Raw genomic sequence first — 70,036 nt, 5'->3', positions numbered from 1 at the left:
AAGAAAAAGAGCAGAAGAGCTGAAGAGGAGAGGATAAGAGTAAGGGAGAAGAGCTGAAGGTTGGATGGATGGTGGCTGAGGAGAAGAGCAGGAAAGGGAAGCAGCAAAGAGGGAAGAGCAGCAAAGGCAGTGCTGCCTGTTCTGCCCCAAGATACACTGGAAGCCAGGAGCAAACGTCCACGCTATCAGGTTAGAGATGGGACGGGAAGGATGTTTGGGTATGAGAAATGAAACCATGGCAAGCCTGGGGGAAAGGGGCTGAGCCCAACGGTCACAGAAGCCCCGTTGGGGGAGGGGCTCCCCTAACTGCCACTCTCCAGCTGTCATGGCAGGTAAGGCAGCAGGCTCCCCCTGCTCCCGAGCTTCAGCTGGCCCCAGCGCCCCAGATCCCAGCCCAGCGCCCCAGATGCCGCCCTCGTGAGCCAGATCTCAGCCCAGCAGCCCAGATCTCAGCCCAGTGCCCCTTCTGGCCTTTCCCCACAGAGAGAATCCCTCCAGGAGCGCTGACGGTGCCTCTGACACCTGACGCCACCTTCATACAAGCGACTGTGCCGCCACCGGACCCCGCCTGGATGCAGCCCACCATCCGCGGACCGATGCCGGTACCACCCCAACCCCTCCCTGTCCCCACTGCCACCCACCTGGCGCCTCAGGCCTCTTTCTGGCCTGGGGTACCAGGTGTCTGGGGACAGGCAGCGCAGCTCCCAGCTGGGGGGCTGACCCCAACCGTGGCTCAGCTGCCACCTGGGGGCCTGCCCCCAACTGCGCAGCTGCACTTACCGCTGCTGCAGCTGCTACCTGGGGGGCTGCACCCAGCAAGGGCTCCCCCCACCGCCCCTGCTCCCTGCTGGGGACATCCCCTGCCGGCAGGGACGCTGCTGCCCCAGCAGCCCATGGGGCTGTGGCCTGGGGCCGTGCCCCATGCAGAGCCTCCGCAGCCCGCAGGCACCTGTCTGCTGCAGGCCCCAGGCCGCCCCGGCCCCCCGCCACTTCTGATGCAGGTACCGGCACTGCAGCAGCAGGTGCTCCCCGTGCCCTGCACCCTGCCCGCCAGCTGGGAGCCGCCGATGGAGCCCTTTCCAGACGCCGTGGTGCTCACGGAGGACCAGGGGCACCCAGCACCCACCAACGTCTGCCCCCAACCTGACACGACTCCTCTCACCTGCAGCGCTGCCACGCTGGAATCAGGAGGTGAGTTCAGGGGCCGCAGAGCAGGCGGCTGGCTGTCCGCACCGGCCGGCTGTGGGAAAGCTGGCATTGCCCCACTGGGGATGTTCTGGCTTTTCCAGCACGGACAACAAGCGCAGGCACCCCTCAGGACACCGCAGACATGGACGATCTGCTGGCATGGATCAACGACGGTGAGTCTGGGGGCAGCAGAGCTGGCCAGGCTGGTTGGCACCCAGTGGCTGTGGGAGAGCTGGCCTTGCCCCACTGGGCAATGATTTTCTTCCTTCTCCAGAAGTCACATCCGAGACCGGCATCCTGGACAACAGTGAAGACTTTGACGATCTGCTGGCGTGGATCAGCAACGGTGAGTCTGGGGGCAGCAGAGCTGGTGGGGGGGTGTCTGCACTGAGCGGGCGTGGGAAAGCTGGCCCTGCCCCACTGGGCATTTTCTGCCTGTTCCAGAAGAGACACCCAGCAGCAAGAGACTGGAGGACAATGTGGAAATGGACATTTTGCTCACCTGGATTGTTGGTGAGTTTGTGGCTTCCAGAGGTGACGGGTGGCTGTCTGCAGCAGGTCAGCAGGTGTGGGAAGGCTGCCATCATCCTTCTGGTCTGGGGGATGCTCTTGCTTTTTCAGAAGCGACGAGTGCTCTGGAGGTCCCCCAGCACAACCAGGACCTGCCTGCAGCCACAAGAGAGAGGCCCAAAGACCCTGAGAACACGCAAGAGGAAAATCATCCTGACGAACTGCTGGCAGAACTGGGCAGCTACAAAAGGGAAGAGCTGATGCGGTGCATCACTGCCATGGAGCCAGTGAGCCCAGATGTCTCCAGCAGCCCGGACTCCTCTTCTTGCAACACAGAGCCCCCTGAGTCCCCGGGGGCCAGCAGGGAGCCGAGCAAAGACAGAAATCCTGAATCAGGGCTCCTCGCAAACCCGCTCTGGAGGCAGCCAGCATCCCCTGAGCTGCCTGAGCCGACCCCCCTGGCTGCCCCCGCACCTCTGTCGCCCCGCACCGCACATCTGATGGAAGAGGCGCGGCGGAGGCAGCCCCAGGTGCATCTCAGCCGCCTGGTGCTGCCCACCCCCCTGGCTGCCCCCACACCTCCATCGCCCTGCACTGCACGTCTGATGGAGGAGGCACGACGGAGGCAGCCCCAGGTGCTTCTCAGCCGCCTGCCACTGCCACCTGGCTGCATCTCCTGCCGGCTGGCAGACAAGCACCACGGGGACAGCAGCCAGCCGGCCAAGCACCCCGTGCCTCCTCTGATGCAAACTGGACAGCTCATGGAGGAGGCACAGCGGAGGCAGCCCCGGGTGCTTCTCAGCCGCCTGCCACTGCCACCCGGCTGCATCTCCTGCCGGCTGGCAGACAAGCACCATGGGGACAGCAGCCAGCCGGCCAAGTGACAGCACCCACCTGCACCACCACAAGAGGCAAGAGCAGCGGCTACAAGCAGCACACTGGCAGCGTCCCCGCCACAACCAGGAAGCCACCGCATGGCCAGCATGTTCTAGGCCACAAACACCGGCGCTAGGCGGAGCTGCCTGTGCCAGCACAGCGGCCAGCAGGAGGACTCGGTGCCCATCACAGCCCAACAGCGGCTCCAGCGGGAGCGTACCAAGAAACCGGCCCACTTGCTGTAGCAGGAGACGTGGCCGTAGCCGACCGATGCGCTTCCCTGTAGCCCTGGGCTCCTCGCCGGCCCCCACGACACCCAGAGAGCAGCGGCAGTGTTCCAGGGGCACCAGCACCGGCCCCAGCCCTACCCCTCCCAAACTGGGCTGTCCGCAAACGGCATCTTGGACTGGGGCACTGCGGGGCTCTGAAGCTGATGGACCGCCAAAGCGCTGCACTGTCAAAGCTCCGGGCTGGGAAATGCTGGGTGGGGGGTGGGAAATGCTGGGTGGGGGGTGGGAGATGGTTGGCTGGGGGGGGAGGGGGTGGGAATTCTTGGGGTTGCCAATATTAGGGTGGGGGATGGCTGGCGGGTGGGAATTTGGGGTGGGGAATTGTTGGGCCGGGGGACTGGTTGGGGGGTGGGAGTTTGGGGTGGGCAATGAAATGGCTGTACTCTGCTACTGTTGGGGTGGGAATCTGGGGGGTGGGAAACCGTTGGGGAGACAAATGTCTGCGGTGGGAGATGGCTGGCATCAAAATGACTGGACTCTGTAACTGCTGGCCCTGGGGATGTGGGGAGGGGGAGGGAACTTGGTGGGGTGGCAATTCTGGGGGAGAAACTGTACTCTGATAATGTTACACTCTGAAAGTGTTGGAAATTGGAGGAAGGAATTCTTGGGGTGGGAATCTGGGGGGCTGTTGTAATACCAGAAGAATTTTACAGAGCAGCAGCCGTGGATCAAGAGAAGGACTTGACAGAGCAGCAGCTGTGGAGCAGGATCAACAGCACGAGAACCAAGGACACCTCTAGTAAAAGAAGGAATGGCTCGCAGCTTTGAAGGGGGAGTTTGAGGGTTGTTATTGTGGTAGCTTTCCTCCAATGAGTGTGTGTGATTTTACATGCCCTCGTCTGTCTGCTATAAAAGTATGGCTTTTCGGGCAGTCAGTGGACGCAGCTCTATTGAACCATATTGCTGTGTGGCTGTTAGTCCTAGCTCGCTGACCTTTTGCCTTCAGGTTAGCCAACTATTGTCTCAGGAACTAGAATTATTAGGCACTATCCAGGTTATTGTGTGCTTCCATTTTATTAATAGATTAATAGGATGTGAATCAAATAGGATCTGATGTTACCAGTGCTGGAATCTACGGGAATAATCATGGAATGTGTTAGTAATGCTCGGTTATGATGGTATTAGCCTATCAATTAGCCTTTTCTTAATTTCCAAAGACAAAACCTGGAAAGGAATCCCAGGCAAAGGGATGACCGTATCACAGAATGGTTACCTCTCTTACATCCAACTCATAGGGGTTTTGAAAAGATGACCACGCATCACTTGAGACAAAGGCGCACGCTAATAGAACTAAATTGGAGGTGTTCCACTTGGGCTCTGTATCACGCGCTGGCCACGCGGATATGGAGTACAACTGGAAGAAATCCTTCAGACCCTGAATGCAGGAGAGAATCTGTGGTGGGTGAGAGAGGAAAGGTGCACTTTGAAGCAGGGGACGCCCTGCTGGCACCGCCTGTCGCATCCACCACCAACACGGTCTGCTGTTGATCCTGCTCCACAGCTGCTGCTCTGTGAAGTCCTTCTCTTGATCCACGGCTGCTGCTCTGTACAATTCTTCCCGTATTACAACAGGGGGCTGGGAGGTTTTTGGCAGAGGGAGGGAACTATTGGCGGGAGGGAGCGGGGGGGGGGGGGGGTGAGAAACTGATTGGGGGTGGGAGTTTTAGGGGGTGGGATCAGAAAGAATTGTTAGGGTGGGAAATGGTTGGGAATATTGTCATTTATTTACTGTTTGGTATGTTAAATGATTAAATGTCTTGCGTTCACCTTTGCTATACCTCTGCCTGCGGCCGTTCATTCAGTTAGAAAGCCCGCCTCCCTGGGCCCCCTTCAGGGCAAACTGGGCAGCAGAAAGGGCAGTGTCCCAGATCTGCCACCACCATCGGACACAGCCCTCCTGTCCAGGATCCCCTCCCCTGTAGCGGAGGAGGCTCGCTGCGATCCCAGACACAGCCATCGGTCGCCAGGTGCAGAGAGGACTGAGCCAGGCTGCACCCTGCAGTACCCAGCAGCAGGATCAGAGTCTGAGGCCTGCCTAGGTCGTGTGGCTGCGCTGCAGGCTGAGGGATGGAGAAAGCCCCATCTTGAGACTTTGTCGGTTCCTGAGGGTTCCCCCCTCCATCTTGCTCTGCTCCAGCCCCAGCCGCAGGCCGGCGTCCCCAACAGGTTGCTGTGGTTGCAGAGCTGGACTTGGCCCTTGACCTGTGCCCCTGTCCCCACCATCCACCTTGCCTTCTCACCCCTCTCTACCCAGTTCACGCCCCATCTCTCTCACCTCCATGTCCCACCTATGTCCTCTCTACGCCCTCTTCCTAGTCTTCTCCATATCCCCTCCATCTTCTTTCCTAGTCCAATCTAGGTCCCCCCCTTCTACATCCCCGCCATAAGCCCTCTGGGTCCCGTCTGTCTCTGCACACTAGGAAGGCCATACATGGCTGCAGAGCTGCAGCACTTACAGTGTCGATGACTGCTGAGATGACCCACCTCTCTGCAGCCTCACTGCCAGGAACAGAACTGCTTGGAGCACGGCAGCCCCCCAGAATCAAACCAAACCAAACCAAACCAAACCAAACCAAACCAAACCAAACCAAACCAAACCAAACCAAACCAAGAGCTTTAGCACCCAGCAGGCAGAGTGAGGGAAGGAGAACACGGCCCATGTCACAACCCACTGCTCCATACAGCTCCACACAGAACCAGAAAGCTGAGCAGGAAAGTGGAGAGAGCTGGCCTAACTCTTGCAGGATTGTAGCCAATAGCCCAGAGAAGAGGAGGAAGCAAGGCAGAAGGCAAGGTTATGTCTGTGTGTCTGTCTGAAGGAAACTGAGCTGCAGACGTTCAGAGCGCTGCTCAGTGCAGCCATGGCACAGACAGCTGCACACAACAGGGCTCCAGGAGCACTGACAGCTGCTGAGGCACTGCTGGGAAGGAAGGGGGAGCTGCCATTCATCCCTATGGAGAAAGTGCCAACGGAGAACCAGGAACGCCCAGCACAGATCCACCTGGAGCAGCAAAACCAGCAGAGCTCCCCGAGAGAGAAATGCTTCCTCGGCAGCTCCTGCCTGTGCTGCACTGCCGCACCCAGACATGGGCCCTGCTCTCCCTTCTCAAGCCGTGGGCTGGGAGCTGCGTCCTTCCCAGGCAGCACAGCAACTGCTCAGCACACTGCAGACCGCTCCCCCAAACCATCCTCACAGTGCCTTACCTCCTGGCAGGCTCAGGGAAGGAGCACCCGCTGCCCTGAGCCCACAGGCCCAGCCCTGCACAGCCCTGCACCCAGCACTGTCATGGCGGCGCCCGGAGCTGCCGCACAGCATCCTGGGAGTGGTAGTTCCTGCGGGGCCTGCAGCTCCCAGCAGGCCCTGCAGCTCCCAGCAGGCCCAGGCGAGGGCAGAGGGGAGCGGTGCTGTCAGCCCGGAGCTCGCCCAGAGAGCCCAATGTTCGCAGCACTTCACACCAGGCACTTGGGACTCGGCTCTTTCTGTCCACAACGTCCCTGAGCTGCTCAGAAAGCACAACTGTGTCACCCTCGCTGCGCTGGGCTGTGCAAAGGAGGCTGCCATTGCAGGCTCAGCTCTGACCTGGTCCAGCATTGCACTGCCTTGCAACTGGAGCACTGACACGCTTGCTTCTTGCAAGTAGCAGTCGCCACCGCTTTGCACACCTCTGTGCTCATGCCAATGGGCACGACCCCAGTCTTGCACTCCCCGCCTGCACACACACACACACACACACACACACACACGTACCACCTCATCCTTGCACACCTTCCCTCATGCATGCATAGATCTCTGCAATGCATGGACACACCTGTGCAGCTGCACCGGTTTGCTCACCCCTGCACACCCACGTGTCTGCAACCCCAGCCTTGTCCACAACTACGGGCACGCTCACTCCTGCATGAGGGCTTGCACAGCCTTGCTCACAGCCATGTGCATACACACAAGTGTGCAAGAACAAACAGTACACCTGCAAACACCTTTTTGTACACGTGAATGCACAGTGCACACTCTGACATTCAAAACCAGAAGAGAATTCAACACTCATGAATGAAGAATGCACATCTGGCTTCAAGGAATGCAACTCTTCTATCTGCAGAGATTTCCACCCTCTCAGTGTACCATCTCACCTGGACTTGAGTGTCCCTCTCAGCCAGCCAGAAAAGCAAGCAGAGGCTGAGACCAAGGAATCCCTCCCTGATATGCATCTCTCTATCAGCTTCCCTTACGCAGAGTGCTGGCTGCAGCCGTGTGCATTATCACATGCAGTTGTGTGGGCAGTTGGTGTCTAAACATGAAGGAGACTTGTTAAGTGCTCTGCTGACATGTAGGGACAGACAGAGAATTTCAAGGGGGAGCTGGATTATGTATATTAAGGATGTACGGACCTACAGTTAAGGATGTGGATTTGCATCTGAGTCCGTGCCTGCAGATGATACAAGCGCTATGCATTGTCACCCAATGGAAATGATCAAACAGTTGCTTTGGGACAGACTGTCTGTAGGGCTCAGGAAGTATGGCCTTCCAAGGTACTTCAGGTGTCTTAAAGAACAGAGGCAAGCAGTGATGATTCCTTTCTCTCTCGATTCTAATACTTGTAGGTAGAGCGCTTGAGAAAGGAGGCTCTCCTCAGCCTCTTCCTTTCCTTGTACCTTTACAAAAGCAGACTGCCAGAAAACAAGAAGACTGGACACGCTTTTTGGGTTTGGTTATTTTTATTTTTTTTTTAATAATTTTGTTGTTGTTTTGGTGTTTTTGGTGTTTTTGGTGTTTTGTTGTTTGTTTGTTTGTTTTTTTAATCCAGTCCAATGTAATGAATTCTCAGTCATACAAGTGATGAATTTTTAAGGTCTTGCTGCTGTTGGACCACACTCTAGTTGAGGTAGCCTTCATCCAGAAAGGTGGAATCTTGATGGGATGTTGCTGTCTTATGGAGAGGATTCTTGGCATCCCCCAGGCTGAGCCAACAGACACAGATTTCTGGATGGTGACCATAACTTTCTGCCACTGCTCCTGCTGCCTGGTCTCTCTTCATCATCAGTATCCAGCAGGAGATCACGAAGCTCTGGAGGCACGGTGGTATCTAGGTCATCATCTGAAACTTCTTCAACCAGATTGGAAGGGACCAGTCCTCTTGTGCCGTCCATCAGCTCTCCCAGAAACCAGCCATCCTCATCCACGTCTCCACAGATGTAAATGTATTGTCCAGCTGTCAGTGGAAGCTCATTTTCTGGGTCCTCATTAGGGCCATCAAAAGGATCGTAGCTGAGACGAGCTAAGAATCTTCGTATTAGTGGTGATGTTGGTCTGCGAGAATGAATTCTGCAGACTGCCATTGGCCACACTTTTGACTCCCCCAGCTTTTCCTGGGGGTTGAAGCATTTCTGTTCAGGATTTCTGTGCAGCCTCAGCTTTTTCCCGATCTCCTGGAGCTGCACGCATTTCTCCTCCAGACGCTTGCCGAGCGCTCCAAGTTTGACCTCAGCCTGCTGGAGACTCTGCAGCTTCTGGCACGCTTCTGGAGAGCGTCCCTCTCTCAGCAGGTGGTTCTGGACCTTCAGGGCCTGGCACTGCCTCTCCAGGTTGCTCAGAGCTCGTTGGAGGCAGCTACACTGCTCCAGCAGCTTGCTGCTTGTGCTGCGTGGGAACCCCAGATCTTCCTTGGCCGTCTCATTCTCCTTTTCCAAATTCTGTCCCTGCGGCTGGTTGACTTCCTCTGCCTTCTCTGTGGCCTCTTCTGATGTGCAAGAGGCCTCCTTGAGCTGACGGACTCTTTCCCACAGCTGCTGGGTACGGAGGCTGAGCATACGCATCTTGTCCTTGAGCCACTCCACCTCCTCCTGCATCTGCTGAGAGCTTCTGCTCCACAGCAGGCAGCTCTCCTCTTCAAGGAGGCTGCACTGTCTCTGCAGCTCCTTCAGCTTCCTCAGCAGATGGACATTCTGCCCCTGCAGCTCCCTGCGCTCAGGTGGGCAGGCCTCTTGTTGCTCTGCAGCCTGAACACCCACCTCTGCTACAGCCCGATGGCAGGCCCTGGCCCCGTTGCAGGAGGCGGGTGGCTGCCCCTCCCCGTGCTCCAGGATGTACTGCAGGAAGTATCTTCTCTGCTCCTGCAGCTCACGCTGGAGGCGCAGGGCATGGGCGGCCTGCTCTCCGCGGGACTTCCAGCAGAGCTGCTGTTGGACTTCCAGCTGCATTCTGCGGTCCACTCTGCTGCTGCTGCTCCTCAGCAGCACCTCCGCCAGCTGCCGCTGCAGATGCCATGCCTGGCGGATGGTGTCATTGCGGCGCTTCTGCAGCAGCTCCTTCATCTGGCGCAGTTGGGCCTCCTTCTCCTGCAGCAGTTGGCGGATCTCTGCTTTCCACTGCCTCAGGCTCTGCTCCCGCAGGCGCTGCAGCTTTGACACCCGTTCCTGCTCCCACTTGGAGAGCAGTCGGTCGGACAGCAGCTGCCGCTCCCGCTCTGCCGCCTCCTGCCGCTCACGCCTCTCGCTGGCCCAGCGGCGCTGCAGCTCCTGGGAGCGGAGCTGCTCGCCCTCAATCTGGGCCTGCAGTGCCTCCAGCTCCTTCCTGTTTTTCTCCCGCTGTGCAGGGCAGGCGGGGGGCTGTGCCGGGCCCCGGCGAGGAGAGGGCCGGCTGCTGGGGAGCCCCGGAGGCTGCTCACCATCCATCTCCCAGAGCAGCTTGCTGAGGACGTCCTGCAGCTGGGCAGGGGCCTCCCTGCCGCACCTGGCGGGGTTCCTCAGCACCTTGGCCAGCTGCTGCTCCCGCTCTGCCCCCTCCTGCAGCTCACATCTCTCAGCAGCCCAGCGGCGCTGCAGGGTGTGGAGTGGAGTGGAGCCGCTCACCCTCCAGCTGGGCCTTCAGCACCTCCAGCTCCCAGCTGTTCTCCCGCTGCGCAGCGCAGGCTGGGGACTGTGCCAGGCCCTGGCTGGGAGAGGGCCGGCCACACTTGGCTTGTCTGCAAGGACAGCTGCCCCTGACCCTGTAGCGCCCACTGCCTCTCGTCCCTGTCACAAGGGTGTGCAGACAGTGAATGCCGTGGGGGTGCTGTGCCAGTGGCCTTCTGTGCTGTGTGCTGGCCCAGCTCATAATGGAGGGTGGGACAGTGGCCTTCAGTGCTATTGGACAGTGCGACCCTGTGCCCCCAGCACATAATGGAGGGCAGGGCAGTGGCCTTCTGCGCTGTGGGGCAGTGCAGCCTTCTGGCCCAGCACCAAATGGAGGCTGGGGCACAGTGGCTTTAAGCGGTGCTGGGCGGAATCGCCTCCTACAGTGCTGGGCTGTACGGACCACCTTTTGTGGTGCTGGGATGTGTGGACTTCTCTGGCACTGGAGAAGAACAGCAGCGGGTCATCCAGTTCACTGTGGTTTCCATTTAGATGGCAATAAAGGAAACATCTCACCATACCTACGAGCTAGTTAAGTTAAAAGAACCTGGTTCCCGGTATACCCTGCTCGAGGAGCTGCTGGAGCAGACGGCCAGGCTGCTGCAAGATATCAGCAACCCGAGGAGCTCTTGGGGATCTCTGAGGGAGACAGACAGGAGGAAGTGTGAGCCTACTTCCACCGCACACATACAGCCTCATCCTGAGTGGGAGTAGCCAATCCAGCTGCTCACCTGCAGGTCAGAGATCTAGACAGCCTGAGAGGGGAAAGGGGCTAGAGCTTCATCTCTACTCAAAGCAGAAGGAAGCGTCTGCTCCCAAGCCCCCACGGTGCTGCCAACCCCTGCAGTGTCCCCTGCAGTGTCCCTGAGTGAGAGATTTGAGGTGTGAGAGGCAGACTGTGTTTTTGCAGCGGAAATTGCCAGTATTTCTGTATGTAGCATAGGATAAGTTGCCTTTCATAGTATCATAGTATCATGCGAGTTGGAAGGGACCTTAGAGATCATCGAGTCCAACTCCCGGGTTTCGAGCCCCCTGTGTAGCGAAGCGGCACTTCTACCCCTGCGCCACAGGGGGGGGATTCGAACCCGGGCCCTCCAGTGCCGCAGGCAGCAGCTTAAACCACTGCGCCACTGGGTTTTCACAGAGAAAGCTTCCAAACAGAGTAAACTTGAGACTAGGGCATTCTGACCATAGTAAAATTAGCACAGGCATCAGGTGAGGTAATTATGTAGGGTAGGGGAGAGTCCGGTACAGGACAGAACTAGTGCAGGCTGTTGAAAACATTGCCCTCCTCTCAACGTAAGAAGCACAGAACATGCCCAAAGACAATGGGTTGCTAACAGACATTGTGTGGAAGTGTAACGTAGCTGTGGAAGTGTAACGCAGTAAGAGCTTCGGTAGACTGTGAGCCTGAGATGCTCGACCAGTGGGTGCCAGGAGAGGCTCTACCTGCGCCAAACCCAGGGTATATAACAGAATGGGTTTCACTGACAAGTTGTGCAATTGTCAGCAGTGGGAGCACACACTACTGCAGTGCTGAATAAACAGCTCTTCACAGAGAGCTGTTATATAATAAACAATGCTGAATAAACAGTTCTTCTTTCCTGACTGGAAATTCTTGAGTGTGTTCCTCACAGAGGCTCTTGCACAGGAGAGGGATGAAGGTCTGCAAAGTGGTCCAAACTCATGCCTTGAGAAGCACACTGAGAATACAGGGAGTAACAAGCACAGGGAGCAAGGCCGGTCAGGGCACTGCCTCAATACCAGTGCCACCAAAAAAGGGCGGAGAGTCTTAGTAACTGGGGACTCCTTGCTGGGGGGCACTGAGGCTCCCATTTGCCACCCAGATAATCTCTCCAGTGAGGCGTGCTCTCTTCCAGGGGCACATGTTAGAGACAGTGGGAAGGCTCTACCATGGCTCATTAAACCGGAAGACTGCTATCCTTCTGTTGTCATTCAGGCTGGGTCCCAGGATGCTGCAATGAGGAAACTAAAGAATGTTCAACAGGACTTTGCATCCCTTGGAAAGATGCTGAAGGGATCAGGGGTGCAGGTAGCATTCTCCTCTGTCCTTCCAGTGGACGGCTGGGACCCAGGAAGATGGAGGAGAACATGCTGACTGAGGGGGTTGTGTCTTGATCAAGGCTTTGGGTATTTGGATCTTGGGCAGGCCTTTGAGAAACTGGGTATGTGGGCTCCTGACGGACTCAACTGAGCGAGTGGGGCAGAAGTGTGCTGGGGAACAAGCTCTCTGGATTGACTACCAGGGCTTTAAACTGGGTCCGAGGGGGGAAGGGAGGGGAGTTAGATGTGACAGGGTTACCGGTATGAGGATTACAGATGTGAGGATTACAGGTATGTAGTGAGGATTACAGGTATGTAGTGAAGCTGTGCAGGGAGAAGATTAGGAAAGCCAAAGTGCAGCTAGAACTGAGCTTGGCTGCTAAGGTAAAGGAGAACAGTAACTATTTTTATAAACACATCAACAGCAAGAGGAAAACTAGGGAAAATCCCCACCCCTTGTTGGATGCTGAGGGCAACTGAGTCACCAAGGATCGGGATGAGGCTGAGCTACTTAATACCTTCTTTGCTTCAGTCTTTAATAGTAAAACTTGTTGCTCCCTGGGAACACAGGCCCCTGCACTGGTAGATGGAGGGGGAACAGAATAAGCCCTGCATGATCCACTATGAGATAGTTTTGGACCTGTTTCAAAAGCTGGATGTTTACAAGTCCATGGGGCCGGATGGATTGCACCCTAGAGTTTGCTCCTAGAGGAAGTTGGCGGATGTGGTTGCCAAAACACTCTCCATCATTTTTTGGCAGTCTTGGCTGACTGGGGATGTCCCGGTGGATTGGAGGCTGGCGAATGTGATGCCCATCTTCAAAAAGGGTCAGAAAGATGATCTTGGCAGCTACAGGCCCATCAGTCTCATCTCGGTGTCCGGGAAGGTTATGGAAAGGATAATCTCAGGAACCATCAGGGACCAATTAAAGATCAGGCCTAGTTAGCATGGGTTTAGGAATGGTAGATCCTGTTTGACTAACCTGATTTCATTCTATGACAAGGTGACCTGCTTGGTGGATGAAGGGAAGGCTGTCGATGTGGTCTACCTACACTTCAGTAAGGCCTTTGACACTGTCCCCATAACATTCTTGCAGAGAAGCTGGCTGCCCGTGGTTTGGATGGGCGCACACTCTGCTGGGTGAAGCACTGGCTGGATGGCCGGGCCCAGAGAGTTGTGGTCAAATGGAGTGGAATCCAGTTGGCGGTCGGTCACGAGCGGCATCTCCCAGGGCTCAGTGCTTGGGACCGCTTTTGTTTGTCATCTTCATTGATGATCTTGATTGAGGAGACTGTGTGCACCCTCAGTAAGTTTGCAGATGACACCAAGTTGAGAGGGAGTGTTGATCTGCCTGAGGGGAGATGGGCACTACAGAGGGACCTGGATAGACTTGATCGATGGGCCAAGGTTAACGGAATGAGTTTCAATGGGACCAAGTGTCGGGTCCTGCATTTTGGTCACAACAACCCCAGGCAACCCTACAGGCTTGGGGAGGTGTGGCTGGAAAGCTGCCTGATGGAAAGGGACCTTGGTGTGCTGATGGACAGTCAGCTGTATATGAGCCAGCAGTGTGCCCAGGTGGCCAAGAAGGCCAATGGCATCCTGGCTTGTATCAGGAATGGTGTGGAGAGCAGGACTAGGGAAGTCATCCTGCCCTTGTACTCAGCATTTGTGAGGCCTCACCTCAAGTGCTCTATTCAGTTTTGGGCACTTCAGTACAAAATATACATGGTGGTACTGGAGCAGGTGCAGAGAAGGGCAACAAGGCTCATGAAGGGCTTGGAAAATCAGCCCTGTGAAAAGAGGCTGAGGAAGCTGGGGCTTTTTAGTGTAGGGAAAAGGAGGCTGAGGGGAGAGCTTATCGCTCTCTTCCAGTATCCATAAGGTGCTTACAGTGAGAGCAGGACAAGTCTCTTCTCACTGGTGACAAGTGACAGGATGAGGAGAAATGGCCTCAAGTTGCGCCAGGGCAAGTTCAGGTCAGACGTTAGAAAACACTTCTTTACAGAAAGGGCAGTTAAACACTGGATTAGGATCCCCAGGGAAGTTGTTGAGTCACCATCACCGGATGTTTTTAAGAGCCGTTTGGATGTGGTGCTCAGAGATATGATTTAGCAGAGGGCTGTTAGAGTTGAGGTATAATGGTTAGGCTGCGGTTGGACTTGATGATCTTCGAGGTCTTTTCCAACCTGGGTAATTCTATGATTCTACGATTTCCTTTCCTTTCCTTTTTTTTTTTTTTTTTTTTTTTTATTAATTTATTTATTTATTTTTCTTTTTCAATTTCTTTTTCTTTCATTCTCTTTTTCTTTTCCTTTTCCTTTTTGTTTTTCCTTTTCCCTTTCTTGTCCTTTTTCTTATCCTTTTCCCCTTTATCCTTCTTTCCCTTTTTCTTTACCTTATCATTTTTTCTTTCTTTATTTTTTTTATGCTCCTTCCTTTTTCTTTTCCTTTTTCTTTCTTCTTTTTCTTTTTTTCTTTCATTTTTCTTTTTCTTTTTCTCTTTCTTTTTCTCTTTCTTTTTCTCTTTATTTTTCTCTTTCTTTTCCTTTTCCTTTTCCTTTTCCTTTTCCTTTTCCTTTTCCTTTTCCTTTTCCTTTTCCTTTTCCTTTTTCATCATACTTTTTCATTTTTCTTTTTCTTTTTTTTCTTTCATTTTCCTTTTTCTTTTTCTTTTTCTTTTTCTTTTTCTTTTTCTTTTTCTTTCTTTTTCTTTTTCTTTTTCTTTTTCTTTTTCTTTTTCTTTTTCTTTTTCTTTTTCTTTTTCTTTTTCTTTTTCTTTTTCTTTTTCTTTTTCTTTTTCTTTTTCTTTTTCTTTTTCTTTTTCTTTTTCCTTTTCTTTTTCTTTCTCTTTTTCTTTTTTTTAATCTCTTTCTTTTTCTTTTTTTTTTCTTTTTTTTTTTTCTTTTCCTTTGTTTTTTTTTTTCTTTTTCTCTTTCTTTCTTTTTTTTTTTTTTAAGGAAGGAAGTTTGAAAGATGTTCATTAATGTCAGTAAAAGTGAAAAAAAGAGTTGAAGACAAAGATAGAAATCAATGAGAATGTGTTAATCCTTCCCAATGTCTGAAATACTCACAACTCCTGTTCAGTTTGAAGCTGGTACCTCCCAACTACAAGTCTGATCTATCCCAGGGTGATTACTGGAATTTGAGCCATTCCTCAAAAGTCTGATGGAATCTGTTGTCAACTCCTTCACTGTCATTCATTCCATCCCATCCTATCTGTGTCTAACTCATTTCTTGTACAATTATTCCCTGAGAAAGACAAACCTCAATAGACACAGCTTGGACAAGGCATGCAGTTGTTCAGTGCATTTTCCTGTTCATTCAGTTGCATCACTTTTTCCTTCTGTTTGTTGGCCAAAAGAAAAAAGAAATATTTTCCATGTGCCGCTGTATCTCTGTGGAAAGCCAGTGGGAGTTGGTCCAAAGCAGGTTTAACACTGAGCAGGTGACGGCGGAGGAAAAGTGTGATGTGAGGAAAAGTGATGCAAGTCCCGTGGGACCAATGTGAGTGGAAATGGCATGGGGAGGTTGAGAAGGACCTTTGTCCGCACAGTGACAGAACAGACCTCATTGGGGACATCCTGGATTGATATCAGTTGCCCATTGCTGCTTTAAAGACTTGTTTATACCCAACTATAAATAAATAGACAGTAACTGTCTGCTGGATCCTTCCTTTTTAAGCTCTCTGCAGGTACATCTCCATTTTGCTAAACAAGTTTTGAAAACCTGAAGAAAATAACAGGAAGGCACAAGGCACAGGAGGCTATTTAGATTATAACGAGCCCCAGGGCGCATTTGATGCTGAGTCCATCAACCTGCAGTGCAGACAGAAGTTTGCACAGAGTGCTCAACAAGGCAAAGTCAGAAGTAACAGTGAAGTTTCTTGGAGTATTAATGGGCCCACTGAGGAACATTAACAGGCAAGCTTCCCAAGGGACTTGTTAGAGAAGATAATTGGAAGATATGACTACAGGCAGTGAAAGGCACTGGCATGGTGGCTCTGATGCTGAGAAACCCGTCCTTTGCTTTGCAAAGCAGACAGGCCAAGCCCTGATCCCCAGACCCTTGGCAGGGAGAACCTCATGCTGACTAAGGATCCTTCCTGGGGCAGTGGGTTGGAGGTCTGTATGATGTTAAATGAAAGACATGGGGACAGAAGATCTGCATGGGCTGCAGGGACACTGTGAGGTTCATGTGCCATGTGTGTCCTGTGTCTCATCGCAGGATGTGGGATGTGAGAAGGGCCCAATCTGAACAAGCATCAATACCAGTGTAACTCTGAACTTCAGATCTCTCAGTTCCAGTGCCCTCATTTGCACACCCTCCCATAGTTTGATGTCCTTTATGTTCTGTGGTGCCCAGAATTGCACCCAATGCTCCATGTGAGGCTGCAGCAGTGCAGAGCAGAGATGGACAATCCTGTCCCTCACCCAGCAGGCAATGCCTTGCTTGATGCACTCCAATGGACCGTTGAGCTTCCTGGATGCCTGGGCACACTGCTGAATCACATTCAGTTTGATGTTGACCAGGACTCCCGATCCTTTTCAGTCAGACCACTCTCCAGTGTCCCATATTCAGTCAGTGTGTATGTCCAGGGTTGCCCCTACCCAGATGCACAATCAGGCACTTGTTCTTGTTATACTTTATGCACTTGGTGCTTAGTACCAACTGGTACCCACTTCTCTGACTTGTCCACATCTCTCTGCAAGTGCTTTTCACCCTCAGTGGTAGCAACAGCACCTCCTCATCTGGTCTCATCAGCAAACTTGCTCAGATCATCTTCTAGTCCTGCATGCAAGTCATCCACAAAAACATGAAAGAGAAGTGGCCCTAAAATGGAGCCCTGCGGAACCCTGAGAGTGACCATCTACCAGCCCAATGGAACCCAGTGACTATAGTCGTTTGGGCCTGACCTATAGACCAACTGTTCGCCCACCGCGTTCTGTTTGTGCCTAGCCATATGCTGGACATTCTGTCCAGAAATGTGCTGTGAGAAATAGTCTCAAAAGCACTACTGAAATCCTCAAGGATAACATCAAATGGCTTCCCTTGATCAACCAATTTGCTAACCGTGTCATAAAAAGTCCGATAGTTAAACAGGACCTTCCCCTCAGGAAGTTGTGTTGGTTGTGACCAATGACAGAATTGTCCTTCAGGTGTTTTTTTTTCTATCACTCCCACCATCACTTTCTCCATAATTTTACCAGGCACTGGAGTGAGACTGACAGGTCCATAATTGCCCCTGTCATCTTTCTTGCTCTTCCTTACAATGAGACAACATTTGCCAGCTTCCTGTCAGCTGGCATGACCCTAGACTTATTTAGATGCCACTGAAATAGGAGCCCAGAGCAAACTAAGGTGTCATCAGCGAAAGAACGTAGATGCGCCATAGCTTTGCAATGCCTTCAACTCCAGGGTATGCCACAGATGGAGCAGAGAGGAAGATCTGCCTCTTCTCTTGAGAGCTCATCCATTTAGTAAGCTGAATAACACTACCTGATACATGGGGACTGTGTCTCTGCTCTGCTCTGCTAAGCTCGTAGAGGAATGGTGCGGGGGGTTGCTCTCATGTCAGTGCAGATTAGCTCACTTTCTCTTTAACCCTTTTTCGTCTGTAAACTATTCCACTCTTTGTACCCTCATTTACACTTCCACATACCCTCAAATACACTTCCATATGCCATTAACAATTATGCTTTCTTATACCATCAAAGCAGTTTGTGAAACAATACTGTTATTTAGTTCCCATAAACACCCTTAATACTATATAACTTTCCCCTAACAATCCCTGTCGTTCAGTTATAAACACTTCACCACAGAACCAGCACTGACTGACCCACCTCCCTCACACACTTCCTCACAAGCAGTACATAGTATTACATAAATGGGTTGACACTCATTTGTCGGGCGGAATGTACACCTCTCCTCAGGTCATTTCCTAATCTATAGAGTACAAACTCCCGTCTTCCTACATACAAGCAGAAAGTACCTATGTGTGAACAGACAACACAGAGTCTTTCACCTTGTCTGTCTCTGTCCATTTCCTTTGCAAATGGAAGGAAACACGGTCGGGATTCGGCACTCACCCCACAGCTATTCTGTGTCTCACTCACACCACAGTCACTCTGGCATTTAGATCGAAAAACATGGTTTATTCAATATACACAATGTTGACAACGTCTTCTAGCTGGAATATTAATAAAGCTCATACCCTGGTCGACCAGTTGCAAACTTTAAGATTTTTTCCATGTCATCTTGACCTGTAATGATTAGATACACAGTACTGAACACTTACAGCAGGTGATAATAATGGCCATACAACCTAAAAGCCCCATGATTACAGCAAGGAGAACCCAGGCTATCATTTGACAGGATATCCACTATATCCCATACCCATAGGAGAGGCCAACCTAGGTCCGTCCTATTGCCTGCCACCTGGGAGAGAGTACTTGCTCTTGTTTCCATGCATATGACTTACAGGTCCCCTTCATAGGAACTCCCCCTAGGAGTCTTCCTATCCCAGCCATCAACCTAAGCTGTGAGCTCACCTCCCTAGGGACAGCACGGATGGATGCACCCTGTGTAGGATGTCTCCTCAGGACTTACAGGCTCCCCTTACCATACACATACCCGGTCCGCCTATGGATGGTCCTTGTCTGTCCCTGCAGTGATCAGGTGAGGAAGGGAGTCCTTTGGAGAAATCTCAGGGTGCGCCACAAGTGTCCCCCCTCTCAGCTGGTCCTGCAGCCGAATAGAGCTGGTCCCATCTGGGCCACCAAATTGACTTGAGGAATGAAACTCTATAAACCTGTGTTATAATATAAAGCAGGAAAGCATTTATTTGGTGCCGGGTGCAAAGGGGGATCACTCCATCTGTCTTGCAAACTAGCAAGCAGAAGCATTACATATTTCGAAGCCAAGCTCATACATATTCAACAAATTTCCTGGAATGCATCTACATATTCATAAGCAGCAGCTCCAAGATTTTGCTACACGTCCTGCAGTTGCTTCATGCTCTCAGACAGATTCTGCTGTCACTCCACCCCTCATAATGAGCTCGGCAGTCACTCCTGCTACAGGATCTGTAGCTGTTCCAAGTATTGCTATAAGAAAATGAAACAAATTCCTCCCAAAGGAAATGCACTGTGCCAGGAGGTACAGCACTGTGGTTGCCCAAACCTCTCCAATAAGCCCAGTGGCTGCTCCAACTTCATTGACAAGTCCTGTAATGATTCCAGCTCTGACAATGAGCTCTGCATTTGCTTCAACTCCTGCAACAGCCCAACAGTCGCTTCATTTCCTACAGTGAACCCTGTGGCTGTTAAAAAAGGTCCCAAACTTGCAAACAGATATGCATATGAATTAGTATCTATGCATGTATTTTTGCAAATGCATATGTTACATATATGTGAAATCATTTCGTTATGTAAGCATGTGTTTATATCTATAGATCTATGTCATAATCATAATCCTTTCCTTTTCTCTGTCTTAGTAATTAACTTTAACACAAGAAATTCCAAACCCCAGCACTGCCCTGAGTCCCTTACAGATCTCCTTGGGACTCTTAAAACTATCCCCGTCACTCATTGAAGAGCACGAGAAGATCTTGAGCTGCTTACACCAGCTTTGGAAGAGGCCTCCAGATCTCTGGTCCTGCTCTGAAGGGGCCCTCTTGTTATGGCAGTGCCAGAAAGGAGACCAGCTCTGACACAGCCGTTCATATTGCCGGCTACTGACTGCAGCCCCAGAGTGCTGCTGTAGAGACAACAGGACTGTTGCGAGACACACAAGACCGTCAGGCCGGCACAAATGAGAGGACTTGAGAGCACTGTGGCAGTGGAAAGAGCAGGAATGAAAAGAGCATGTTGTGCTGCTGTCTGTGGCTGTACTTCCACCAGACCCAGACAAGGTAGGAAGAGAGAAGAGCTAAGGAAAAGTCTATTTTGAAAGCCTTTTAGGTATCCTTTAACCTATTCAGGGAATCTGGTTCCATGTTTACATGAGCTCTTGGAGTGAGAAAATGGAAATTAGGTAGAAAAGAAGTAAAATAATTTTTTATTTATATGTTTGATAACATTTTTTTTTTTTTTTGTGAGTTGCTATATCACACACAATCAAACAATCAAAGATGCATAAAACATAAATAACCATCAGTGCGAATCCTGCGAGGAAGATGTGCACTTTATTGAAGCTGGAATAGTGCGTATTGCAAAAGCTTCCTGAGAGTGTGCTTGATCTCCCTGTTCCTCATGCTGTAGATCATAGGGTTCAGTGTTGGAGGAACCACTGAGTACAGAAGTGCCACCATCAGGGTCATGGATGGAGAGGAGACAGAGTGGGGATTCAGGTAGGCATACATGCCAGTGATGATAAAAAGAGATACCACAGCCAGGTGAGGGAGGCACGTGGAGAAGGCTTTGTGCCGTCCCTGCTCAGAGGGCATCCTCAGCACAACAAGGAAGATCTGCACATAAGACAACAGCACGAAAACAAAGCAGCCAAAGACTAAACTGATACTAAAAATGAGAAACACAGCTTCCCTGAGGTAGGAGGCTGAGCAAGAGAGCTTGAGGATCGGGGGGATTTCACAGAAGAACTGGTTGACAACATTGCCTTGGCAGAGAGGCAGTGAAAACGTATTGGCAGTGTGCAGCAGGGAATGGAGAACCCCAGCGCCCCACGCAGCTGCTGCCATGGTGGCACAAGCTCTGCTGTCCATCAAGGTCCCATAGTGCAGGGGCTTGCAGATGGCAACGTAGCGGTCATAGGACATGATGGTGAGAAGGGAATACTCTGCTGAAAGGAAGAAGACAAAGAAAAAGAGCTGTGCAGCACATCCTGTGTAGGAGATGGCCCTGGTGTCCCAGAGGGCGTTGGCCATGGCTTTGGGGAGAGTGGTGGAGATGCAGCCCAGGTCGAGGAGGGCCAGGTTGAGCAGGAAGAAGTACATGGGGGTGTGCAGGCGGCGGTCGCAGGCTACGGCTGTGCTGATGAGGCCGTTGCCCAGGAGGGCAGCCAGGTAGATGCCCAGCAAGAGCCAGAAGTGCAGGAGCTGCAGCTGCCGCGTGTCTGCCAACGGCAGCAGGAGGAACTCGCTGATGGAGCTGCTGTTGGGCATCTGCTGTTGCTGGGCTTGGAGTCCTGTTCAGAGTGCAGAAGATAATGACAAGTCCAGTCCACTCTCAAAGACACTCCTCCTGCTATACTATAAAAGTTTTCTTTTGCCTTTAGAAAATGTTCAATTAACTCCAGAAATTGAACTTATTTTCATGATCTTTACCATCCCTTAAGGAGTAGAAGATTAGGGAGCTCTTTCCTTCTGCTACTTTCCTAATCATATCCCAGCCTCATGGAAATTTTCCACTATTACTACATCTGCTCTTCAAGACCCCAGCCACAGCCGTTGAGCACTTCAATTTGTCTCAGAGAAATCAGACGTTTTGCAGGACAAGTGAACTATTAATGCCTGCAAAAAAAGAACTATAACTTAATTTGATTGTATCCTTTTAGGAAGGTGAGGCTGAAAGCACAACCTGTGTGACTGTTCACAAAACAGCCAACTGACTGGAGAAATACTGGGGAGTCTCTGGGCTGTGTTCAAAGTTGACAGCCCCTTTTAGATTTCTGCCTCCAATCCTTTCTGCTTTCACTCAGAACAGGAAAAGGAAAATCCCTGCCTTGGCTCTCCTCTTGCAATGCAGCCTCACATACATCCTGCTGTGCAGTGGAGCTGTGATCCCCCTGCCCCAGGCAGCAGCTGTGGCAGCACAAGCCCTGCCGGGGGGCTCCTTCCCCCCACACGTCTCCCCGCAGCGCCCTGGGCAGCTCCCCGGGCAGGCTGAGTGCTGAGCCTGGCAGGCGGCAGAGTCCCATAGCCGGCACACAGCCCCTGGGGCACAGCAGGGACCCTGCTCTGCAGGACAGCCCTGGGCACCCGCCTGCAGCCCTGGCTGCACAGCCTGCAGCCGTGCTGGGACACGCAGCCATGCTGGGACACGCAGCCCTCAGGGCTGTGCTTTTATACTGCAGCATGGAAACCCTCCGCTGGAGCTGAAGGCTTTTTCCACTGTAATAAAGAAATGTGCAATGCCTCCAACCAGATCTGCTATTGTATTTCCCAGATTAAGTTATCCCTCTATGAAAAGCAGCTGCATGGTCTGCAGTGAGTATTACCATGTCATGGTCTTTGAGCAATGCTCCTGCAGTGAGCTCACAGCCTGCTCACACTGTTCACATCCTGACAGCTCAGTCCCCTTTCTTTCCTCTCTGTCTGTCACCTGCAGGCTGTGCTGTGCACAAGAGCTCCTGGGCACAGCTGTCTCTCTACAGCTCTGCCCACTATTATGAGCTCCCTGTGTCCCAGGAGCCCAGCCCTGCTCAGCAGTAAAGGACGTCATGTTGATCCTTCCCACTTGTGTCCCCTGAGATGTCCCTGGAGCTTCTTGGTCAACAGCTCCTGAAAGACAACAGCATCATGACTGTGCTTTGAAATCTGCTGAATTAAACACCAGATGTCCAGTGGTCAGTGACTAATTCCAGACATATGGGGAGTCCTACCAGTGATCATTTGATGAAACAAAAAGTGCACTCAGACAAGGACAGAGAGGGATGGTCTTTTCCTGTGCAGGGCTGTGATCCAGCTGAGGTACTTCAGGCAATTCATTCCAAATACAAACCGTGGATCTTAAATGGAATTCAGCTCCCAACGGATCTACGTGAGCTGGGATTTCTCTTTTTCGGCTCAGTTGTGCGCAAGGGTTGCCTGTGTGTGAGCTCCTGCTCTGACTCCTTGGTCCTTCAGCACGGAGGCAGTTGCTCACACACAGACACTGGGTGATGCCCAAGGTGCCTGGGCTGCTCCTGGATGTGTGCCATTGCTTGTAAACTGTGTGGGATATCTCTGAGAAAGACACCGCCTTCCTGAGCATCAGCTGAGGGCCAGATAGGGGGTAGCACCGGCTGTCTGGTGAGTTCACATGCAGCTGCAAGTGCAGCACAGGGCCTTCAGGAAAGCCATGCCCATGGTGTGTCCGTGTTGCTACGTCAGCTCCAAGACCCACTATCAGTCTATTGTCTGTGTGCCACCTTCTGCACACTAATACCATAGATGAGCTATCCAGTCAGGCTATGTCCAGTGATGGTTTCCAATTCGGATGTTTACTTCTGTGGTTTTGCACTAATGCAAACACCAACACACAGTAAGCTAGAAATCTTGGTAGAGCTGCAGGCCTGAGCTCCTGTTTGGACCACAGGGACACAGTTTAACAGCTTCCACAACTGCAGTGTAGCACAATAGGGATACAGAGTCTTCAGGATGGATCTACAAGCAGACAACAAAGTGTGACTGCCCTCTGTGAGCGTGCACTGAGCTCTGCCTGGGGCTTGCAGAGCAGCCAGGTCAGAGGTAATGGAAATGGCAAACAGAGGAGACCAACAGTGTCTGTTCCTATCTTCCAGATCAGGGAGAACAAGTGGAGGATTGGTTTATGTCGTTGATGTTGCCATACCATTTGATAGACAATAAAGAGCCGGTGCTTCAGTTTCTTATTGCATCTTCATGGAATATTGGCATCTCCACTAACTTAAAGCATTGAATTCTTTGCAGCAGCTTTTAAACAAATCCACTCTCTTCTCCTTCTGATGGACAATACCCTCCCAGAACTACTATGAATGCAGCCAAGTGTGACAGATCCACTGTGATGTCTGAGTACCTGAGAGGTAGACCCAGAGAACTGCCCAGTCCTTCCAAGACCCTCAAGTCGTATAAGGAAATAAGGTTGGTCAGACTCAACCTGCCTTTCATGAACCCGTGCTGGCTGGGCCTGATCCCCTGGATGCCATTTACATGCCGTGTGATCTCACCCAAGATGATTTGTTCCGTAACTTTACCCAGCACTGCGGTCAGGCTTACAGGCCTGTAGGTAAGTGCTGCAAGATCTGAACCCCAAGGTCACTGCTCACCAGCATCCCCCACAGCTCCATCGCGTGCCTGCAGATGTTCACCCTTGAGCACATATCCTGTGCAACCATGGTGCAATCAGCAGAGGCCATCATCTCTTGCTGTCAGCAAAGGGGCTCACAGTGCCTGCTTTCTCCCAGGAACATCAGCACATGGCCTCAGAACACTCTGACTTCTGGGGAGAAAAAGGGACTGCTTCTTCACCAGATTTTCCCTGACCCAAACAAGCCACATGTTCTGCCTTTGACCTCAGTGGGGCATGATGGGAATGCACGTACCTGGCTGTGAGAGATGCTCCTGGAGGAGGCTGTTGATCACGGGCTCCTGGTGAAAGCGGCCATGTGATACGCTGCCTGCAGCACGTGGAGCCTGTGGGTGCTCTGTGGCATGGCCCGCAGGCTGGTATAAAGGATGTCACCTCATCCACCTCATGGCACCTGAAAAGGAGAAAGTGAGAAAGAATGTCTCAAAACATCTTGTTCCCCAACTTTGATGAGACCCAACCACAGACGTGTCATGCATGAGAGGCCAAGTCCTAAACTGTTTGCACTGGCTCATGGGAGGAGGTGACTATCCACAGGGCATGCAAACACACATCCACTCTCCCAGCTGCTGCATGCACAAATGACCAAAGACTCTAGGCACCCTGAAGTTATGACACATTTTGCACCTAAAGGCCTGGATCATCCAGTCCCCTATAGCAGTGTCATCATGAGATAAAGATGCCAATATGTTTCTCAAGGCAGGTAATGGAGAAGAACAGGAAGTTTGACAAGTCCCAGAGATCAATGCCTCACTTAAAGCAAGGACGTGCATGAGTGGGACACTAGTAACATGCAGCTCGGACCAGCAGTTCCCCTCGGTTCTGCACTTGGGCTGTGCTCTTTAATCTCACACCACCTGCATAAGTTCTAATGCAACAACCATGAGAAAAGTCAGTTGAGTCAAACAGGAAAAGCGTGTCTTACCTCCAAAGAAGTTACCTGCTTTGCACAGTCCTCCAGGAATTTTGTCATCCACATCCCAACAGCCCACACATGCCTGTCTGTGTGACAGCAGGCTTTCTGCAAGCATGCTCATTGAATCTGTGGCCTGAGCTGAGGGGAAGCATCTGCAGATGGTCTGGAAAGAAATAGGAGACACCACATCACAGCTTCCTCTTCAGAACAGAAAGGAATCTGGAGGGGACTCTTAGCTCATCAGGCCACTGATCACAGAGAAGACAATTGCTGCACACTACCACTGTTTGTGCTTTATGTAGCTGAGAGAACATTCACCTCCTCCACGTTGTTTTCTTACCCACAAAGCTCACTTCCTGGTAACAGCATTCACAAGTGCCCACACAAATTTGCATGCTCCAGAGCGTGTCCCTTTCCAAGTGTCCCCAAAAGCCAGGTAGGGCTGAAAGCCTCCTGCTGCTTGCAAACAGCAAAGGTTCCCCTGTGACAGCATGCTCTAGGAAACACATCAGAGCCTGCAGGGTGGAGGGGACATGCAGGAGCCCAGGCAATGGGCCCCAACCTCATTCCACAAGGCCACTTACCTTTGCTGTCTTGCTGGAAGTCTCAAGCAGAGCGGTATCATCGGGTGATTCCTGCCCTTCCCATAGGCTCAGTGTCACGCGTTTGAGATTTTACATTCATGGTCTTAGCTGTTCAAAACACCAAAGAAAAAGAGTTATGTTGACAGGAACCCACCTCCAGTGCCCACCATCTACAAAGAGTCTTCTTTCCAGGAACGGGTTCCAGCCTTGCAGGACCCTGCTGGCATCAGGCAGAGATCGAGGTGCTCGCTCTCCTCAGCATGCATTTGAAGAAGGCAGTTCAGGCAGACCCCTGCCCACTTGCGGGATGTGGCTACAAAGTCACAGGTCAGAGTCCCCAGCATTCCCACCAAGGTCCCTGATTGTGAGTACATCCTTTCTGCAGGGGTGATAGGCGGGAAAATGGTCACAGGTGGCCCCAAGTGCTCATTCACTTTTCCTGCCCACATTGGTCCCCAGGTGGTCACCAAGTAAAATGGCAGGCAGAGGGACCTCCCTATAGCCCCAGGAGAGTCAAGGCACAGAACTCAGCTGGGCAGGTCTCCCTTCCAGAGATGCTGCTTTTGTGAGGGGACAAGAGGCATATATGGGATATCTACTCAGCACCAGCTCAGTTCGCTCCTTGCAAGCCCCCAGCACCTGGGTGCAGACTCCCAGGGCCTTCTCTGGCTCCAGTGTGTTGAACAAAGTTAGGCAGCAGTGCAGAAGCCTGCACAGGATGGGGATCAGTCACAGGACAGGCACCCTGTCCTTGACATCTCTCTCCCAATCTCTCCTTTTCTGGCTCCTCCCCTAAAGGCCTCTGCTGCTGCCTGTCATGGTCATTACCATCTGCACAGCCCACCTCTCTTGGCTGGCACCTCTGCCCTGACCTAAGATACATTTCTAGGCAGGAAACTCCACCCAGCAACCTTTCCCCAGGCTGCCCTCAGACTCCTCGGGGCTGGCTCTTGGCTTTTCCTCCAGCAAGCCCCACTTCTTTGCCTGCCTTCAGTCCACAGGGGCTTGGCACTCTCACTCCCCATCCAGAAGGATGGATGGCCTCAATGGCGGTAGTCTCAAATCAGCATCTCAGATCACTTAGGTAAAAAACACTTAGGTAAAAAAGAACTGGCAAACTTGCTTTTAGAATTACCTTCTCTACATGACCTGATGCTTTAAAGCACAAGCTCTCCTAGCAATGACCTGCCTCTGACATGCTCAGCCTGCAGGAAAACAGTCTTCCTCTGTGTCTGCAGGCTTTGCTCACATTCCCAGCTACGTGAGTCTGAAGGATGAGAGGAGGGCCCTGCAGTAAGGGAGAGAAAGAAACTGTCACAGAAACTGGAACAAGTGGAGCGAAAAGAGTTTATGTGAAAGTTGTTAGTAGCATGGCAAGTGCAGACAGTGGGTCTGGAATAACAAGGGGGATGAAGGCCATAAAGATAAGGGTGGAACAGCCCAAGAACAGGAAGGTGACTAGATGTCCTCAGGGCAACTGGAACCAGTTTGGGGGCTGCCTCTCTCGCAGGGTTGAAAGTTTACAGTGAGGAAGATGATGAGCCTTCATCTCACGACCACCCCTACGACTCACTACACACACGCAATGGGAGAGGGAATGCATGCTAATGGGGTCTCAGAAATGTAATGAATACTTATCCAAGCCAACTGTTGATGATGTATTAGTTCAGCCTATATTTGTAGCACTCTTTCTTATAACGGTAATGGTAATCATAATGGTAATGGAGTTTGATTCTGCAAGTCACCTGGAGATGACTAGAAGCTGTGTTGAGGGACATGGTTTAATGGGAGCTCTTGGTGATAGGTGAACAGCTAAATTGGAGGATCTTTTAGGACTTTTCCAACTTTGATAATTCTATGATTCAAGGATTCCCTGTCCTTGTCTGTGTACCCTTTTTGTTTCAGCAAACACTCTCTGGGAGGACTCACCACATGTCTGGAATTAGTCACTGACCACTGGACATCTGGTGTTTAATTCAGCAGATTTCAAAGCACAGTCATGATGCTGTTGTTTTTCAGGAGATGTTGTCCATGAAGATCCAGGGACATCTCAGGGGAGATGAGTGGGAAAGATAAACATGACATCATTGGCTGCTGAACTGGGTTAGGCTCCTGAGATGCAGGAAGCTCATAAAAGTGGGCAGTGCTGCAGACAGAAAGTTGTGCCCAGGAGCAGCTCTTGTGCACAGCACAGCCTGCAGGTGACAGAAGGAGAGGAGAGAAAGGGGAGAGAGCTTCCAGGATGTGTACGGTGTGAGCAGGCTGTGAGCACACTGCAGGAGCATTGCTCACAGACAATGACAAGGTAAGTCTCACTGCAGAGCATGCAGCTGCTTTTCATAGAGGGATAACTTAATTTGGGAAATACTATGGCAGGTCTGTTGGCAGGCACTACAGGTTTCTTTATTACGGGGGAAAAAGACTTCTGCGCCAGCTGACGGTTTCCGTGCTGCAGTATGAAAACACAGCCCTGAGGGCTGCGTGTCCCAGCACGGCTGCAGGCTGTGCAGCCAGGGCTGCAGGCGGATACCCAGGGCTGTCCTGCAGAGCAGGGTCCCTGCTGTGCCCCAGGGGCTGTGTGCCGGCTATGGGACTCTGCCGCCTGCCAGGCTCAGCACTCAGCCTGCCCGGGGAGCTGCCCAGGGCGCTGCGGGGAGACGTGTGGGGGGAAGGAGCCCCCCGGCAGGGCTTGTGCTGCCACAGCTGCTGCCTGGGGCAGGGGGATCACAGCTCCACTGCACAGCAGGATGTCTGTGAGGGTGCTTTGCAAGAGGAGAGCCAAGGCAGGGATTTTCCATTTCCTCTTCTTAGCGAAGGCAGAAAGGATTGGAGGCAGAAATCTAAAAGGGGATGTCTGATTTAAAACACAGCGATGTTACTCCCAAATATTTCTTCAATCAATCGCTTTTTTTTTTTTTTTAAGTTTTTGTTGTTTTCTGAAGACATTAATTGTGCACTTATCCTTCAAACAGGCATATTTGTCCAAGGCAAATTGAAGTGAAAAGAGGTGGTGGGGGCTCTAAGACTAGTTGGAGTAAAGATATGAGATGTGTAAACAGCTCTTAGGAGGAAAACAGTCAGGAGGCTGGGATATGATAATGAAATGAGAAGAAAGTAAGATCTCCCTAATATTCTGCTCCATGAGAATGGTTAAGCTTGTGAAAATAAATTCAAGTTTTTCATTTAATTGATCATTTTCCAAATGGACACAAAAAATTTATAGTAAATCAGGAGGAATGTCTCTGAGAATGGTCTGGATTTGTCATTATCTTCTGCACTCTGAGCAGGACTCCAAGCCCAGGAACAGCAGATGCCCAACAGCAGCTCCATCAGCGAGTTCCTCCTGCTGCCGTTGGCAGACACGCGGCAGCTGCAGCTCCTGCACTTCTGGCTCTTGCTGGGCATCTACCTGGCTGCCCTCCTGGGCAACGGCCTCATCAGCACAGCCGTAGCCTGCGACCAGCGCCTGCACACCCCCATGTACTTCTTCCTGCTCAACCTGGCCCTCCTCGACCTGGGCTGCATCTCCACCACTCTCCCCAAAGCCATGGCCAACGCCCTCTGGGACACCAGGGCCATCTCCTACGCAGGATGTGCTGCACAGGTTTTTTTCTTTTTCTTCTTCATGTCAGCAGAGTTTTCCCTTCTCACCATCATGTCCTATGACCGCTACGTTGCCATCTGCAAGCCCCTGCACTATGGGACCCTGATGGACAGCAGAGCTTGTGCCACCATGGCAGCAGCTGCCTGGGGCGCTGGGGTTCTCAATTCCCTGCTGCACACTGCCAGTACGTTTTCACTGCCTCTCTGCCAAGGCAATGTTGTCAACCAGTTCTTCTGTGAAATCCCTCAGATCCTCAAGCTCTCCTGCTCAGCCTCCTCCCTCAGGGAAACTGTGTTTCTCACTTTTAGTGTCAGTTTAGCCTTTGGCTGCTTTGTTTTCATAGTTGTGTCCTATGTGCAGATCTTCATGGCTGTGCTGAGGATGTCCACTGAGCAGGGACGGCACAAAGCCTTCTCCACGTGCCTCCCTCACCTGGCCGTGGTCTCCCTGTTTCTCAGCACTTCCTTTTTTACCTACCTGAAGCCCCCCTCAATTTCCTCCCCACTCCTGGATCTGACAGTGGCACTTCTGTACACAGTGGTTCCTCCAACACTGAACCCTATGATCTACAGCATGAGGAACAGGGAGATCAAGCACGCTCTCAAGAAGGTGTTGCAATACACTCTATTCCAGCTTCAATAGAGTGCACATCTTCCTCACACAAATCCCAGTGGTGGTTCTTTATGTTTTATGCATCTTTGATTGTTTGATTGTGTGTGACATAGAAATCCGCAAAAAAAAAAAAAAAAAATTATTGAACTTACAAATAAAAATTTATTTCACTTCTTTGCTACCTAATTTCTATTTTCTCACTCCAAGTAATCATGTAAACATGGAAAAAGATTCCCTGAATAGGTTAAAATATTCCTAATAAGCTTTCAAAATAGACTTTTCCTTAGCTTTTCTCTCTTCTTACCTTGTCTGGGTCTGGGGGAGGTACAGCCAAAGACAGCAGCACAACATGCTCTTTTCATTCCTGCTCTTTCTACTGCCACAGTGCTCTCATGTCCTCTCATTTGTGCAGTCCTGAAGGTGCTGTGTGTCTGACAATAGTCCTGTTGTCTCTACAGCAGCACTCTGGGGCTGCAGTCAGTAGCCGGCAATAGGAACGGCTGTGTCAGAGCTGGTCTCCTTGCTGGCACTGCCATAACAAGAAGGCTCCTTAAGAGCAGGACCAGAGATCTGGAGGCCTCTTCCAAAGCTGGTGTAAGCAGCTCGAGATCTTCTCGTGCTCTTCAATGAGTGACGGGGATAGTTTTAAGAGTCCCAAGGAGATCTGTAAGGGACTCAGGGCAGTGCTGGGGTTTGGAATTTCTTGTGTTAAAGTTAATTACTAAGACAGAGAAAAGGAAAGGATTATGATTATGACATAGATCTATAGATATAAACACATGCTTACATAACGAAATGATTTCACATATATGTAACATATGCATTTGCAAAAATATATGCATAGATACTAATTCATATGCATATCTGTTTGCAAGTTTGGGACCTTTTTTTAACAGCCACAGGGTTCACTGTAGGAAATGAAGCGACTGTTGGGCTGTTGCAGGAGTTGAAGCAAATGCAGAGCTCGTTGTCAGAGCTGGAATCATTACAGGACTTGTCAATGAAGTTGGAGCAGCCACTGGGCTTATTGGAGAGGTTTGGGCAACCACAGTGCTGTACCTCCTGGCACAGTGCATTTCCTTTGGGAGGAATTTGTTTCATTTTCTTATAGCAATACTTGGAACAGCTACAGATCCTGTAGCAAGAGTGACTGCCGAGCTCATTATGAGGGGTGGAGTGACAGCAGAATCTGTCTGAGAGCATGAAGCAACTGCAGGACGTGTAGCAAAATCTTGGAGCTGCTGCATATGAATATGTAGATGCATTCCAGGAAATTTGTTGAATATGTATGAGCTTGGCTTCGAAATATGTAATGCTTCTGCTTGCTAGTTTGCAAGACAGATGGAGTGATCCCCCTTTGCACCCGGCACCAAATAAATGCTTTCCTGCTTTATATTATAACACAGGTTTATAGAGTTTCATTCCTCAAGTCAATTTGGTGGCCCAGATGGGACCAGCTCTATTCGGCTGCAGGACCAGCTGAGAGGGGGGACACTTGTGGCGCACCCTGAGATTTCTCCAAAGGACTCCCTTCCTCACCTGATCACTGCAGGGACAGACAAGGACCATCCATAGGCGGACCGGGTATGTGTATGGTAAGGGGAGCCTGTAAGTCCTGAGGAGACATCCTACACAGGGTGCATCCATCCGTGCTGTCCCTAGGGAGGTGAGCTCACAGCTTAGTTTACCGGCTGGGGTAGGAAGACTCCTAGGGGGAGTTCCTATGAAGGGGACCTGTAAGTCATATGCATGGAAACAAGAGCAAGTACTCTCTCCCAGGTGGCAGGCAATAGGACGGACCTAGGTTGGCCTCTCCTATGGGTATGGGATATAGTGGATATCCTGTCAAATGGTAGCCTGGGTTCTCCTTGCTGTAATCATGGGGCTTATAGGTTGTATGGCCATTATTATCACCTGCTGTAAGTGTTCAGTACTGTGTATCTAATCATTACAGGTCAAGCTGACATGGAAAAAATCTTAAAGTTTGCAACTGGTCGACCAGGGTATGAGCTTTATTAAGATTCCAGCTAGAAGATGTTGTCAACATTGTGTATATTTGTTTATATGTTTTTTGATCTAAATGCCAGAGTGACTGTGGTGTGAGTGAGACACAGAATAGCTGTGGGGTGAGTGCCGAATCCCGACCGTGTTTCCTTCCATTTGCAAAGGAAATGGACAGAGACGGACAAGGTGAAAGACTCTGTGTTGTCTGTTCACACATAGGTACTTTCTGCTTGTATGTAGGAAGACGGGAGTTTGTACTCTATAGATTAGGAAATGACCTGAGGAGAGGTGTACATTCCGCCCGACAAATGAGTGTCAACCCATTTATGTAATACTATGTACTGCTTGTGAGGAAGTGTGTGAGGGAGGTGGGTCAGTGCTGGTTCTGTGGTGAAGTGTTTATAACTGAACGACAGGGATTGTTAAGGGAAAGTTATATAGTATTAAGGGTGTTTATGGGAACTAAATAACAGTATTGTTTCACAAACTGCTTTGATGGTATAAGAAAGCATAATTGTTAATGGCATATGGAAGTGTATTTGAGGGTATGTGGAAGTGTAAATGAGGGTACAAATAGTGGAATAGTTTACAGACGAAAAAGGGTTAAAGAGAAAGTGAGCTAATCTGCACTGACATGAGAGCAACCCCCTGCACCATTCCTCTATGAGCTTAGCAGAGCAGAGCAGAGACACAGTCCCCATGTATCAGGTAGCGTTATTCTGCTTACCAAATGGATGAGCTCTCAAGAGAAGAGGCAGATCTTCCTCTCTGCTCCATCTGTGGCATACTCTCGAGTTGAAGGCATTGCAAAGTTATGGCATATCTACGTTCTTGCACTGATGACACCTTAGTTTGCTCTGGGCTCCTATTTCAGTGGCATCTAAATAAGTCTAGGGTCATGCCAGCTGACAGGAAGCTGGCAAATGTTGTCTCATTGTAAGGAAGAGCAAGAAAGATGACAGGGGCAATTATGGACCTGTCAGTCTCACTCCAGTGCCTGGTAAAAATATGGAGAAAGTGATGGTGGGAGTGATAGAAAAAAAAAAACACCTGAAGGACAATTCTGTCATTGGTCACAGCCAACACAACTTCCTGAGGGGAAGGTCCTGTTTAACTATCGGACTTTTTATGACACAGTTTGCAAATTGGTTGATCAAGGGAAGCCATTTGATGTTATCCTTGAGGATTTCAGTAGTGCTTTTGAGACTATTTCTCACAGCACATTTCTGGACAGAATGTCCTGCATATGGCTAGGCACAAACAGAACGCGGTGGGTGAACAGTTGGTCAATAGGTCAGGCCCAAAGGACTATAGTCACTGGGTTCCATTGGGCTGGTAGATGGTCACTCTCAGGGTTCCGCAGGGCTCCATTTTAGGGCCACTTCTCTTTCATGTTTTTGTGGATGACTTGCATGCAGAACTAGAAGATGTTCTGAGCAAGTTTGCTGATGAGACCAGATGAGGAGGTGCTGTTGCCTCCACTGAGGGTGGGGAGGACTTGCATAGAGATGTGGACAAGTCAGAGAAGTTTGTACCAGTTGGTACTAAGCACCAAGTGCATAAAGTATAACAAGAACAAGTGCCTGGTTGTGCATCTGGGTAGGGGCAACCCTGGACATACACACTGACTGGATATGGGACACTGGAGAGTGGTCTGACTGAAAAGGATCGAGGGTCCTGGTCATCATCAAACTGAATGTGAGTCAGCAGTGTGCCCAGGCATCCAGGAAGCTCAACGGTCCATTGGAGTGCATCAAGCAAGGCATTGCCTGCTGGGTGAGGGACAGGATTGTCCATCTCTGCTCTGCACTGCTGCAGCCTCACATGGAGCATTGGGTGCAATTCTGGGCACCACAGAACATAAAGGACATCAAACTATGGGAGGGTGTGCAAATGAGGGCACTGGAACTGAGAGATCTGAAATTCAGAGTTACACTGGGATTGATGCTTGTTCAGATTGGGCCCTTCTCACATCCCACATCCTGCGATGAGACAGAGGACACACATGGCACATGAACCTCACAGTGTCCCTGCAGCCCATGCAGATCTTCTGTCCCCATGTCTTTCATTTAACATCATACAGACCTCCAACCCACTGCCCCAGGAAGGATCCTTAGTCAGCATGAGGTTCTCCCTGCCAAGGGTCTGGGGATCAGGGCTTGGCCTGTCTGCTTTGCAAAGCAAAGGACTGGTTTCTCAGCATCAGAGCCACCATGCCAGTGCCTTTCACTGCCTGTAGTCATATCTTCCAATTATCTTCTCTAACAAGTCCCTTGGGAAGCTTGCCTGTTAATGTTCCTCAGTGGGCCCATTAATACTCCAAGAAACTTCACTGTTACTTCTGACTTTGCCTTGTTGAGCACTCTGTGCAAACTTCTCTCTGCACTGGAGGTTGATGGACTCAGCATCAAATGCGCCCTGGGGCTCGTTATAACCTAAAGAGCCTCCTGTGCCTTGTGCCTTCCTGTCATCTCCTTCAGGTTTTCAGAACTTGTTCAGCAAAATGGAGAGATATCTGGACATAGCTTAAATAGGAAGAATCCAGCAGTCATTTACTGCCTATTTTTTTATAGTTGGGTATAAACAAGTCTTTAAAGCATCACTGTGCAACTGATATCAATCCAGGATGCCCCCTGTAAGTTCTATTCTGTTACTGTGAGGACAAATGTCCTTCTAAACCTTTCCATCCCATTTCTGCTCACACTGGCCCCATGGGACTTGCATCACTTTTCCTCACATCACTCTTCTCCTCTGCAGCCACCCACTCAGTGTTAAACCTTCTTTGGACCAACTCCCACTGGCTTTCCACAGAGAAACAGCGACACATGGAAAATATTTCTTTTTTCTTTTGGCCAACAAACAGAAGGAAAAGTGATGCAACTGAATGAACAGGAAAATACACTGAACAACTGCATGCCTTGTGCAAGCTGAGTTTATTGAGGTTTGTCTTTCTCAGGGAATAATTGTACAAGAAATGAGTTAGACACAGATAGGATGGGATAGAATGAATGACAGTGAAGGAGTTGACAACAGATTCCATCAGACTTTTGAGGAATGGCTCAAATTCCAGTAATCTCCCTGGGATAGATCAGACTGGTAGTTGGGAGGTACCAGCTTAAAACTGAACAGGAGTTGTGAGTATTTCAGACACTGGGAAGGATTAACACATTCTCATTGATTTCTATCTTTGTCTTCAAATCTTTTTTCACTTTTACTGACATTAATGAACATCTTTCAGACTTCCTTCCTTAAAAAAATAAAGAAAATCTAAAAGAAAAAGAAAAAAGAAAAAAGAAAAAAGAAAAAAGAAAAAAGAAAAAAGAAAAAAGAAAAAAGAAAAAAGAAAAAAGAAAAAAGAAAAAAGAAAAAAGAAAAAAGAAAAAAGAAAAAAGAAAGGAAAGGAAAAAGAAAAGGAAAGAAAAAGAAAAAAGGAAAAGGAAAAGGGAAAAGAAAAAAAAGAAAAAGATTTAAAAAAGAAAGAAAAAGAAAGATAAAAAAAAGAAAAAGAAAGAGATAAAAAAGAAAAAGAAAAAAAAAGAAAAGAAAAAGAAAAAGAAAAAGCAAGGAGCATAAAAAATAATAAAGAAAGAAAAAGGATAGGGAAAGAAAAAGGGGAAAAAGATAAGAAAATGGAAAAGGAAAAGGAAAAGGAAAAGGAAAAGGAAAAGGAAAAGGAAAAGGAAAAGGAAAAGGAAAAGGAAAAGGAAAAGGAAAAGAAAGGGAAAATAAAAAAGGAAAAGGAAATGGGAAAAGGAAAAGAAAAGGAGAATGAAAGAAAAAGAAATTGAAAAAGAAAAAGAAAGAAGTAGGAAAAGGAAAAAAAAAAAAAAAAAAAAAAAGGAAAGTAAAGGAAAGGGAATCATGGAACCATAGAATTACCCAGGTTGGAAAAGACCTTGAAGATCATCAAGTCCAACCGCAGCCTAACCATAAAGGGAAAGAAAAGGGAAGGGAAGTGGAAGGGGAAGAGAAACAGAAAGCAAGAGGGTAAAGGAAAAGGAAATAGAAAGGGAAAGGGAAAAGGAGAAGAAAAGGGAAAGGGAAAGAGAAAGGAAAAGAAAAAAGGAAAAGGAAAGGGAACGGGAAAGGGGAAAGGACAGAAAAATAAATAAACAAACGAAAGATCCATTTGTGTCTCTCACATGGCCTGGTGCCTGTTTTGCCTTCACATTCCCCACCAGCCCTTCCTTGCCGTTGAGTATGAGATTCAGTAGAGAACCTCAGAGGGCATTGGCACTGGCACCGCTGTCTGTGTCCCTGAACCTGAAGGCATCTGTGTTCTGCAAACACAGTTCTGGAAAACATCGTAAATACAGAAAAAAAAAAAAAAAAAAGACTCAAAATCTCCTCAAAGACTCATGTTTGCAGCTCAAAATGAAACAGGACTCATGAGATTTTCTCATCTTGAGAAGGGTTAACACATTTTCAATGATTTTTATCTTTCTCTTCAATTATTTGTCTCAGTTTTATTGACATTTATGATCGTCTTTGAAGCTTACTGCCTCAAAATAAATAAATAAATAAATAAATAAATAAATAAATAAATAAATAAAAAAAAAGAGATCCAATTGCGTCTTCCACATGGCCCGATGCCCCTTTGACCTTCACAATTCCCACCAGCCGTTCCTTGCTGGTGTGTATGAGATCCGGCAGAGAACCTCTCCTCTTTGGTTTCTCCATGGCTTGGTCCAGAAGCTGCCATCTGTGCTCTCCACGGATCTGCTGGATGGCACATGCCCTGCTGTGCTGTCCCTGCAGCAGATACTGGAGTGAAAAAGGCCCCCAAATGGGACAAGGGCAAGAAAACATCAGGCTCCCATCTGTTTGCAGAGGGCACCTTCCACTTGCTCTCCCTGATCAGGAAGACAGGAACAGACACTGTTGGTCTCCTCTGTTTGCCATTTCCATTAGCTCTGACCTGGCTGCTCTGCCATCCCCATGCAGAGCTCAGTGCACTCTCACAGAGGGCAGACACTCTTCCTGGTCTTCTTGCCCATCCATCATAAAGATTCTGTATCCCCATTGTGCTACAGTGCATTTGTGGAAGCCCTTAAACTCTCCCTGTGGTCCAAACAGGAGCTCAGGCCTGCAGCTCTACCAAGATTTCTAGCTTACTGTGTGTTGGTGTTTGCATTCCTGCAAAAACCACAGAAGTAAACATTCTAATTGGAAAGCATCACTGGACATAGCCTGACTGGATAGCTCATCTATGGTATTAGTGTGCAGAAGGTGGCACAGAAGCATTAGACCCATTATGGGTCTTGGAGTTGATGTAGCAGCCAGGACACTCCTCAGGCATGTCTTTCCTGAAGGCCCTGTGCTGCATTAGCAGCTGCATATGAGTGTGACGAAAAAGAAGAGACATAACACTAGGCTGCTTCTGATGTCATTCAGCTGAGAGTCCATGGAAAACCGATGTTTTTTTCTGATGAAGAATGAAGACGTATGTTAGCTTTGTATTGCCTGGAGCTCCGGATGGAGAACAGAGAAAGATCTGGCTCCTTTTTTGTGAGCTCACCCATTTAGTCAGCTGAGTAACTCTGCATGCTCCATGGAGACAGGAGACAAATGCACTTTGAGGTGCCCTAAATGCTGGGGTCTGTTGTAATTTAGGATGGTCAAGAATACCTCTATTGCCTCTCTGGCCCTCAGCTGATGCTCAGGAAGGAGGTGTCTGTCTCAGGGATTTCCCACACGGTTTACAAGCAATGACACACATCCAGGAGCAGCCCAGGCACCTTGGGCATCACCCAGTGTCTGTGTGTGAGCAACTGCCTCCGTGCTGAAGGACCAAGGAGTCAGAGCAGGAGCTCACATGCAGGCAACTCCTTGTGCACTTCTGAACTGAACCAGAGGAATTCCAGCTGCTGTGTGTCCGTGGGGAGCTGAATCCTATTTCTGGCCCAGGCTTTGCAGGTACAAGTGAGGCGCTTGCAGTACCTCAGCTGGATCACTGCCCTGCACAGAAGTCCAACCCTCCCCATCCTTGTCTGTGTGCTGTATCTGTTTCAGCAAACACTACCTAGTAGGAATCCCCATATATCTAGATTTAATCACTGTCCACTGGACATCCGGTGTTTAATTCATCAGATTTCAAAGCACAGTCATGATGCTTTTGTCTTTCAGGAGCTGCTGGTCAAGAAGCTCCAGGGACATCTCAGGGGACGCGGGTGGGAAGGATAAACATGACATCCTCTGCTGCTGAGCTGGGTCAGGCTCCTGGGACACAGGGAGCTCATAAAAGAGGTCAGCACTGCAGAGAGACAGCTGTGCCCAGGAGCAGCTCTTGTGCAGAGCACAGCCTGCAGGTGACAGAAGGAGAGGAGAGAAACAGGAGAGAGCTTACAGGATGTGTGAGGTGTGAGCAGGCTGTGAGCTCACTGCAGGAGCATTGCTTATAGAACATGACATGGTAAGTCTCACTGCAGAGCATGCAGCTGCTTTTCATAGAGGGGTAACTTAATCAGGAATATGCCATAGCAGATCCTTTTGGAGGCACTGCATGTTTCTTTACTGTAGAAAAGAACTGCTGCTTTAGCTGAAGGTTTCCATGCTGCAGCGTCAGAGCACAGCCCTTACGGCTGCATGTCCCAGCACGGCTGCAGGCTGCAGGGCTGTCCTGCAGAGCAGGGTCCCTGCTGTGCCCCAGGGGCTGTGTGCCGGCTATGGGACTCTGCCGCCTGCCAGGCTCAGCACTCAGCCTGCCCGGGGAGCTGTCCAGGGTGCTGCGGGGAGACGTGTTGGGGGAAGGAGCCCCCCGGCAGGGCTTGTGCTGCCACAGCTGCTGCCTGGGGCAGGGGGATCACAGCTCCACTGCACAGCAGGATGTTTCCTAGGTCTTTAGGCAAAAGAAGAGTCAAGTCAGGGGATTTCCATTTCCTGTTCTGAGGGACGGCAGAAAGGATTGGGGTCTGAAATCTAAAAGGGGATGTCTAATTTAAACACAGCTCTGAATCTCACAAATATTTCGTCAATCCATCGGTTGTTCTCTGAACAGTCAGAGAACAAGGTGAAAACACGAGCTGTGCTTTCAGCCACTCCTTTCTAAATGGAATTAATCAGTTTAACTTATTGTTGTTTTCTGCAGACATTAATAGTTGATTCGTTCTGCAAACAGGCACATTTCTCTAAGACAAACTGAAGTGCACAGATGCTGGTGCTGGGGTCTCAATAAACAGCTGCAGTAAAGAGGAAAATATCCAGGAGGCTGTGATGTGACTAGGAAGGGGAAAGAAAGCAGGACCTCCCTAATCTTCTACTCCTTAAGAGATGGTGAGGCTGATGAAAATAAATTTAAACTCTGGAGTTAATTGAAAATTTTGCTAAGGGAAAGGAAAAATTTACAATATAGTAAAGCAGGAGGAGTGTCTCTGAGAATGGTCTGGACGTGTCATTATCTTTTTCACTCTGAGCAGGACTCCAAACCCAGCAGCAGCAGATGCCCAACAGCAGCTCCATCAATGAGTTCCTCCTGCTGCCGTTGGCAGACACGCGGCAGCTGCAGCTCCTGCACTTCTGGCTCTTGCTGGGCATCTACCTGGCTGCCCTCCTGGGCAACGGCCTCATCAGCACAGCCGTAGCCTGCGACCAGCGCCTGCACACCCCCATGTACTTGTTTCTCCTCAACCTGGCCCTCCTCGACCTGGGCTGCATCTCCACCACTCTCCCCAAAGCCATGGCCAACACCCTCTGGGACACCAGGGCCATCTCCTACGCAGGATGTGCTACACAGGTCTTTTTCTTTCTCTTCTTCCTCGCAGCAGAGTTTTCCCTTCTCACCATCATGTCCTATGACCGCTACGTTGCCATCTGCAAGCCCCTGCACTACGAGACCTTGATGAACAGCAGAGCTTGTGCCACCATGGCAGCAGCTGCCTGGGGTGCTGGGGTTCTCAGTTCCCTGCTGCACACTGCCAGTACGTTTTCACTGCCTCTCTGCCAAGGCAATGTTGTCAACCAGTTTTTCTGTGAAATCCCCCAGATCCTCAAGCTCTCCTGCTCAGAATCAAATCTCAGGGAAGGTGTGTTTATCATTTTTACTATCAGTTTAGCCTTTGGGTGCTTTGTTTTCATAGTTGTGTCCTATGTGCAGATCTTCATGGCCGTGCTGAGGATGCCCTCTGAGCAGGGACGGCACAAAGCCTTCTCCACGTGCCTCCCTCACCTGGCCGTGGTCTCCTTGTTTCTCATCACTGGCTTTTTTGCCCACCTGAAGCCTCCCTCCATTTCCTCTCCACTCCTGGATCTTACAGTGGCACTTCTGTACGCAGTGTTTCCTCCAACACTGAACCCTCTCATCTATAGCATGAGGAACACGGAGATCAAGCACGCTCTCAGGAAGGTGTTGCAATAAGCACTATTCCAGCTTCCATAAAGTGCACATCTTCCTCACACGATTTCCAGTAATGGTTGTTTATGTTTTAAGCCTCTTTGATTGTTTGATTGTTTGTGATATAGCAGCCCGCAAAAAAAATAAAAAAAAAATGTTATCGAACATATAAATCAAAAATTATTTTACTTCTTTTCTACCTACTTTCCATTTTCTCACTCCAAGAGCTCATGTAAACATGGATCCAGATTCCCTGAATAGGTTAAAAGATACATAAAAATCTTTCAGAATAGACTTTTCCTTAGCTCTCCTCTCTTCCTGCCTTGTCTGGGTCTCGGGGAGGTACAGCCACAGACAGCAGCACAACGTGCTCTTTTCATTCCTGCTCTCTTTACACTGCCACAGTGCTCTCAAGTCCTCTCATTTGTGCAGGCCTGAAGGTCTTGGGTGTCTCACAACAATCCTGTTGTCTCTACAGCAGCACTCTGGGGCTGCAGTCAGTAGCCGGCAATATGAACGGCTGTGTCAGTGCTGGTCTCCTTGCTGGCACTGCCATAACAAGAGGGCTCCTTCAGAGCAGGGCTAGAGAACTGGAGGCCTCTTCCAAAGCTGGTGTAAGGAATGTATTTCAGGAGATGCTCCCTGAGAAGACCTCAAGATCTTCTGGTGCTCTTCACTGAGTGACAGGGCCTGTTTCAAGAGTCCCAAGGAGATCTGTAAGGCACTCAGGGACTTGCAGCAGTTTTGAATTTGTTGGGTAAAACAGAGAAAAAGAAAATGATAATAAGACATACATCTATATACATGAGAGGGAGGCTGAGGGACTGCTGGAAAGTGTCCTCCCTTCCCGCCTCCATAGCCAGGCTCCCTGAAGAGACAAAGTAAAGGGTGTAACTACTGATCATACCAACAATATCCCTTCCAAAACCCCAAGATGACCGCAGAGCTGAATGTGCACAAAACTTCATTTTGTCAGCTGCCAATTTTATCGTGATATAAACCAAAGTCAAACAGCATAGCAAAATAAATTCCCTAATCCACCCCCCAGAGCTGACAAACAATGCAGAAGGGAAAACAAGGAGCAAGCAAGGAGCTGTGCAATGCAGCTTCATGAGAACGCTCAACGAGCTCCACAAATAGGGAAACAATAAGCACCATGGCCAGCAGTTCTCCAACTCCCACAAAGCTCTGTGTTAACTCGCTCTGGACAGACCTTTCTCTGGACAGACAGGTCTCTCAATCCTTGGGGACCCATATCAGGCACCAAAATGATGGTGGTGCTTAAACCCAGCAGGTGGCTTAGCCGCACACAATGCTTTGTGAACTGCCCCTTCCCAGTGGGACAGGGAAGAGAACTGGGGAAAAAAGTACAACTTGTGTGTTGAAATGAAGCTATTTACTAAGAGAGATAAAAGGAGAGGTGTAATAGTTATCACTATATATCCACATATATGGAATAGTACGTAACAACTGATGCACAAGCACTTGCTCAGCACCACCAGACTGATGCCCAGCTGGCCCCTGGGCAGCAGAAGAGAGTGAGATGAACTCCCTCCCCTTTCAATACTCCTTCTGCTTGCTGTCAGATGGTACAGAACGTCCCTTTGGCCACTTTCAATCAACTCTGAGGACATTTTTGAGGTAATTTTGGATAATTTGTAGACATTTGAGGACATTTGGGGGCAATTTGTGGGTGATTTGGGTCAATTTGGGGACAGTAGGTGACATTTTGGGTCAATTTGGATACAACTGGGGTTAATTTGGAACAATTTGGGGACAATTTCAGGCTAACATGGGTTAATTTGGGGACCTTAGAGGGCATTTGGGGTCAATTTGTATCAATCTGGTGTGGGAGATGGAGAGGTCAGCTCGGCCTCGTCATTTACTGACTCACTGATATTGAGGGTCTGGAAAGGAGACAGAAGGTCTGAACAAACAGGGATGCCTTATACCTAGGCATACGATAAACCCTCTGCTGATTATTAAGACTTGTTATGGAATTTGGTTGCGTTCTAGCCAATGGATTGTGAGTGGAAATGTACCAAATACGCATGTTAGAGTATAAAAAAGGCTTGCTTAGAAGAATGAGAGATATATGTACAGCATTATGATCATGATCATCACAGCAATAAAGAAATCTTCCCGGCACGAGAACCCTGTGTTTTGTTGCTAACTTGCAAAAATTTGGGGAAAGCTTAGGTCAATTTGGGGACATCTGGGGGGTAAATTGGGACAATTTGTGGACAATTTGGGGGTAATTTTGGAGAATTTGGGCATAATTTTGGACAATTTGGGGACATAGAAGACATGGCCTACAATCGTTATGTTGCCATTTGCAAACCCCTTCACTATGCCAAGCTTGTGAACAGGACTGCTTGCTGCACCCCACTTGGAGCTCGTAGGGCGGCGGCCTCATTCATGGCATCGTTCTATTTGCTCTCACCATCACTCTCCCTTTCCGCGGCCCCAAGATTCTGGACAACTTCTTCTGCAATGTCCGCCAGGTGGCAAAGTTGGCCTGTGCCAACAGTGACACAGTGGAACTGCCGCTTGCAACACCGGAGGCCCAGGTTCGAATCCCCCCTGCAGTGCAAGTGGTAGAAGTGCCGCTTTGCTACACAGAGGGCTCGAATCCCGGGAGTTGGACTCAATGATCTCTAAGGTCCCTTCCAACTCGCACGATACTATGATACTATGATACTATGTTCCTCAACAACAGTGCTGTCATTATTGTGTGCCTTGTGTTCCTCCTCATCTCCTACACCGCCCTAGTGTTGAAGCTCCGGGCGTTCTCCTCTGAGGCCAAGAACAAAATCACCTCCCCCTGCATTTCCCACATGGTTGTGGTTTTGGTCACCTTTGGCCCAGCAATTTGCCTCCCGCTCAAGAAGTTAGACTCGATGATCTATAAGGTCCCCTCCAACTCGCACGATACTGTGATACTGTGATACTGTGATATTTATGTCCTCCACTTCCAGGCCATCCCAATGGAAAAAGTCATTGCTCTTTTCCATACAATCATCTTCCCTTTAACAAACCCCGTGATCTACATGCTGTGCAACAAGGAGATCAGAAGCTCCATGGGGAGGCTGGTCCACAAATACTCACTGTGATATGGACTTTTTACAAAGTATTTTGGAATAAATAAATGAAGGTCACAGTCACTATCCTTCAAGAAGTCCTCTTAAAATAAAGCCCTGTGGCAATAGTAAAACCCATACGGAGTGATTCATGGCAGAACCAACCCGTAGAAGGGAACTGACTGTGTGCCATAAAATTATCATTAAGGATCTATTAAACTTATTAGGAGTTAACTGGTGGGTGCTGAGGGTTTATAGAGCGCTACATGGAGTGCTGGCCCTGATTCACTGGTTCAAGACTTCAGTTTCCAGTTGGATGCCCACTGTTGGTGTGGCCTTCATGTCAGGCTCCTTCATAACTCAGACATTGGTTTCCTACCAGGCCTCACCCAATCAAGCCATGACAACTCTATTAGGCCCCCCTGCCCCACCCACGAGGCCATACCCACCCCCTCAAAACCATGCCTGCCTCTACAAGGCCCCAGTGCTCTTCCCAAAGCTCTGTCCCCTCCCATGAGTAAAAACCCACACCTCTGAGGCAGGCACCTCAACCAACCCCAATGTGACCCCAAAGTGACCCTGAAGTGTCCCCAGAGTTACCTCAATGTGACCTTAATGTGGCCCCAAGGTGACACCAATGTGCCCCCAAAGTCCTACTGAATCTGCAACCAGCAGGCAGCTGTTTGGTGAAAATGGGAGGCAATGCAACCACGACTTTACAGGACGGTTCTGATATTCCTCCAACCCTTCTTTCATTTTTACTTTGAGTAACAAAGCCTTGTTAAAATATCCCCTGTGCTTGCCCTGCAGTCTGCTTCTTTGTCTGCCTCTAATCACCCCAGTAAACCCTTTCATTTGGAAATATGTTTTCAGAAAGTGTGGTTTCACAGAATCACAGAATCACAGAATTATCAAGGTTGGAAAAGACCTAGAAGATCATCCAGTCCAACTTTTACCAATACTTCCCAGCTAAATCATATCCCTCAGCACAACAACCCGTTTGTATTCACAGCGCTGCAGAGTACGTTGGCAGTTCTGAATTTGTGAGCTATTTATTCTTTTGAAGATTTGAAGTTAATAAATACAGAAGTTGTTTGTTTGTTCCTTCCCAGGCATGTTTGCTTTCTGCTCAGTGTTGGAAACAACATCCAAATGGAGTTGTTTGTATCTGAGCATTGCAGTGTTCACTGGGATAAAAACAAGTGGGCTTTGCATTGTCTGAACTGAGAGGTGACTGAGCAGGTTGCTTAGACATGATCAACACACGTTAGAATTTCTGGCTTGAGCTTTCAGTTCAGTCCTTAACAAATCAGAGGCAATCCCTTCCCTTCCCTTCCCTTCCCTTCCTTTCCCTTCCCTTCCCTTCCCTTCCCTTCCCTTCCCTTCCCTTCCCTTCCCTTCCCTTCCCTTCCCTTCCCTTCCCTTCCCTTCCCTTCCCTTCCCTTCCCTTCCCTTCCCTTCCCTTCCCTTCCCTTCCCTTCCTTTCCCTTCCCTTCCCTTCCCTGTTCTCCTTCACCTTTCCCTTTCCCTTCCCTTTCTCTTCACCTTCTCTCCCCTTCCCAGTGGGATGAAGAAGGGACTAGAAAGACCACAACAAAGTAGAATTTGTGGCTTGAGTTGAAAACAATTTACTAAGGTAGAAAAAATAATAGGGAAACAGGTGGGGAAATAAGATAATAAAATTTTGATATTATTCTAATAACAATATTTGCATATTGATGTATATACAAAAGAAGCTTTTTTGTCCACATGATGTCATACAGTATGAAATATCCCTTTGGGATGTTGAGCTCAACTCCTGGAGCTGTCCCATCCCAAATCCTTCATCCCCCATGGCAGGAAGGACAGCACACAAAGCTGAGGAACTGAAATGGCGCTGATCAGCAGCAAAAACATCGAGGTGTTCCAGCACTGCTTTTCTCCTGAGGTCAGAGCATCCCAGCTGAACCCAGGATGGTCCCCACCCCTCATTCCATATCACTTACAGATTCCAGACTTTTCCATACATTCCAAATAGTTGCCGTCATCTTTCCTGTTGGTTTTTTATATACACACAGAGATATCATTCCTACAGTCTATGGGCCATCCCTCTAAATTGGCAGTGCTGTCCATTGAGTCCATGCCTTTGGCCTGCATGTGTCATAGCAGTGTGGTGTTGGACTGTTGTGTGCTGGATCCGACTGTGGTTCTGTGAGGATTCCTTCTTCTTTAACCTGCAGAATTCTGACTGGAATACCAGTAATGAGGCACAGAGCAATCATAGGAAGGATAATACACAGTATAATATGGTAACTAAGACAAAATTGACGTAGAAACCTCAAGAAGCTGGGGAGCAGGGATCCCTCGTTTCCTGCCCTGTGATGATGTGACAGTGAATCCCCACACATCCTTCTCTATCCTACATAAACTTTGATTCCTTCTGGAAGATGCAGTGGGTTGTGGGACAGTGCAGCAAATCTGGAGGTGCCCCATCTGGAGGTGTCTGATTCAACACCAACACACAAACAGCCAAATGCTCATTGGAACTATTGGGGCGTAATTTCACCCACTCTGCACTATCACTTTCCCCACAGGAGTTTTCTCAGGGCAATCCTCAGTTCTCTATTCCTCATACCATAGATGACAGGGTTAAACATGGGGGTCAGAATCGTGTAAAACAGGGCAAGGTATTTGTCAGTGTCTGCAGAGTCCCTTGAGTGGTGTTTGCAGTACACGACCGTGGCTGAGCCGTAAAAGAGAGTCAGCACTATGAGGTGTGAGGAGCAGGTGGAAAAGGCTTTGTGTCTGCTCGGAGCAGAGTGCATCTTCAGAACCGTCCCAATAATTCTAACGTAGGAAACGACGATCATGAAAAAGGGAAGGATGGCAAAAAGCAGGATGATAGTGTTCAGGGTCACCCGGCTCCAGAAAGTATCTGCACAGGCCAGCTCCAACAGAGGGGGAACATCGCAGAAAAAATGATGGAGGTGATGGGAGGCACAGAAGGGCAAGGTAAACACTTGGTAGATCTGTCCCACTTGTATTGGTACGACGACCATCCATGAGCCAACCACCAGTCTGACACAGAACCCACCATTCATCACCAGGCTGTAGCGCAGGGGGTCACATATGGCCACATAGCGGTCGTAAGCCATGGTGGCCAGCAATAGGCACTCAGTGCTTCCCAGAGAAACTAAGAAATAAAGCTGGGCAGCACAGCCAAGGAAGGAGATCTGGACATCTCCCGTCAGGAAACACACCAGCATTTTGGGGAGAGTGGCTGATGTGTAGCAGATCTCCAAGAAAGACAAGTTTCTCAGGAAGAAATACATAGGGCTGTGGAGGCTCAAGTCCAGCACTGTAACCAGCACAATCAGGCTGTTCCCAATGATAACTGTGACATAAATGAGCAGGAAGATGGTGAAGCACACTCCTGGCAGCCCAGGGGGATCAGGAAACCCCAGAAGAAATCCAGGTCCAGCGGTGTGATTCTTCAGGATATTTCTTTGGGGCATTTTCTCTGCATAAAACAACACCAACATCACTGTTAGAGAATTCCCATCCACAACTATGTACAGCTCCAGCACACAGCCTAGAGACAGCAGAGCAAAATGGACATCAGGATTCGGAGAGCTTGACCAAAATCTGAACATAGGTATGGAAACATAATGTAGTCCAGTGGGCAGACTCAAGCTGGCAGCCAGGACCACCCAGTTGAGCATGGGGCAGAAACTCCCCTGTTTGGTCCTCCTTCTAGAACAGTTGCAAGGCCCCAGATGAGCAGTGCAGCTTTGAACCCCCAGCCCCATGCATCACCCTGAGGAGCAAAAAGCCCCTGTGCTGCTCGGGCCTCCTTCCCCCACACATCTCCCTGCAGCTCCCTGGGCAGCTCCCTGGGCAGGCTGAGTGCTGAGCCCGGCTGGTGGCTGAGTCCCTGCCCCAGCACACAGCCCTGGGATGCAGGAATCCTGGTTCTGTAGGGCAGCCCTTTACACTTCCATAGGGACGGGATTCCGCTGAATCCGTTGAGGCATCTTATCCTGAGGTTGTAGTCCTGTATCCTGGAGGGGAGTCAGCTCCCTCCCATGCCTGCCACACACCCAGCCGGACCAGCACCGACCACACAACTGGACACAAGCAAATGGCCCCCTGCGTCCCTCCTCTTGCACAGGCTTCTTTCTCCTCCATTGGCATTAATTCCCATCTTTGCCTGTTGCAGTCACTCTCCAGTTATCAGCTCTCTACTCTTGGATCCTCACAATGCTATCCCCATGCTGGCTGTACCTCCCTCTCCATGACAGAGCTGCCATCTGTGTCACATGGGTTGTGCAGCACTCAGTGACATCTCGGTGTCTGCTGTAATAAAAAGTACCCTTAAATACGACATCTCCTTTTTTGGACAGCAATACTTGAAACCTTTGTCTGCACTGAGACCTCCCTAATGAGCAGTTCAGGTCTTGAAGACATGAGGGAAATGGCTTGTTAGGACTTTCTGCACTGTTAATGAGCCCCACAGCGTATGTGGTGTGCGTGAACTTCAGGGACTGAGAGCAGGCTGCTGTAACCAAATGATGGAGGTGCAGTCAAAATGCTGTCCAGAACTGTTGGAGAGTGCTGGAGCTTTTATTGGTCCCTGTGGGGCCATTACCAACAAAGCCTCCCCATAGCCATGTCAGAGCAGATAACTGGAGGCCGTGATTACAGGCAGGCAAAGGCCCAGAGCAGGTGCTGTGAAGTTAAGGAAAGCCCTTGTTTAGTCTGATGAAACAGAAGGGCTGAGCCATAGCTGCAGCCTTTAGCAAAGGTGGTGCTGTCCCTCACAGATGGCCCAAGACTCTCCCACAGTCAGTGGGTGTGGAGTGTTGTGAAGGAGAATGGTACTACACCTACTGGCCTCCCTACAGGGCTGCATGGAGGCAAAGAGGCCCCAGTGTCACAGGGACAACGTGTGCCCTCCAGAGCCTCAGCAGCAGACACAACTGCTGCAGCCAAGAAGACAAAGAGCTTGGTTTTCTGTCGGGGCCCTCCAGCCTTGCCGGTGCTGTCATCATGGCAACAGACCTGTCACCATGGCAACGGCATCCCTGGCACCATCACTGTGTCACCATGGCAACGCCATCCCTGTCACCATGGCAACATCCCTATCACCATCACTGTTGCCATGGCAACATCAGGGCAGCATCAGTGTTGACATGGCAACGTCCCTGTCACCATCAGTGTTACCATGGCAACATCCCTGGCACCATCACTGTTGCCATGGCAACATCTACCATTGGAGGTGAGGGCTGACCTGTCAGCTTGTGCTGAAAGAATCATTCCTAAGGTCCTTTTCCAGCCATGTTCCTTCTGTAGTTCATTCAACTCTGTCACGTCCTGTGCATGAAGAGAGGCAGAGACGATCAGATTCACAGTCCCCCCGGTCAGATTAAAGTGAAACGACCCTCATACACAAGTGAAATAAAAGATCAGCTTATTTAGGAGGTTTCTACAAAATGGTTCTCCTGTATGTGTTGTCTCACAATTGTATCTGTCTAAGCTGAAAGTTTAATTAAAATATCACATAAGGTTTGAGTTACTTATCTGCTTTCAAAGAAAAAGAGGAAAAGGAAAGAGGAATTAAAAGGAATAGGAAGATCGTCTTATTATCCTTAATCTCATTCACCAGCTTCAGCTCTAGATGAGCTTTAGTCTTCATCATTGCTTCTCTGCAAGCCCTGACAACACTCCTATTCACCTCCCAAGAGTACAGGCCCTTTTTCCATTTTTCCTAAGCCTTCCTTTTCCCTTTGATCTTACCCATGAGCTCCTGGCTCATTCATGCAGGTCTCCTGCTTCCCTTCCCCCATTTCCTGCTCTTAGGGATACATCGATCCTGAGCTTGGAAGAAGTGCTGTTTAAAGGCTACCTAGCTCTCATGGCCTCCCCATACCTTCAAGCAGTCCAGCCCATCAGATACCTCCGAGTAGGTCCGAAGGTCGAAGTCGAAGTTGGCTCTCTGAAAGTCCAGGGCAGCAATCCTACTTTTTGCCTCACTTCTTCCACCTAAAGTCTTGAACTCCAGCATCTCACGACTGCTGACGCCAAACTTCTCATCCCCAACAAGTCCATCCTTGTTGGAATGAACAAGGTCCTAAATCACCACAACTCTTGTTGGCTCCTCCACCACCCACATGACAAAATTATCTTCAGCACATTCCAGGAACCGTCTGGACCGTGTGTGCCTGGCCACGTTGCTTATCCCATAGATATCTGGATGATTCAGTTCCCCATGAGAACCAGTACATGGGACTGCAAAGCTACTTCCAGCTTCATGCAGAAGGCCTCATTGATTTCATCCTCCTGATCTGGTGACTCACCCCCACAACAGTGTCAGACATACCAGCCTACCACTTAATTCTCACCCAGCAAGCACTCCACACATTCTTCACCCTCTCCAAGATGGAGCTCAGTTCATTAAAGTTTCTCTCTCACATAAGGGGCCACTCCTGCACCTCACTTCCCCAACCTGCCTTTCCTAAACAGGACACAGCCCTCCACAACAGCATTCCACTCATGTCAGCTGTCCCACCACATCTCCATGACTGCAGTGAGATCACGGCCCTGTGACTGCACACACATCTCCAGCTCATCCTGTTTATTTCCCATGTTACACACACTGGTCTGCGGGCACTTTAGGGCAGCAGCAGGTGCAGTCACCCCTGGAGGGATGCAAGAAGATTTTGGATGGGGTACTGGCAACAGGACCCTCTCTGAGGAGTCCTTGCACAAACCTATGGGACAACTCAGAGGTTTTTCCCTGCAGTCTCCAGCAGTGAGAGAGGGCTCCCTCAGCCCTTCTCTGTCACATCCACCTCCCCTCCCTTCCCCTTTTGGACCTAGTTTAAAGCCCTGGTAATCAATCCAAAGAGCTTGCTCCCCAGCACACATGAGCCCCACTTGCTCTGGCAAAGTCCATCAGGAGCCCACAGACCCAGTTTCTCTATGACCCCATTCCCTATGATCCCATTCATTCCCCACGGCCCCATTCATTCCCTATGGCCCCATTCATTCCCTATGGCCCCATTCCCTATGGGCCCATTCATTCCCGATGACCCCATTCCCTATGGCCCCATTCATTCCCCATGACCATTCCTAAGGTCCTGCCCATTCCTAGGGTTAGCCTGCCCAAGTTCAAAATACCCAAAGCCTTGATCAAGAAGACTCTGCCCACTCAGGCAGCAAATGGGAGCCTCAGTGCCCCCAGCAAGAAGCCCCCAGTTACTAAGACTGTTTTTTTGGTGGCACTGTTACTGATGCAGTGCCCTGTCCGGCCCCACTCCCTATACCTGTTACTCTCTGCATTTTCAATGTGCTTCTCCGTGCACGGGTTCTGACAGTTTTCGTGACCCTCAGCCCTTCTGGCACAAGAGACTCAATCTATTACGCAGGGACACTGCAGGGCTTGGTGGCACTGTGGGTTATGGGGGCAGATGCCTCCTTCACATTGAGCAGAAATAGGCAAATGAAGAGCAAGTAGCCATTGGTGTGGGTAAATGCTGTCAGAATACAGTCATAAGTGAGGCCATCCTGCATTTCGAGTTCACAAAAGAAATCCAGTAGCACAGAGGAGGCACCTTAGCCTTGTGCATGAACCACTCAGCACTCAGCTATGTGAAGAAACAAAGCTAAAATCTCACATCAGTCTGAGCAATGCAGATCCTGGCACAACAAACTAAAGAGCCCAGACTCTGCAACAACAGCAGAAACAGCATTAGAGACTCTGAGGGCAGCATTTCCATTTGCAGTCCCATGTGGCTCTGTAGAAGAACACAGAGAATCTCCATGGTGGGAAAATCTGAAGAGCTTAGCCCGTTAAAGAGAAGGTTAAATTGCTGATGCCTTCATCTTTTTGCTCAGCACCACTCCTATGGGGAAGTGGGCTACAAACTTCAGTTCAAGACTTGGAGCACAGCATCAGTAGATGGCAGCCTGACAGTCCCACCTGCTAACACCGTTAACACTCCCTCAGCTACCAGTTGTTTATGCCTCCCTGTTTGAGACAGCTCTGTGACGGTTCATCTCTTTGAACCATAGTGTTACCAGTGCTGCTGCTCACTGTCTTCCTCTGCAAGGCCTGTTGTGCCATCCCCCTGCGAGTGCCCTGCAGATCTCTGGGCTGGGACTCCCCTGCCATTTCCCTCATCCCTGCAAGCTCCACTTCTGCCTTCCAGCCGTGATCATCCCAGCCTGCAGGAGAGCAGCAAATGGCCGCAGCACATCCAGCTGAGGTAGGGGTTGGGGAAGCAGGCAGGAGAGGCCAAGGGGCCAGGGATGTGAATGCAGGGGGAGAGGGAGGTGCCCTCAGCCAGCCTGTGTGTGCTGGGGACAGAGATGCAGCTGGGATGGGAGGTTCTGTCCTGTGCAGGCTGCTTCCCTGGGCCTTGGCTGTTCCCAGCAAGGAGCCTCTTTGCTTGCAGGAGCCCGTGAGCTTTGCGGATGTGGCCGTGTATTTCAGCAGGGAGGAGAGGCAAAGGAGAAGAGCGACGAAGAGAAGAACCCGATCAGATGACCTTGCCAGGAGTTCTATCTTCTCTCTGAGTGCAGAGTCCCCTTGGGAATGCAGTTCTTCTCTTCTGGACAGGTACCCAGAACTGGAGCATTAACTCCCAGTGCACTATGTGATGTTATGATGTGGAATACCAGGAACCAACAATCATCAAACCATGACCAAGCTGAACAAGCCCAGCTCCCTCAGCCTGACCCTCCTCTGGACTCTCTCTGACAGCTGTCTTTCTTGTATTGGGGGCTCCAGACCATGGACACAACTTGAGGGCAGAGCAGAGAGGAACCATCACCTCCCTGTCCCTTCTGGCCACCCCTCTTCTGGTGGAGCCCAGAAAACTGAGTAACTCAGAACCCTCTGTGCTGCTGTGAGTGCAGACCCGAACGTACCCTGACACAGGAGTGGAATTGTGTGTACCCTCGTGTTTCACATCAAGGGATGATGCTATTTGGGGTGATGCTGTTGGCTGACATGGTATCCTTGGGGGGTAACACCAGGAAGTGACGCTGTTGGGGTGTTGCTGGGGCTTATCATCAAGGAGTGACGTTGTTGGGTGATGCTGGGGGGTGATGTGGGAGTATCGCAGGGGGGGTGACGTTGCCGGGGTGATGCTGGGGTGATACAGGGCTGATGTTCGGGAGTGATGGTGAGGGGTGGCGCTGGGCTGTCACTGGGGGGGGACATCAGGAAGTACACCACATAACCCCGTATCCCCCCCATATAACCCTGTAAGACCTCATAAGACCCCACATCCCTTCATATAACCCTATAAAACCTTATAAGACCCCATATAACCCCATATCCCCCCCCCCATATAACCCCATAAGATCATATATCCCTCCCATATAACCCCATAAGACCCCATATCCCCCCATATAACCCTATAAGACCTTATAAGACCCCATAAGACCCCATATAACCCCATATCCCCCCCCATATAACCCCATAAGATCCTATATCCCCCCATATAACCTCATAAGATCCCATATCCCCCCATATAACCCCATTCTTGGGGTGACATTCTCAGGGAGTTTTGTTGGGGACCTGAAGGCCTGTGACTGAAGAACAGTCCTGGGATGGAAGAAAGCATTCTGATAGTTTTAATGGAGCTGCTGTTTGTGGCTGTAGTCACAAATAACTTACTTTGTAGAGAGCTGACCTTGGTCGTTAATCTTGATTTGACAAAGACTGGTTTTGCAAGCAGGTGTTTCAGTTGGGCTCTGTGTCACGCATTGGACAAGCGAGTGCAGTGCGCAAGTGGAAAAAGGCCTGCAGACCCTGGGGAGAATAAAAGCAACTGTGACGTTCTCATTCTCTGAAATAGGATTAATGAGATATTTTGACCCAAACCGTGATGTTCTCACACTCCAAAATTGGGCTTATGACATACTTTGATCAGAACTGTGGCCATCACACACTGCAAAACTGGGTTTATACATATTATGAATGGAACTGTGACATTCTCCCTCTCAGAAATCGGGTTTATGACGTACTTTGACCCAAGCTGACATTCTCATTCTCTGAAATAGGATTAATGATATGTTTGGACCCAAATTGTGACCTTTGCACAACAAGAATTGCATTTGTGACATGTCTTGACCCAAATTGTGACATACTCACACTCCAAAATTGGATTTATTTTATTTGGATTTATTTCATTTATTTTACATGGATTTATTTTATTTTATTTGGATTTATTTTATTTTATTTGGATTTCATTTATTTTATTTGGATTGATTTCATTTATTTTATTTGGATTGATTTCATTTATTTTATTTGGATTTATTTCATTTTATTTGGATTTATTTCATTTATTTTATTTGGATTTAATATATATATGTTATATATATATACTCTATATATTATAGAGTTAATGATGTATTCTAACAGAAACTGTGACACACTCACACTCCAAAATTGAGTTTGTGACATCTTTTGATCCAAATTGGCACGGCAGATATCATTATATATCATTATAAATATTATTATCTATATTATACATATCATTTGTCCTGAAAAAACAAATGGATTTTTCTAAAATCATTCTGACTCAACAAACTAGTGCCAGGCAATCAAGCTGATCCAGTAGTCAACCCACCAAAATGCTCTGGCAATCAACTGAACTATTGATGCTACACATGTGGCTCAATTTGCCATTTTTGTTAGAGACTGTGATAACAAATAAAACATCACTGAAGAAACGGCTTCTTTGGTGCCACTGAAAGTCAAATCTAAACCTCTTGATTTGTATGAAGCAATAAAAACAACATTGAAGTGATTTTCTTTATCCTTTGACATCATCTCTGGGCCTCTAACCTTTCTTCCCACCCAAGCCTTTCCACGGTTCTGTTTCCATGCTGTAAATGTGGAAACCTCAGCTGTTGGCTCCAGCTGCTCCAGATGAGTGCCAATCCTCTCCCACCACGACAGCGCACACAAGCCCGGGGGAACCTGGCCTTCACAGCAGAACAGATCTGCATCCTGGGGGGGGAACGTGAGGTCACAATGCCTGCCGTGCTCGGTGAGGTCACAGTGCTCAGTGTGTGTACCCCAGCTGTTCCGTGCTGGCCCCAGCACTTGCTGTGGCTACAGCGGTGGTGGTGGCAGCATGGCACGAGTGTGGGGGGCCATGTCCCCCACCCACCTTGCTCTCCTCCTCCTGCTGGCCATGTGTTCCCAGGAGACTTGTGCTGCACCGTGGCGAGCTCCAGCAGCAGGTGGGTGGGCAGAGATGGGACCAAGCGGCACCACAGGCCAGAGGTCCAGGCTGTTGGCCCTGTGGCCCTGTGCCACACTGCCCCGGGGCTGCCTTTCCACGGGGGTTTGTTGGGAAGGGGGACGGGCAGCACCCCAGGAGTCAGGTGTGGGTTGTGGAAGCACCGCTCCCACCAGGGCTGGCTCCAGCCATGCCAGGCCATGGCTCTGCTGCTGGCCGAGACCAGCCTTCACCCTGGAGATGTCCTATGGGAGAGCTCAGAAGAAGCGTGCTGGGAAAAGCGTGAGCATTTCTGCTCTGTCTTCTTCCTGGTGCTCCCCACAGACAAATCCCAGTTCCCAACAGAGACCCCCAGCTGGAGCCCAGAGGAAGAAACAGACACTGTTTCCTCTGGTGCTTTAGTGGGAGATCCAGCAAGGAGCTCCCAGTAAGAAAGCCTTGATGGGCTATATACCCTTCCATGTGGTCACAGAGGTGTGTTGCCTGTTAGCCTGACCTCGGTGTCAGGGAAGGTTATAGAACAGATTGTCTTGAGGGAGATCACGCGGCATGTGCGGGATGGCCAGGGGATCAGGCCTAGCCAGCATGGGTTCATGAAGGGCAGGTCCTGCTTGACCAACCTGATCTCCTTCTATGATCTAGCGACCCATCTGCTGGATGAGGGAAAGGCTGTTGATGTGCTCTACCTAGACTTCAGCAAAGCCTTTGACACTGTCTCCCACATTATTCTCCTGCAGAAGCTGGCAGCCCGTGGCTTGGACGGGTACAGTCTCGGCTGGGTAAGGAGCTGGCTGGAGGGCCGGGCTCAGAGAGTGGTGGTAAATAGAGTTAAATCCAGTTGGAGACCGTTCACGAGTGGTGTTCCCCAGGGGTCGGTGCTGAGGCCTGTCCTCTTCAGCATCTTCAATGATGACCTCGATGAGGGCATTGAGTGCACCCTCAGTAAGTTTGCAGATGACACTAAATTGGCTGGGAGTGTGGATCTACCTGGGGGTAGCGAGGCCCTACAGAGGGATCTAGACAGGCTGGAGAGCTGGGCTGAAGCCAATGGGATGAGATTATGAGAACAAGACCAAATGCCGAGTCCTGCACTTTGGCCACAACAACCCCACGCAGCGCTACAGGCTTGGGGCAGAGTGGCTGGAGGACTGTGTGGAGGAAACGGAGCTGGGGGAACTGATTGATGCACGGCTGAACATGAGCCGACAGTGTGCCCAGGTGGCCAAGAAGGCCAACGGCATCCTGGCTTGCATCAGGAATGGTGTGGTGAGCAGGACTAAGGAAATCATCCTGCCCCTGTACTCGGCATTGGTGAGGCCTCACCTCGAGTACTGTGTCCAGTTTTGGGCACCTCAGCACACGAAAGACATGGAGGTACTGGAGAAGGTCCAGAGAAGGGCAACGAGGCTCGTGAAGAGCTTGGAGAATCAGCCCTACGAGGAGAGACTAAGGAAGTTGGGGCTGTTTAGTCTGAGGAAGAGGAGGCTGAGGGGAGACCTTATCGCTCTCTTCCAGAAAGATTCTTACAGTGAGAGTGGGGCAGGTCTCTTCTCACTAGTGACAAGTGACAGGACAAGGGGAAATGACCTCAAGTTGTGCCAGGGCAAGTTCAGGTTGGATATTAGGAAGAACTTCTTTACAGAAAGGGTAGTTAGGTACTGGAATGGGCTCCCCAAGGAGGTGGTTGAATCGCCATCCTTGGATGTGTTTAAGAGCCGTTTGGATGTGGTACTCAGGGATATGATTTAGCAGAGGTTTTTTAGAGTTGGGGTACTGGTTAGGCTGCGGTTGGACTTGATGATCTTCAAGGTCTTTTCCAACCTGGGTAATTCTATGATTCTAAGTGGCCTGTAGAGGGCATTTGAAAAGCTGCTGAGTGCCACCCCGGTCATTCTGTAGCTTTGGCAATCATGGGCTGAGTCCCCCATCCCATTACCTGACCAGTCCCCAGTCACTAAGGACTGCAACATGCAATGGGAACATCTCTCATCTGTTCTTGAGTTTAGATGATGACGCTGGAGTTCCTTATCCAGATGTTTTGGTGGGTACTGACTTTGTGCCTCAGGGGAAACCCAGAGGTAAGTTGTGTCTGTTTCCTTGAAGGCAGAAAAATTAGTGCTGTCATAGTTTATTCAGGTACTTCAGAACCTCCACAGGACTTTCAAGCCTCTTCGCGACATAAAGGCTGTACACAGATCAGTTGTGAGTAGTTCTCTAATTGGAGAGTTGTCACATTGCAGTGGGAAGGCAGCCCTTGCCACTCTTTGGAGGAGAGAACCTATGCCTTTGCTGTTTAGGCCATATCATTCCCCGACCTGCTGCCAGTCCGTGCAGGTCACTGCAGAAAAAGCAGGCCCCAGTGTGCAGTGGAAGCTTTCCTGTTGGCTTTGTCTCCATACATTAGAGATCTCCTCAGTAAGAAAACCCAAATGTTCTCCCACGCCGTCTCTCAGGATTGTTTCACGTGGCCTGGAGAGAGTATCTGCAAAGCTGCTGAGTGCCAGCCAACTGCCCACCTGGCCCCTCTGCAACTTTACACCCAGGTCCGGGTGCCACGTTGTCACCTGAGCCCTTCCAGTCACTGCAGGTCCCTAAGGGAGAGATCACAACACACAATGGCAATGTTTCTCATCACTGCTTGATTGTATCTGTGCCCATAAGCACTGCTTTGCCAAAGCCTCAGAGTAATCTGGTCCATGAGCCCCAGGGCAACCTCACAGGAAAGGGCCTTTAAATCTTCCTCTTCTCCTTCCACCGCCATCTTTTCTCCAGACAGTTCTGCACACGGTTTTTTTTTGGACTTGAGTGGTGCCGCTGCAGGCACCCAGCAACTATTTACCAGATGCTGTAGTGCACAAAGCATATTGCTATGTCAATATTGCTATGTAAGTGGCATAGGACAAAAGGCAAAGGCAGAAGGGAAATGCAAAAGGTAAACTGAAAAAGCTAATGCCAAAGGTAAACAAAAAGGGCAAATGGCATAGGACAAATGGCAAAGGCAAATGACAAAGGCAAAATGCAACGGACAAAAGCAAGCGGCAGTGTGAAAAGCCACAACATAGGGGCAAAGTCAAAAGGAAAAAGATAAGATGAATGAATATGAAAGAATCTGAAGAAAAATAAAGTCAACTGCTCATTCCAACTCAGATGGAACTGAAAATCAAGGAGAGGAAAGAAAAATTGCATGAAACACTGAGAAACATAAAGGAATACCGCATAGTAGTGTGCCCCGGTGGTGCAGTTGTAGAAGTGCCGCTTGCAACACCGGAGGCCCGGGTTCGAATCCCCTCTGTGGCGCAAGTGGTAGAAGTGCCGCTCTGCTACACAACAGGCTCGAATCCCGGGAGTTGGACTCGATGATCTCTAAGATCCCTTCCAACTCGCACGATACTGTGATACTGTGATAGTGAAGGACAAAAGAGCTCCAAGAATGGAAAAGGAATAAAACAATTCCACATATCTGAAATAAAACACAAAGCTCAAAAACAATCCATGGCAACAAAGATGGAACAGCAAACCTAGACATGAAAAATAAAAAGGGCAAAAGGCAACAGCAAAGGGCAATGGCAAAAGGCAACAACAAAAGTCAAGTGGCATAGGACAAAAGGCAATTGACATGTCAATGGAAAAAGGGAAAGGCAAAACAGAAAGGGAAAATGGATAAACAAAACGGAAAAGCAAACAACAAAGGCAAAATCAAAACGGAAAGGCAACAAGCAAAGCCAAAATGCGAAGGCAAAAGGCAAAGAGGCAATGGCAAAAGTCAAAACATAACATCACAGGTAAAAGGCAAAGAAGGGCTAAACGCAAAGGAAAAAGGCAACTTCAAAAGTCAAGCGGAAATGGGAAAGGCAAAAACAAAATCAAAGGCCAAAGGCAAATGAGAAAGGCAAATGGCATAGGAAAAAAAGCAAAGGCAAACGCTAAAAGCAAAATGCAAAGGCAATGGGCGAAAGCAAATGGCAATGGAAAAAACAAACAAACAAACAAAACAACCATAAGAACAAAGTAAAAATAAGTGGCATAGGACAAAAGGCAAAAGAAATATGGAAACAAAAAGGGCAAAATGAAAAAGCAAAGGAAAACACAAATGGCATAGGACAAAAGGCAAAAGGGAAATGCAAAAAGTGAATTGAAAAAGCTAATGCCAAAGGTAAAAAAAAAGTGCAAATGGCAAAGGACAGAAGGCAAAGACAAACGTCAAAAAGAAAATGCAAAGGCAATGGGCAAAAGCAAATGGCAGTGCAAAAAGTCAAAACATAAGGGCAATGAAAAAAGGAAAAAGGCAAAAGGTACGTGGCACAGGGCAAAAGTCAAATGGAATGTCAAAGGCAAAAGGGAAAAAAAAAAAAACGCACAACTAGTTAGGAAACAAGCAGAGTCAAATGGCAAAGGCAAAATGCAAAAGTCAAAAGGGAAAAGTTAAGAGGCGTAGGACAAAGGGAAAATGCAAAAGGGAAAAGCAAAAAGCAAAGGAAAAGTGAAATGGCAAAGGACAAAAGGCAAAGCCAAAAGCCAAAAGGAAAACCGAAAATGAAAAGGCAACAGGCAAAAACAAATGGAAACGGCAAAAGGAAAAACATAAGGGCAAAGGAAAAGGCAAAAGGGAAAACACAAAAGGCAAAAGACAGAGGCAAAATTAAGTGGCAAAGGACAAAAGGCAAATGCAAACACAAAAAGGAAAACGGAAAATGCAAAGGCAACGGGCAAAAGCAAATGGAAAAGGCAAAAATAAAACAAAAGGGAAACGGCAAACAGCAAAAGGGAAAAGGTAAGTGGCACAGAAAAAAAAGGCAAAGGCAAAAGGGAAAAAGGCAAAATGAAAAAGCTAATGCCAAATGTAAACTATAAAAGAAAATGGTATACGACAAAAAGGAAAGGCAAACACCAAAAGGAAACCTGAAAATGCAAAGCCAACGGGTAAAAGCAAATAGCTATGGCAAAAGACAAACCATAATAAGAAAGGCGAAAGATAAAAGCAGAAGGCAAAGACAAAAGGCAAAGACAAAAGGTAAGTGGCATAGGACAAAAGGGAAAGGCAAAATAGAAAGGCAAAAGGCAAAATTAAAAAGCAAAGGAAGAGGCAAATGGCATAGGACAAAAGGCAGTGACAGATGAAAAAACTGGAAAAAACAGGAAAACTGAAAATGGAAAGGCAATGGGCAAAAGCAAATGGCTATGGCAAAATACGAAGCATAAGGGCAAAGTCAAATGGCAAAAGGCAAAAGGGAAAAGGTAAGTGGCATAGGACAAAAGGCAAAGGCAGAAGGGAAATGCAAAAAATAAACCAAAAAAGATAATGCCAAAGGTAAACGAAAAAGGGAAATGGCATAGGACGAAAGGCAAAGGGAAACATCTACTGCAAAACGCAAAGACAGGGGACAAAAGCAAATGGCAGCTTGAAAAGCCAAAACATAAGGGCAAAGTCAAATGGGAAAAAATAAGATGAATGGATATAAAAAATCTGAAAAGAAATAAAGTCAACTGTTCATTCCAACTCAGGAGGAACCGTAAACCAAGGCAGAAAAAATAAGAGAATAAGGAAAAGTATCAGAAAAAAACAACATCAAGCCATGCATCAGAAACAACAATGAAAAATGAGTGGAAAAGAATACACTTACATGGCGAGTCAGAGATGAGCACTGAGTCAGGAGGAGGCCAAAAGCTCAGCATCTGTGCCCGGGAGGAGGAAAGGGTAGCTACAGGGCATGCTGCTACCTCCACCAGCCATGCCACATCAGGGTGGCCAGCCCAGAGGAATCTGCGAATGGCAGTTAGAACCAAACATCTCTCTGGAGGAAGGCAAAGCACCTGCAGCCATGCCGAGGAGGAGGTCAGGGTAGCTACCGGGCACGGATCTCGCCAGCCATCAGTGAAAAAGCTGCAAGACCACCACAAGGGAACAGCCATCCTTGCCCAGGAGGCGTGGACCCACCTGGGAAAAGGAGAAAAAAAAAACAACTGCAAATGCATCAAGCAGAGCAGGAAAGCCAGAAGAGGAGGCTGGAGTTTAAGAAGCCAGAAACAAATAAACCAAACAGAGCAGTCGAGGGCGACACAACATCAGGTAAGTTAAGGCAAAGTAAGAGGAAAGGCACAGGCAAGGGGACAAGGAAAGCAAAGCCAGGCAAGGAAGAAGCAAAAGGAAAGGAGAAACTCAAAGCAAAGAGAAAAAAACAGAGTCTCAAAAGAAAAAGAATGCTCTCAGCAAGGAAGAAGAGAATGCAAAGAAAGGAACAGGAAAGACAAAGAACCAACACAAATGAAACAAAGACCGTGGAAAGCAAAGCAAAAGGGGCACTACAGAAAAGCAAAGGGGGGAATACCAAACAAACAGGGAAAACAGAGCAAAGCAAAGCAAGGTCTACAAATACAAACGTAAAGCAAATCACCTGAATACAATATCCTGGCAAAGCAGAGAGTTCGAATAAAAGAAACAGATAAAAAAGCTCCCCAGTAATGAGCACAAGAAAGAAAGCACATTCAAAAGCTATGCAAGGCAAAGATACAAAAGAAAAACAAAAGAGCAAAGCAAAGCCAGGAAGAAGAAATGAAAGATGAAGTGCTAAAAAGCCAAGGAAAGGAAAGCAAAATTGCTTGAAACACTGAGAAACAAAAAGGAATACTCCATAGTGAAGGATAAAAAAAGCTCCAAGAATGGAAAAGGAATAAAACGAATCCACATATCCGAAATAAAACACAAAACTCAAAAACAATCCATGGCAACAAAGGTGGAGCAGCAAATCAAGACATGAAAAATAAAAAGGGTGACAAGCAATGGCAATAGGCAACGGCAAAAGGCAAGTGGCATAGGAAAATTGGCATCTGGAATGTCAAAGGCAAAAGGGAAAAGCAAAAAGGAAAGGCAAAACGCAAAAGCAAAATCAAAACGGAAAAGCAAAGATCAAAGGCAAAATCAAAATGGAAAGGCAACTAGCAAAGACAAAATGCAAAGGCAAATGGTAATAGGCAAAGGACAAGAAGCAATGGCAAAAGTCAAAACGTAAGGCCACAGGTAAAAGGCAAGGGCTAAACGCAAAGGAAAAAGGCAAAGGCAAAAGTCAAGGGGAAATGGGAAATGCAAAAAGAAAAAGCAAAGTCCGAAGGCAAATGAGAAAGTCAAATGGTATAGGAAAAAGGCAAAGGCAAACACTAAAAGCAAAATGCAAAATGCTAAGGCAACGGGCAAAAGCAAATGGCAATGGAAAAAAAAAACCAACAAACAATAACATAAGAACAAAGTCAAAAGCCGAAAGTGGCACAGGACGAAAGGCAAAGGCAAAAGGGAAATGGAAAGGGCAAAATGAAAAAGCTAATGCCAAAGGTAAACGAAAAAGGTAAAAGGCATAGGACAGAAGGCAAAGACAAACGTCAAATGGAAAATGCAAAAGCAACGGGCAAAAGCAAATGGCAGTGCAAAAAGTCAAAGCATAAGGGCAAAGTGAAAAGGAAAAAAGTAAGTGGCATATGGCAAAAGTCAAATGGAATGTCAAAGGAAAAAGGGAAAAAAAAATGCAAAGAGGTTAGGAAACAAGCAGAGTCAAAAGGCAACGGCAAAAGGCAAAAGACAAATAGAAAAAGATACATGGCATAGGAGAAAAGGAAAATGGAAATGCAAAAAGTGAAATGAAAAAAAAAACAACAACAAAGAAAAATAGAAATGGCATAGGGAAAAAGCAAAGGCAAACGCCAAGAGCAAAACTGAATATGCAAGGTCAACAGGCAAAAGCAAATGGCAATCTCAAAAGACAAAGCATAAAAAGCCAAAGGCAAAAGGCAAAGGCAAAAGGTAAGTGGCAAAGTACAAAAAGGCAAAGGCTAAAGGGAAAAGCAATTGGCAAAATGAAAAAGGAAAAGGCAAATGCCATAGCACAAGGGCAAATGCAAATACCAAAAGGAAAACTGAAAAAGCAAAGGCAACGGCCAAAAGCAAATGGAAAAGGCAAAAAATAAGAAAAACTAAAAAAAAAAAAATAAAAAAAAAAATAAAAAAAAAAATAAAAAAATAAAATGAATATGCAAGGTCAACAGGCAAAAGCAAATGGCAATCTCAAAAGACAAAGCATAAGAGCAAAGCCAAAGGAAAAAGCCAAAGGCAAAAGGCAAAGGCAAATACCAAAAGGAAAACTGAAAAAGCAAAGGCAATGGCCAAAAGCAAATGGAAAAGGCAAAAAATAAGAAAAAATAAAAAAAATAAAAAAAAAAAATAAAAAAAAAAATGGGCAAAGGCAAATAACAAAAGGCAGAAGGGAAATAGTATGTGGCATAGGACACCAAGCAAAGGCAAAAGGGAAATGCAAAAGGAAAAATTAAAAAGCTAATGCCAAAGGTAAACGAAAAAGGCACAAAGAATAGGACGAAAAAGGAAAGGAAAACGCCAAAGGAAAACTGAAAATGTCAAGGCAACGGGTAAAAGAAAATGGCTATGGCAACAGACAAAGCACAAGGGGAAAGGCGAAAGGCAAAAGAAGAAGGCAAAGACAACAGGTAAGTGGCATAGGACAAAAGGCAAAGGCAAAATAGAAATGCAAAAGGCAAAATGAAAAAGCAAAGGAAAACACAAAAAGCATAGGGCAAAAGGGAAAAGGGAAATGCAAAAAGTAAATTGAAAAAGCTAATGCCAAAGGTAAACAAAAAGGGCAAATGGAATAGGACAAAAGGCAAATGCCAAAGGCAAAATGCAAAGGCAGAGGACAAAAACAAATGGCAGCGTGAAAAGCCAAAACATAAGGGCAAAGTCAAAAGGAAAAAGATACGATGAATGGATATCAAAGAATCTGAAAAAAAATAAAGTCAATTGTTCATTCCAACTCAGGAGGAACCGTAAACCAAGGCAGAAAAAATAAAAGAATAAGGAAAAGTATCTGAGAAAACCAACATCAAGCCATGCATCAGAAACAACGTAAAATGAGTGGAAAAGAATACACTTACATGGCGAGTCAGAGATGAGCACTGAGTCAGGAGGAGGCCAAAAGCACAGCATCCGTGCCTGGGAGGAGGAAAGGGTAGCTACAGGGCATGCTGCTACCTCCACCAGCCATGCCACATCAGGGTGGCCAGCCCAGAGGAATCTGCGAATGGCAGTTAGAACCAAACATCTCTCTGGAGGAAGGCAAAGCACCTGCAGCCATGCCAAGGGGGAGGTCAGGGTAGCTACCGGGCACGGATCTCGCCAGCCATCGGTGAAAAAGCTGCAAGACCACCACAAGGGAACAGCCATCCTTGCCCAGGAGGCGTGGACCCACCTGGGAAAAGGAGAAAAAAAAACAACTGCAAATGCATCAAGCAGAGCAGGAAAGCCAGAAGAGGAGGCTGGAGTTTAAGAAGCCAGAAACAAATAAACCAAACAGAGCAGTCGAGGGCGACACAACATCAGGTAAGTTAAGGCAAAGTAAGAGGAAAGGCACGGGCAAGGGGACAAGGAAAGCAAAGCCAGGCAAGGAAGAAGCAAAAGGAAAGGAGAAACTCAAAGCAAAGAGAAAAAAATCGAGTCTCAAAAGAAAAAAAATGCTCTCAGCAAGGAAGAAGAGAATGCAAAGAAAGGCACAGGAAAGACAAAGAACCAACAAACATGAAACAAAGATCATGGAAAGCAAATAAAAAGGGGCACTACAGAAAAGCAAAGGGGGGAATATCAAACAAACAGGGAAAACAGAGCAAAGCAAAGCAAGGTCTACAAATACAAATGTAAAGCAAATCACCTGAATACAATATCCTGGCAAAGCAGAGAGTCCGAATAAAAGAAACAGATAAAAAAGCTCCCCAGTGATGAGCTCTGCAAAGAAAGCACATTCAAAAGCTATGCAAGGCAAAGATACAAAAGGAAAACAAAAGAGCAAAGCAAAACCAGGAAGATGAAATGAAAGATGAATTGCTAAAAAGCCAAGGAAAGGAAAGCAAAATTGCTTGAAACACTGAGAAACAAAAAGGAATACCGCATAGTGAAGGATGAAAGAGCTCCAAGAATGGAAAAGGAATAAAACAAATCCACATAGCTGAAATGAAACACAAAGCTCAAAAACAATCCATGGCAACAAAGTTGAAGCAGCAAACCTAGACATGAAAAATAAAAAGGGCAAAAGGCAACGGCAAAGGGCAACGGCAAAAGGCAACAACAAAAGTCAAGTGGCATAGGACAAAAGCCATATGGCATGTCAAAGGCAAAAGGGAAAGGCAAAATGTAAAGGGAAAAGGGAAAAACAAAACGGAAAAGCAAAGATCAAAGGCAAAATCAAAATGGAAAGGCAATGGGCAAAGACAAAATTCAAAGGCAAAAGGCCAAGGCAAAGAGGCAATGGCAAAAGTCAAAACAAAAGGACACAGGTAAAAGGCCAGGGCTGAACGCAAAGGAAAAAGGCAACGGCAAAATCAAGGGGAAATGGGAAAGGCAAAAACAAAAAGCAAAGGCAAACGCAAATGAGAAAGACAAATGGCATAGGAAAAAGGCAAAAGCAAATGCTAAAAGCAAAATGCAAAGGCAATGGGCAAAAGAAAATGGCAATGGAAAAACAAAAACAAAAACAAAAAAAAACCCATTAGAACAAAGTCAAAATCAGTGGCATAGGACGAAAGGCAAAGGCAATATGGAAATGCAAAAGGCAAAATGAAAAAGCTAATTCCTATGGAAAAAGAAAAAGGCAAATGGCATAGGACAGAAGGCAAAGACAAAGACAAACCTCAAAAGCAAAATGCAAATGCAACGGGCAAAAGCAAATTGCAGTGCAAAAAGTCAAAACGTAAGGGCAACGACAAAAGGAAAAAGGCAAAAGTTAATTGGCACAGGGCAAAAGTCAAATGGAACGTCAAAGGCAAAAGGGAAAATGGAAAAGAAAAAGCAAAATGATCAGGAAACAAGCAGAGTCAAATGGCAAAGGCAAAATGCAAAAGTCAAAAGGGAAAAGTTAAGAGGCATAGGACAAAGGGAAAATGCAAAGGGAAAAGCAAAAAGCAAAGGAAAAGTGAAATGGCAAAGGACAAAAGGCAAAGCCAAAAGCCAAAAGGAAAACTGAAAATGAAAAGGCAACAGGCAAAAACAAATGGAAATGGCAAAAGGAAAAACATAAGGGCAAAGGAAAAGGCAAAAGGGAAAACACAAAAGGGAAAAGGCAGAGGCAAAATTAAGTGGCATAGGACAAAAGGCAAATGCAAACACAAAAAGGAAAACAGAAAATGCAAAGGCAACGGGCAAAAGCAAATGGAAAAGGCAAAATTAAAAGAAAAGGGAAACGGCAAACAGCAAAAGGCAAAAGGGAAAAGGTAAGTGGCACAGAAAAAAAAGGCAAAGGCAAAAGGGAAAAAGGCAAAATGAAAAATCTAATGCCAAATGTAAACTTTAAAAGAAAATGGTATCAGACAAAAAGGAAAGGCAAACACCAAAAGGAAACCTGAAAATGCAAAGCCAATGGGTAAAAGCAAATAGCTATGGCAAAAGACAAAGCATAATGGGAAAGGCGAAAGGTAAAAGCAGAAGGCAAAGACAAAAGGCAAAGACAAAAGGTAAGTGGCATAGGACAAAAGGCAAAGGAAAAGGTAAGTGGCATAGCACAAAAGGGAAAGGCAAAATAGAAAGGCAAAAGGCAAAATTAAAAAGCAAAGGAAGAGGCAAATGGCATAGGACAAAAGGCAGTGACAAATGCTAAAAGGAAAACTGAAAATGGAAAGTCAAAGGACAAAAGCAAATGGCTATGGCAAAATACGAAGCATAAGGGCAAAGGCAAATGGCAAAAGGGAAAAGGTAAGTGGCATAGGACAAAAGGCAAAGGCAAAAGGGAAATGCAAAAGGAAAGCTGAAAAAGCAAATGCCAAAGGTAAACGAAAAAGGCAAATGGCATAGGACAAAAGGCAAAGAAAACGCCAAAGGCAAAATGCAAAGACAGAGGACAAAAGCAAATGGCAGTGTGGAAAGCCAAAACATAAGTGCAAATTCAAATGGAAAAAGATACGATGAATGGATATCAAAGAATCTGAAAAAAAATAAAGTCAACTGTTCATTCCAACTCAGGAGGAACCGTAAACCAAGGTAGAAAAAATAAAAGAATAAGGAAAAGTATCAGAAAAAACCAACATCAAGCCATGCATCAGAAACAACAACGAAAAATGAGTGGAAAAGAATACACTTACATGGCGAGTCAGAGATGAGCACTGAGTCAGGAGGAGGCCAAAAGCTCAGCATCCGTGCCCGGGAGGAGGAAAGGGTAGCTACAGGGCATGCTGCTACCTCCACCAGCCATGCCACATCAGGGTGGCCAGCCCAGAGGAATCTGCGGATGACAGTTAGAATCAAACACCTCTCTGGAGGAAGGCAAAGCACCTGCAGCCATGCCAAGGGGGAGGTCAGGGTAGCTACCGGGCACGGATCTCGCCAGCCATCAGTGAAAAAGCTGCAAGACCACCACAAGGGAACAGTCATCCTTGCCCAGGAGGCGTGGACCCACCTGGGAAAAGGAGAAAAAAAAACAACTGCAAATGCATCAAGCAGAGCAGGAAAGCCAGAAGAGGAGGCTGAAGTTTAAGAAGCCAGAAACAAATAAACCAAACAGAGCAGTCGAGGGCGACACAACATCAGGTAAGTTAAGGCAAAGTAAGAGGAAAGGCACAGGCAAGGGGACAAGGAAAGCAAAGCCAGGCAAGGAAGAAGGAAAAGGAAAGGAGAAACTCAAAGCAAAGAGAAAAAAACAGAGTCTCAAAAGAAAAAGAATGCTCTCAGCAAGGAAGAAGAGAATGCAAAGAAAGGCACAGGAAAGACAAAGAGCCAACACAAATGAAACAAAGACCGTGGAATGCAAAGCAAAAGGAGCACTACAGAAAAGCAAAGGGCGGGAATACCAAACAAACAGGGAAAACAGAGCAAAGCAAAGCAAGGTCTACAAATACAAACGTAAAGCAAATCACCTGAATACAATATCCTGGCAAAGCAGAGAGTTCGAATAAAAGAAACAGATAAAAAAGCTCCCCAGTAATGAGCACAAGAAAGAAAGCACATTCAAAAGCTATGCAAGGCAAAGATACAAAAGGAAAACAAAAGAGCAAAGCAAAGCCAGGAAGAAGAAATGAAAGATGAAGTGCTAAAAAGCCAAGGAAAGGAAAGCAAAATTGCTTGAAACACTGAGAAACAAAAAGGAATACCGCATAGTGAAGGATAAAAAAGCTCCAAGAATGGAAAAGGAATAAAACGAATCCACATATCCGAAATAAAACACAAAACTCAAAAACAATCCATGGCAACAAAGGTGGAGCAGCAAATCAAGACATGAAAAATAAAAAGGGTGACAAGCAATGGCAAAAGGCAACGGCAAAAGGCAAGTGGCATAGGAAAATTGGCATCTGGAATGTCAAAGGCAAAAGGGAAAAGCAAAAAGGAAAGGCAAAACGCAAAAGCAAAATCAAAACGGAAAAGCAAAGATCAAAGGCAAAATCAAAATGGAAAGGCAACTAGCAAAGACAAAATGCAAAGGCAAATGGTAAAAGGCAAAGGACAAGAAGCAATGGCAAAAGTCAAAACGTAAGGCCACAGGTAAAAGGCAAGGGCTAAACGCAAAGGAAAAAGGCAAAGGCAAAAGTCAAGGGGAAATGGGAAATGCAAAAAGAAAAAGCAAAGTCCGAAGGCAAATGAGAAAGTCAAATGGTATAGGAAAAAGGCAAAGGCAAACACTAAAAGCAAAATGCAAAATGCTAAGGCAACGGGCAAAAGCAAATGGCAATGGAAAAAAAAAACCAACAAACAATAACATAAGAACAAAGTCAAAAGCCGAAAGTGGCACAGGACGAAAGGCAAAGGCAAAAGGGAAATGGAAAGGGCAAAATGAAAAAGCTAATGCCAAAGGTAAACGAAAAAGGTAAAAGGCATAGGACAGAAGGCAAAGACAAACGTCAAATGGAAAATGCAAAAGCAACGGGCAAAAGCAAATGGCAGTGCAAAAAGTCAAAGCATAAGGGCAAAGTGAAAAGGAAAAAAGTAAGTGGCATATGGCAAAAGTCAAATGGAATGTCAAAGGAAAAAGGGAAAAAAAAATGCAAAGAGGTTAGGAAACAAGCAGAGTCAAAAGGCAACGGCAAAAGGCAAAAGACAAATAGAAAAAGATACATGGCATAGGAGAAAAGGAAAATGGAAATGCAAAAAGTGAAATGAAAAAAAAAAAAAAACAACAAAGAAAAATAGAAATGGCATAGGGAAAAAGCAAAGGCAAACGCCAAGAGCAAAACTGAATATGCAAGGTCAACAGGCAAAAGCAAATGGCAATCTCAAAAGACAAAGCATAAAAAGCCAAAGGCAAAAGGCAAAGGCAAAAGGTAACTGGCAAAGTACAAAAAGGCAAAGGCTAAAGGGAAATGCAATTGGCAAAATGAAAAAGGAAAAGGCAAATGCCATAGCACAAGGGCAGATGCAAATACCAAAAGGAAAACTGAAAAAGCAAAGGCAACGGCCAAAAGCAAATGGAAAAGGCAAAAAATAAGAAAAACTAAAAAAAAAAAAAAAAAAAAAAAAAAAAAAAAAAAATTGGGCAAAGGCAAATAACAAAAGGCAGAAGGGAAATAGTATGTGGCATAGGACACCAAGCAAAGGCAAAAGGGAAATGCAAAAGGAAAAATTAAAAAGCTAATGCCAAAGGTAAACGAAAAAGGCACACAGAATAGGACGAAAAAGGAAAGGAAAACGCCAAAGGAAAACTGAAAATGTGAAGGCAACAGGTAAAAGAAAATGGCTATGGCAACAGACAAAGCACAACGGGAAAGGCGAAAGGCAAAAGAAGAAAGCAAAGACAACAGGTAAGTGGCATAGGACAAAAGGCAAAGGCAAAATAGAAATGCAAAAGGCAAAATGAAAAAGCAAAGGAAAACACAAAAGGCATAGGGCAAAAGGCAAAAGGGAAATGCAAAAAGTAAATTGAAAAAGCTAATGCCAAAGGTAAACAAAAAGGGCAAATGGAATAGGACAAAAGGCAAATGCCAAAGGCAAAATGCAAAGGCAGAGGACAAAAACAAATGGCAGCGTGAAAAGCCAAAACATAAGGGCAAAGTCAAAAGGAAAAAGATACGATGAATGGATATCAAAGAATCTGAAAAAAAATAAAGTCAACTGTTCATTCCAACTCAGAAGGAACCGTAAACCAAGGCAGAAAAAATAAAAGAATAAGGAAAAGTATCAGAAAAAACCAACATCACGCCATACATCAGAAACAACAACGTAAAATGAGTGGAAAAGAATACACTTACATGGCGAGTCAGAGATGAGCACTGAGTCAGGAGGAGGCCAAAAGCTCAGCATCCGTGCCCGGGAGGAGGAAAGGGTAGCTACAGGGCATGCTGCTACCTCCACCAGCCATGCCACATCAGGGTGGCCAGCCCAGAGGAATCTGCGGATGGCAGTTAGAACCAAACACCTCTCTGGAGGAAGGCAAAGCACCTGCAGCCATGCCAAGGGGGAGGTCAGGGTAGCTACCGGGCACGGATCTCGCCAGCCATCAGTGAAAAAGCTGCAAGACCACCACAAGGGAACAGCCATCCTTGCCCAGGAGGCGTGGACCCACCTGGGAAAAGGAGAAAAAAAAACAACTGCAAATGCATCAAGCAGAGCAGGAAAGCCAGAAGAGGAGGCTGGAGTTTAAGAAGCCAGAAACAAATAAACCAAACAGAGCAGTCGAGGGCGACACAACATCAGGTAAGTTAAGGCAAAGTAAGAGGAAAGGCACGGGCAAGGGGACAAGGAAAGCAAAGCCAGGCAAGGAAGAAGGAAAAGGAAAGGAGAAACTCAAAGCAAAGAGAAAAAAATCGAGTCTCAAAAGAAAAAGAATGCTCTCAGCAAGGAAGAAGAGAATGCAAAGAAAGGAACAGGAAAGACAAAGAACCAA

The 70,036-nt window shown here is 48.0% G+C and overlaps 4 protein-coding genes across 4 annotated transcripts; 2 read left to right on the top strand and 2 right to left on the bottom strand.

Annotated features, from left to right (window-relative positions):
* Positions 1–20,002: 20,002 nt before the first annotated feature.
* On the bottom strand, positions 20,003–21,157 carry LOC140253391 (olfactory receptor 14J1-like). The gene has a single exon (XM_072338923.1). It carries the CDS (start codon positions 20,936–20,938, stop codon positions 20,003–20,005), a length of 936 nt encoding a protein of 311 aa, XP_072195024.1. The 5' UTR covers positions 20,939–21,157.
* Positions 21,158–27,493: 6,336 nt separating this feature from the next.
* On the top strand, positions 27,494–29,589 carry LOC140252440 (olfactory receptor 14J1-like). Its single transcript, XM_072337151.1, has 2 exons — positions 27,494–27,627; positions 28,610–29,589. The coding sequence occupies exon 2, from the start codon at positions 28,633–28,635 to the stop codon at positions 29,566–29,568; it is 936 nt and encodes a 311-aa protein (XP_072193252.1). The 5' UTR covers positions 27,494–27,627; positions 28,610–28,632; the 3' UTR covers positions 29,569–29,589.
* Positions 29,590–37,870: 8,281 nt separating this feature from the next.
* Positions 37,871–39,895, top strand: LOC140252531 (olfactory receptor 14J1-like). The gene is made up of 2 exons (XM_072337363.1): positions 37,871–37,954; positions 38,958–39,895. Exon 2 carries the CDS (start codon positions 38,981–38,983, stop codon positions 39,893–39,895), a length of 915 nt encoding a protein of 304 aa, XP_072193464.1. The 5' UTR covers positions 37,871–37,954; positions 38,958–38,980.
* Positions 39,896–45,483: 5,588 nt separating this feature from the next.
* Positions 45,484–48,994, bottom strand: LOC140252530 (olfactory receptor 10AG1-like). The gene is made up of 3 exons (XM_072337362.1): positions 48,860–48,994; positions 48,201–48,303; positions 45,484–46,522 (listed from the first exon to the last, which is right to left on the bottom strand). The coding sequence occupies exons 1-3, from the start codon at positions 48,992–48,994 to the stop codon at positions 45,510–45,512; spliced, it is 1,251 nt and encodes a 416-aa protein (XP_072193463.1). The 3' UTR covers positions 45,484–45,509.
* Between the last annotated feature and the right edge of the window lie 21,042 nt (positions 48,995–70,036).

Source organism: Excalfactoria chinensis, chromosome 5 (assembly GCF_039878825.1).
Source record: "Excalfactoria chinensis isolate bCotChi1 chromosome 5, bCotChi1.hap2, whole genome shotgun sequence".
Lineage (NCBI taxonomy): Eukaryota > Metazoa > Chordata > Aves > Galliformes > Phasianidae > Excalfactoria > Excalfactoria chinensis.
Note: the sequence above shows the minus strand (reverse complement) of the source record. Positions and strands in the feature narration are given on the sequence as shown.

Coding starts and splice junctions, on each gene's coding strand:
- LOC140253391 (XM_072338923.1), bottom strand. CDS start 20,938: ATGCCCAACAGCAGCTCCATCAGCGAGTTCCTCCTGCTGCCGTTGGCA.
- LOC140252440 (XM_072337151.1), top strand. CDS start 28,633: ATGCCCAACAGCAGCTCCATCAGCGAGTTCCTCCTGCTGCCGTTGGCA.
- LOC140252531 (XM_072337363.1), top strand. CDS start 38,981: ATGCCCAACAGCAGCTCCATCAATGAGTTCCTCCTGCTGCCGTTGGCA.
- LOC140252530 (XM_072337362.1), bottom strand. CDS start 48,994: ATGCTGGAGTTCAAGACTTTAGGTGGAAGAAGTGAGGCAAAAAGTAGG. Junction 48,304..48,859: donor ATGGGCTGGACTGCTTGAAG/GTATGGGGAGGC, acceptor CTTCATGCACAG/GACGTGACAGAGTTGAATGA. Junction 46,523..48,200: donor GTCAGCCCTCACCTCCAATG/GTAGATGTTGCC, acceptor TGCTGTCTCTAG/GCTGTGTGCTGGAGCTGTAC.